Consider the following 71,698-nt stretch of genomic DNA (forward strand, 5'->3'; position numbering starts at 1 on the left):
CATGGAAGTGATGAACACGCACCCGGCCATCCACGTAATGTAAAAGAAAACGTGATTCATCAGACCAGGCCACCTTCTTTCATTGCTCTGTGGTCCAGCTCTGATGCCCATGTGCCAGTTGTTGGCACTTTCAGCGGTGCACAGGGGTCAGCCATGGGCACCCTGACTGGTCTGTGGCTATGCAGCCCCATACTCAAGAAACTGTGATGCACTGTGTATTCTGACACCTTTCTATCAGAACCAGCATTAACTTCTTCAGCAATTTGAGCAACAGTAGCTCATCTGTTGGATCACGTCGCTCCCCATCTGCATCAATGAGCCTTGACCCTCCATGACCCTGTCACTGGTTCACCACTTTTGATAGATACTGACCACTGCAGACCGGGAACACCCCACAAGAGCTGTTTTGGAGATGCTCTGATCCAGTGGTCTAGCCATCACAATCTGGCCCTTCGTCAAACTCGCTCAAATCCTTACACTTGTCCATTTTTCCTGCTTCTAACACATCAACCTGTTCAACAATGTTCACTTGCTGCCTAATATATCCCACCCGCTAACAGGTGCCATGATGAGGAGATCATCAGTCTTATTCACTTCACCAGTCATAATGTTATGCCTGATCGGTGTATATTTTTCTTTCTTCTACCCGAACAGGTCAATTCTATTTATTATTATAATTCTATTCTATTCTTTTCATTGTGCTTTTGACTTTTACTTTTATTGCCTTTGTTTTAATTCAGCTTTGATTCTGTACATGTTTATGACTCGGACAGTCAAGAAAGCTGTGTATCTGAGCACAGAAAAGGAATTTATTTTAATATAAACAAGCAAAACAAACTGATGTCTGATTTCTAATGAAAAGAAATAATAATAATAAAAGGGAAATTGTATTGTATCACAAGAAATGCTTCTCATACACTTCTCAACAGTTTGATCATGTTTGATCATTCCGTGAAGTAGAAAAGGAAAAATCCAAGTCAAATATTTAATAAACTTAAGTATTAAGTATTTCATAAAACCTAAATGAATGCAATGCTATGCTTTTGATTTTAAAAATCATTTTTTATTAAGTTTTTTGCAATTCTTCTCAGGCATGCACTTTTTCCCCCCTCTCTCACTACAGGTTTTTCTGCACGTGAGCAGCGATGTACTTGACGGCCAGCATGGTCTCCTCACACGTGGGCTTGATCTGAGACTCGGGCAGCAGGAAGCCGTAATGTCCGGTGTCCCGGAGCTCGAACGTGAACGAGTATTTCACACCCAGATCATAGGCCCAATCATCAGAACCGCCAGCAGCCGGGTCTATAGAGAAGAGAGAAACACACACACACACACAATAAAGTGAGTCACGGAATCATACTGAATCATGATTGTGTATTAATAATAAAAGCCAAAAATTAAAGTATCTCATGCAAGGCATGCTGGGAAATGGATTTGTTTATGCACTGATGAGCATTTTAAACATGAATAATATATTCTATACTAATATTCTAATATAGAACCCTATTTGCCACTACACTAGCATTCAATTATGGAAGATTTTCAATCAGTGTAAATAAATGAATGATGTTCAGGCTGTGAGTCTGATATAAAACGAGTCTGTTTAGCTTTCAGTGTGTTTTAGATGTGTGTTTTTCCCTCTGTTGGAGAACCTTACACAGCATTTTACTTACATTTTCAAATTTTTTGCTGCTTTTTAGATGAACAAGCACTTGAAGTGTCTCAGAGAGCAGAAATGGGTTTAATATCAACATTTTCTATGAATACATTGCTCCTAGTAGGCTAGAGAAAATAGAAATAATTATGAAACATTATGAAGTCCTGAGTGTCTACTTTTATATGAGCTTCATATTAACCTCCACTGTGGAGTGAGACATGACGAAGACATTCCGTGCTGAAAATGGACACAACAAATTATAATGATGAATGATTATTAATTAATATTATAGAGATTAGAGAGCAGGGCTGCTGGAGAGTTGAGGGATACCAGACCACCAGGGGGCGCTATGATTTTTTTTTCAAAAGGATGTGAAAACACATAATTTAATAATTGCCAATATGTGCTTCATAATATCATTTAAAATGAAGAAAAAAACAACTCAGGGAATTTTAGGGTTCCTGATCATGATGTATCTGATTCATGATCATCTGTAGCTAATATAATCTCTATTAGATGTATAATCTGTGGCTTCTTTTAACATATTTGACTCAAGCAAACATGCTTTCTGTATACTCTCAGATACAAAACAGAAAAAATAAATAACTAAAAGACTCGGGTAATGACCCTGGATGCCCCGAAATATGCAGACCAGAAGAAATCTGACTCATGATTAAGTACTTCTGGTATATTATAGAGCAGAGCTTCCCAAACTTCAGAGGGGTAAGGCCCCCCAAATACATAGCAAAAGCTCCACGACCCCCCCTCCCAACCTCTTTGTTTAAAAAATACAGTATATTGATTAATAGTATAAAGATATATTTATACATATATTTGTATATTAGATATATTTAATACAGCAGATTGTCTCTTTGCACAAAATTATCAACACTTATTAACCAGTTTATAAGAATTTCATGTGAATTATGAGAACTACCATAAAATGTAATATTTTTATATCCTGGTGAAAATAAGATGATGTAAATATTCTTTACAAATATATTTAAATCCTTAACACTACATACTGTCTGCATACTATTCACAATTATATTGAATCAAAGTGTGTAACAGAAGCCTTTTATATTCTATTCTAAAATATTTTAATTATTTTAATATTTTGATTTAGCCTAGCTACGGCCCCCCTGCAATACCGCTACGGCCCACCAGGGGGCCGCGGCCCACGGTTTGGGAAGCACTGTTATAGAGGAATGGAAGACGTGTGTGTGTGTGTGTGTGTGTGTGTGTGTGTGGTATACATACAGATGGTGGTTGCTCCAGGGCCACTGGTGTAGCGAGTACCATACAGACTGCGCAGAGCCTCTGATGCAGACTCTGCCACAGACATCTAACAGAGAGAGAGTGAGAGACAGCGTGAGAGAGAGAGAGTGAGAGAGAGAGAAAGAGGCAGAGAGAGAGAGAGAGAGAGAGAGAGAGAGAGGCAGAGAGAGAGAGAGAGAGAGAGAGAGGCAGAGAGAGAGTGAGAGAGAGAGAGAGAGGCAGAGAGAGAGCGAGAGAGAGAGAGAGGCAGAGAGAGAGAGAGAGAGAGAGAGACAGAGAGAAAGGCAGAGGGAGAGAGAGAGAGAGAGAGAACACAGGTGAGTTTATCAGCTCTAAATATAGCAAGAATTAAAGTTTAAGGTTGGTTGTTCCATTTATTGTATGTGTGTGTTTGTGTGTGTGTGTGTGTACCAGCTCAGCATGGTCTTTGGCCTGGTCGTATTTGTAGGAGTAGGGGAACAGGAGGAGTTGAGAGTATGAGTGGATGGTGAGGTAAGCCTTGATGATGGATTTGTTCTTGCGGATGAAGTTCGCCACGTTCTGCACCTCGATCTCCGACTCCATAGAAGATCCACAGTAAGTGTCACTGCAGGGGTTACTGGAGGCTCCCAGTGCTGTGTGTGTGTATATTTATAAATATATTACTTCCTTATTCTTAGAGTTGCTATATACAAAAGTATAAATAAATGAGTAAAAACAACAAGAGAAAGTGGACAAATAAAAATAAATAAACAAACAAAACAAAACAAAAATATATAAAATGAATAAAAATATAAATTAATGCAATATGAATACAACTAATAATAATCTGGAATTTATTATACAACAGTATATAAAATTAGATATATTGTACAGTATACAATAATAATAATAATAACAATAATAAAAAAATAAAATAAATAATAATAATAATAATAATAATCATATTTTTCAATTATAGTTATTAGTAAAAACAATTTCATAAATATCTATTTAATAAATTTAATAAATATATTTGTATGTAATTACCTAATTATATATAAAGGCTCAATAAATCCCCAAGTTAATAAAATAAAAGCAGAAATGAAGTATAGATGATGAAGAAGGATGTAGAATAGTTTTACTCACTGCACCAGCCAGCGTTGAAGTTCCTGTTGGGATCAGCACCGATGCAGCTGGAGCCACTCTTACGAGAACGGGTCTTCCTCCACATCCTGTCCTGCAGAACCACATCACAACACCACCTTTCATTAACCTCATATTCAAAATAAATCATGGTTAACAAAAAGAAATCAAAATAAACAAGTTTGCATAAAGGTTTTGTTGAAATTAGAAAGCTGGCATGACAAATAATCTTAATTAATAATAATAATTAATAAATAATCATACTACTACTTACTTCATCAATACTGTTTACTTCAACAAATAACAAAAGCACAGTCTGAATTTAATTCACTAATCTGAAGCTGATTTTAGATTTAAGTCTAATCATGAAAATAGGTCTTATTCTATCAATAAAAAAATAATAATATAAAAAAGTACAGAAATTAAACCAGAGGCTTATCTGAAGATTTCAAGCAAACAAATAAATAGTATAATATAATATAATATAATATAATATAATATAATATAATATAATATAATATAATATAATATAATATAATATAATATAATATAATATAATATAATATAATATAATATAATAAATAAAGGGGCCAGAGACAGAGATCATAAAAATATATAAAGGTTAAAATATTAATGAATCAATTAATATGTTCATTAAGAATCATATGCTTTATTTATAAATAAATAAATAAATCATTCTAATGCATTCCGTGGGTGACTGAAAGGTAACTAACTGATGCACTGTGGTTAGTAGTAATGGTCTTGCTTATGGTCAGACTTTTGAACCTGATGATCAGAGACACAAATAGGAGTAAAAACATACACTCTTCCAGGTGTGCTCATAACCGTCCACGTTAAACACAGGCAGCACGAAGACATCCATCTGATCCAGCAGGCTGGTCATCTGAGAGTCACTTCCGTAGGTGGACACGGCCTAACCACGAGGAAGGATACAGCATCACAGATTACTTCTAACCATGTGACATAATGAGGAACTAAAACTAAAATTCATACACATTCATACAAGATTATGATTCTGCATGACATTCGTGCTACAACCCGGTCAAGGTATAGAATGAAATGAGAGTTATTTTAATGTGAAAGGAGGTGAAAGAAACCATAAAGTGTTTGTTATCTGAAGACTAACTGTTTTTAAACCCACAAATAATCCTAAATGCTATTAATGTATAGATTCTTTATGATTTAATCCAGGGTGAAGCTGAAGGATGAGGGTGGCAAGGTTATTATAAATTATTATAATCATCCTAGACTAGCCTAGCCTAGATTCACTAACAAAAGTGAATTCATTATCAATTATTCATTATCATTATTCATTCATTTCATTTTTCATTTCATTCATTCATTTCATTCATTAGACAGCTTCAGAGTAGGCCAGAAGCATTATTTACTAGTTTAGTAAGAGTATAGTGGTGAAGGTTGTGGGTTAGACTACTTTTTAAAAAAATATTTATACAAAAGAATTCACATTTGGCAAATTGTTATAGTATAAACAGAATGAAGCTGTTCAGAATGGTCACATGGTCACAGTATGACACATCTCACCACTCCATGGTTGATTATTTTCAATCACAGCACCAGTTTTTTATTTCTTACTAAACACCCCTTTGATAGTGTAAGTATTTGGTGCTGAAAGTCCGTGAGTGAGTTTGGCGTCACCTCCTGGACGAACCACTGACAGAAAGCGGGGCTGATCCACTCGCGGGCGTGGATTCCACAGTCGATGAAGATGGCAGGTTTGGTGGAGCCGGTGTTCTTTCCGATCTGTGAACAAAAGTGAATTCATTATCAAACATTCCTCCAAATTTAAAACAGAGCAGTCATTAAGCTTCAGGTCATTGATAATGACGCATATATGGCTGCATTGACCGTTTTAAGAACTTAAATTGCGTTTAGCATATTTCTATTTCAATAAAATAGTGAACTGAAGGTGAACTGAAATATGAGCAAAAATATGAGCACTCTTTTATAAGAGTGACCAAGAAGGCAGCAAAAGGTGACACAATGTTAAAAAAGAGAGACCAAACTCAACAGATGGGGGGAAAAAAAGAGTGGAAATAGAAAAATGAAGTGAAAAGAACTAGAAAAAATACGTAATAATATAATCAAGTGTCGCTAAAGCAACTTCTAATATTGATATATATTTAGAGTTATTTATAAGAGCTATAAATTCAACTGTTTCTTTAAGTTGTTCCATGTTGTTGGGACAAAATCCGGGAATAAAAGCTGAAATACTGTAAAACTCTCGTCTCATATCCATGTTTTCATCTCAAACCCAAATGTCTTTGCTGTGTAGCAGGAAAAAAAATACAAAACAAATGATATGGCCTTGCTGTTCCAATAGTTTTGGAGGATTCTGTACAGTATGTCACGTGTGTCTAAGGAGTGCTGTAGTTCCAATAGTTTTGGAGGATTCTGTACAGTATGTCACGTGTGTCTAGGTCATGCTGTAGTTCCAATAGTTTTGGAGGATTCTGTACAGTATGTCACGTGTCTAAGGAGTGCGGTAGTTCCAATAGTTTTGGAGGATTCTGTACAGTATGTCACGTGTCTAAGGAGTGCGGTAGTTCCAATAGTTTTGGAGGATTCTGTACAGTATGTCACATGTGTCTAGGGCATGCTGTTGTATCACAGTTCAGAATGTTTACATCTATAACCACTAAAAAGTTTAAGATCCTGACATCACCCACCTTGATCAGGTGCATGCTGCGGCCCTCGTACGTTTTCCCGAGCGTGGAGCGGCTGATCAGAGCGGGGTTGCCTGAGGTGATAGAGCTGACCCAGGCCTCGATCTGTCCATCACATCACACCAGTATACCATTAGAATACATATTACACAAACTGACCGAGAAATATCAGCTAGGTGTGTGGGGAAGAAAATACACACATCTGTCCACCTGTTGTACTTCATGTAGTTGTGGGCTTTGGTCTGCTGGTGGTTGTCAAACTGCTGTCTCATAGCCGTTTGCATGTCCTCAATCAGCACTCTGTATCCCACACACACATTTATAAGCATAGACTATCAATATTAAACATTAGCCAGAATCTAACACTGATGAATATCCTTGGTTCTAAATTAAAATTAAATTTTTTCCCTCATTCTTGCTCAGATCCATTCTGCTCTTTTTAACAGACTCACCGGTAGTCCATGCCGCTCTGTTGCAGCATGACAGAAACCATGTCAGCGTGAGAAGCAGGGATGTGGATATCGACTTCGGTGAAAACCGTGACCATGTCAGCGCTGTCCGGGCTCCAGAAGTCCACCTGCAGAGGACGCAACACACACCCACCCCACGGTGTGGTAACTCTCTCACTCATGTCTCTAGCTAATCACTTTAACCATGTGAACGCAAGTATGTACCCTGCTTAGACACGATATCTTTAATAAAGGCAACCAAAGTGGATTCTGATGATTTACAAAGGTTCATGATGTGTTACCATGGAAACCAGTGGTGGAAATTCTACGATCCCACAACCCATGATCATGATGTACATTACTGCACACTGAAATTCTTTCTTCACATATCCTATCCTTGGAGGTTGGGGTCAGAGCACAGGGTCAGCCATGATGGAGCACCCCTGGAGCACGGGGGGTTTGGGGCCTTGCTCAAGGGCCCAGTGGTGGCAGCTTGGCTGTGCTGCGGCTTGAAGCCTGATCTTCCGATCAACTACCCACCACACTTAAATGTCATGTCAATATATATGACAGACAACAACATTATGGCCAAGGTGATCAAAGCCGTAGTGTATATATATATATATATATATATATATATATGATCACTGGACATAATGGTGTTGCAACTAAGATAAAACAATCTTGAAGTAAAGACTACTACCTTTCAGCTTCTAATCAGTAATATCTATAACTCTGCTTTAAAATATGGTGCATATATTGTAGTACAGTATTAATGACATTCAGGGTTTTTTTTTTATAAGCCCTTAAACTACACTATACTACACAGCTATAATATTATTAAACACCAATACAACTTGAACCTACACAATCACTTCCTGCTTGAGAATTTGCATATCAAGGTCTTAACAAAACATCAATTAGAACATGAATATCAATTATCACATTAATATTAATGGTATTATTTACACAAGAGATCCTTAATTGATTGAGATGTACCGGTATGAGTGTCAATGAAATCTAATTCATAGTGAATAAAATGTTTATAAATGTTTAATCTGGACAGTGAACAAGACCCCATTACCTCTGATATATAATTTCTGAAATTAGCTTTTAGCCAAAGATCTAAGTCTGACATTACGGTTATTTAATTCATGTTTAATCATCTGTGTAATGAGTTAATATTAAAGTATTTATTGCTTTATGGTTAGAGACTCGTACAGCAATAATTACTCATTTTTAAGTAACAGATGTTTATGAAGCAGTGTAACACAGTGTGATGAATAAAGACTAATACATTGTGAATTAAACCTTTAAAATGGTGTAATTGAGCATTATTATGTACATATGCAAATAATCCACTAATATAAGCTCCTTAATATACAGTGTTATTAATTCATATTTCTCAATAATGATTAAATAGAATAATATAATTTCATTGGTCCTAGATCCGAACCTTGGCTCTGATTCTTCTTCATAAAAAAAAGGTTATTCGTGACAAATAAACATACCTTCGCATTGCTGGCCAGATCCTTGATGAATGATACATGTGTATCGCTCACAGGCCACAGACGGAAAACTTTATCCCTGTAAAAAATAAAAAAATAAAAATAAAAAAATAAACAAAAAACAAACAAAAAAAGAAAATTGTTAATGTTAAGTTTTTTACTGCTCTTGCTTTAAATCAATACCAAGTAAAAAATCGGTCAAAAAATTAAAAAATTAAAACTAAAAAAATTACCCAATGTAGCGAGTGGGCTCACAGAGAGCCACGGCTACCAATCCCAAAAGTAGAAGAGCCTTCATCATCACGCCTGGTCAACTGTCATTCCTGTCTCATCGCCTGCTTTTATAATCCCGGATCATCAGGAGAGATCCAACCCCTGACCACCTTTTGACCAACGTATCAGGTCATACAGTTTAAACAAGAATCTTTACTTAATGATTAACATGTGAAGGAGTATATTTATGGATGCTCTAAAAAGAGATGTGTGTGGGGGGGGGGTTAAAGCCAAGGACACGTGTTTGATAGTGAGAGTTTTTAGCTATCAGTTTAAAAAGGATTGAAAAGGTAAATAAAATGTTCAAAAGTTCAAAAGAATCAGAGAAACAGGACAAGAAGGTTCACAAAACATCAATGTTATTTTATTTATTTGGTCTAATATAAAAAGTGAACATTTTAGTACATATTTCTCACCGAGGTATTCATCACTTCTTTCAAGCGAATGATAACATACTTTTTTAAGGAAGAAACTTGCAGAGACAACACCAATAAGAGGTTCATAATGATCAGGAAATACAACATTTTCTATAGATACATGTCTAAATGTGTGGGAGATTAGAAAAAACAAACAGACTTTGACTTCTCAGACTGTTGGAACGTGGAAATTTTCCATGATTGACAAAACATCTATCTATAACATCCAAACAAAAGATGTCTAAAATCTTTCAGGATACTGTATAGAACGCTGCCAAAACGGAATGATCGTAAATACGAGTTTCTCACTAGGAACTTGCATATGACTGACCCCTCAAGTCGTAATTACGACTCTGAGATCATTTTGATTCCCGACTTTCCGAGATGGGCGGAGTCTGAAACTTTCAACAACTTGTTTCCCACAAACTTTGTGTTTTGCTCATTGCTCATTTTTACACCATGAAAAATAGCCTGTGTTTGAGCAAAACTGCATCATCATCATCATTAAATACATATTCATATAACTGTGATAGAAAAATATCGGCGAGAATCAAGGGGAAGGTGTACAAGACAGTGGTGAGACCGGCCATGCTGTATGGTTTAGAGACAGTGTCACTGAAGAAGAGACAGGAGTCAGAGCTGGAGGTAGCAGAGCTGAAGATGTTGAGGTTCTCTTTGGGAGTGACACGGTTGGACAGGATTAGGAATGAGTACATCAGAGGGACAGCTCATGTTGGACGTTTGGGGGATGAAGTTAGGGAGGACAGATAAAGATGGTTTGGACATGTTCAGAGGAGGGAGAGTGAGTATATTGGTAGGAGAATGTTGGACATGGAGCTGCCAGGAAGGAGGCAAAGAGGAAGGCCAAAGAGGAGGTATATGGATGTAATAAATGAGGATATGAAGCTAGTGGGTACAAGAGTTGAGGATGCAGAAGATAGGGATAGGGGGAGAGAGATGATTTGCTGTGGAGACTTCTGAAGGGAAAAGCCGAAAGAAGAAGAAGAAGAAGAAGAAGAAGATATTCATATAATGTTTTTTCTGAGAACCAAGCATGCAAAGAGGACGTACTTGTAATTACCACTTCAGAAGTGGGAATTAGGATCATTCCGATAGCACATGAACAGACATAAGTCGGTTTGTAATCAGAAACCAGCTGTTAAAATGTCCGTGATGTCCCTGTGTTACAGACAAAATCAAACCTTTAAGTGCATCTTTCTTTATTTTCAATTTTTTGATGTTTTCTAGTGGATGAAATCCATGTGAAAGACCAAAATAATTCAAGGAAAGTCTGTGGGCTTCAGAACTATAGTACAAAATGTCACCATTTCAACATGTATATAGTTTTCCCAGCCTGCCACACAAATAAAACACACAGATGTACGACTAATTACACACATTCCTCACGATAATCCATTCAATGACCAAACAGTGATATAAAAATGTACACGTTACTCAGACGACATATTTCAAATATCAATACAAATGTTACACTATATACAAGTTTGATAAATATGAAACTTCTTCTAAAACGATCAGATGTACCACCAACATCTATATACAGCCACATACAGTCTGTAACTCATCACAATTTTACCAGCACGAGAAAGACCACAGGTGAACAGCCTTAAATACACGAATATATTAAGTCGATCTATCTAAAGCGTAAGAGTTTTTATACATGTCGTGTTTCATATCAACTTGACCTGAAATGACCTTTTCGGATTTGTAATGCTTATCTAAAGTGTGTGTGTGTGTGTGTGTGTGTGTGTGGTCCACAAATTCCTGTAAATCTTGCATGTACATACAAGATAGATTAGATCGAGGTTAGCAAAGATAGACTGGAATTATTTTTATTCATGAGATCTCCTGTAGATCCCTGAAGTATCTATGTATATATGTATCTTACATATAAAAATACTGCAATAAAAATGCATCTTCCATGTGTCATTTCTCTGAACTGAGTCTAAGCTACTAAGAAAGATGTCATATCTTTATTCTGAAGTTAACATTATTGCAAACTATTCAACTGAACCACCTCTTCATTCTTTTGGAAAGCTTATAGCTTGTTATATTTTTTGTTTAAAAAAGTGTGTATTACTTTTAGGTTACAGCTGCACTGTCCTGTATGTTAATCTATAAGGTATAATAAAAACTAAAATTTGGGTGGAATTTTGTAATTATTCAATAATTACACGATTAAAGGAAGTGATGATTATAGTACACATGAGAAAGAAAATGGCTGAAAACAGAAAAACAAACATAGTAAAAGCTGATGGTATTGCTTTGGTGGACAAAAAAATGATATCCAGCTGAAAAAAAGGGGGGATGTGGAGGTTTAGTGGGTAAGGCATTGGATTACTGACCGAGTTGAGAGTTTGAATCCCAGGTCCACCAAGCTGCCACTACTGGGCCCCTGAGCAAGGCCCTTAACCCTCAATCACTCAGTTGTATAAAAAGTTGCTCTGAATAAGGGTGTCTGCCATAAATGTGAAAAAGTTTACACAAGGGAGCTGGTGTTTCAGGATCCAGGTGATGTTTTAGCTAGTGAAGATTTAAATGACAAAGAAATATATTTATTTTTTAAAAAATATTCAAATCCTCCTGTTAAGATCATGTTGTGTAAAGAGCCAAGCAAAAGATGTCTAAAATCTTGCAAACTACTCTGTAGAACACTGCTGATCGGAATTACCGCTAGGAAGTCGCACATAGATGTCCCCTCAAGTCGTAATTACGACAAATTTCCGAGATGGATGGGGTCTGAAACTTTCAACAACTTAATTTCAACAAACTTTCTGTTTTGCTCAAAAATAATTTATGTAGATCAACAACCATTCTATACATTTTTACACCATAGTATGTGTCTGAGTAAAACTGCATAATCAATACTCGTTTGTGTTTCATGTTTTTTTCTGAGAACGTTCTCGTAATTACCGCTTCAGAAGTAGGATCATTCTGATAGTAAATAAAGTTAACATATGAAACATTTATTCTACAGTGATACAAGTGATGTCTTAACTGGTGAAGACTTCTAATTCTGGATCCCTGGAGGATAAGTTAGGCTCCATTGCTCTAACAAACAGATCCCGGGTTTGATTCCTGGCCAAGTAACATCCCAGCTTTTTAGGAAGTTTGGGTCAGAGCACTGGGTCAGACATGGTACAGCACACTGGAGAAAAGAGGGTTAAGGGCCTTGCTGAAGAGCCCAAAAAATACCAGTGTTGTGGTTCTCGGGCTTGAATCACTGACCCTCCAATTAGTAACACAGAGGTTTAATTTGTTTGAGTCATCACTTCCCCACATCAGGAAGAATATCATACACAGAGTCATGGCGAACCTGAAGGCTATCTCAGTGGACTTTGTTGTAAAAGGCAGGGGACACCGTGGACAGGGTGTCAAGACATCACAGGGCACAATTGCACACACACACACACACATACACTACAGACAATTTAGTGGTCCCAATCAACCTACAAGCATGTTTTTAGACTGGTGGAGGAAACTGGAGAACCCAGAGGAAACCCCAAAAATATGTGGAGAACATGCAAACTACACACACACTGAACAGAGGCGGGAATCAAACCCTCAACCCTGGAGATAATCATAGCAAAATTGAGTCAGGAAAGTGGTCAGGTTTAAGGAAGCAGTTGAATGGGCTACTGAGCAACTACAAAGTTTCCTTCAGTTTGAAGGTTGTTATCTGACTAGCTAACAATTTCTGGCTTGATTTTATTGTTGCTTATGAGGTTTATGGTATTTACTGACATTCTGATTAGACCTGTTCAATGCAAATATGATGCTTAACAAGTCAATAGGTTATTTTTTTGTTGTTCTTTTGTCAGTGTTGGACAAGTTGGTAGGAGTTTAGCTAGCTAAAGATATGAGTTAGTACAGGCCAGTGGTAGCTCAGTGGGGAAGATGTTGGACAACTCATCAAAGTTTTAATCCTAGGGTTACCAAGCTGCCACTGCTGGGCCCTTGAGCAAGGTCCTTAACCCTAAACTACTCAGTTGTATAAATTAGATAAAGATAATTAGGGCATCTTCCGGGTGCCGTAAATTCTGAAAAATAGTTCTCTTTCATGGATAGAAGTTGAAGCTTTGGTGACTAGGAGATTTAAGAAAAACCCTTTAAACTCACAATGCAATCATATAATACCATTTTGGGCTCAAAAATAGGTGAACAAAATTAAATTTTATGAGAAATTTGGAAATATTCTAGACCCATGGTTCTCAAAATGGGACTTTTTTCTTTTTCCACCAGAATTATGAATGTTATTATACATATCCACTGGAATTAATAATTTTGTTGGGTCATATGGTTGGAAAAAACTCTCTGGCTCCTAAATATTATCGTACCCATATAACTACTTTAATATTTTGAAAAGTTTGTTTGTAAAAGCTCTCCCTGACTCTAAAACGTTTGAGAATCTTTACACTGGGAGATTGCTTGCTTACATAAATAGAACGTGAAGTAGTCTTTAGTTCTTGCAAACATTGATTTTCCCATCAGGCTAGCCAAGTTTGATTAGTAATAGCACTGATAGACTGGTGTTTCACAGTACGTGCATAACCTTGCATAACCTTAAAAATAGAAACGGATTTACTGGAATACTGGACAGAGCTTCGATGGACATGTTAGAGATGGACGGAAAGTTCATTTAGGGTATTTTTAGGTATTAAGACTTTTATTTTAAAAGGTTTATCTTTATCTCATCTTAACAATCAAAGCTGGGTGTGACTTGTGTGGGAGTGGGTTAGGAGCTTGAGTGAGCGAAAAGAGACTTGAAATTAGTCTTCAATTAATTTACACTGCAAGCAGGATGTATTTGTGTGAAATTCAACTGTACTATTGTTAGATGTGAGGTAAACTGATAGATGTGACTTGTGTGCTGAAACCAGGATCACCAAAATATGCAACTTCCTTAAAGTTTTTTTTGGCACTGAATTTCAGAGCGAGGTAATGCCCTAATTTATACCCAGTTTGGCAAAAAGACAAAACAAACTAAATCACACATAAACTAGCCTCTGCTAATTTCCCGTAGTGTAGTATATGAAGGAAAAGCAGTGTGCATGGTGCTAAAAAGTGCGTGTTTAGACTCATAGGTTCATATATAACCCAAGGTTCATATATAACTTGAAAGGTTTTGTTGCAGAACACAAACATCTAATCCCAAGTCAGCACATCTGGCCCTCAGTGTAATACTATTAACATTCAATAAAAACTTCCATCCCTTCCCCAAAGCCTGGTGCCTGGATTTGTCTCGTTTTGTGAGATGGAAAAACCCTACACTTCTTTTGAAATGAACCTTACTCAAATCTGTCTTAATAGTTTGTTGTACTTTAAACTCAAAGACAAACGAGATGAAGCAAGAAAGATGACCTTCCCAATGCACTAAGTCTTCGGCTCTTCCACCGTGTTAGCGTTATACTCCGAGTCTTTCTTACTGGACAGTCGTAGCACTTGAGAAGCTCTGGTGGACAGAGCAGTCATCTTGGTGCTGAGACTGGAGTTTCTTGTAACAGGACTCGACTCACAGTGCAGCAACCTCAGGAGGTTCTTGCGAAAGTTGTGACCCACAAAGCTGTAGAGAATGGGGTTGACGCAACTGTTGAAGTAAGCCAGGCATATGCTGAAGGGCATGGCCGTGTCGATGAGATCTAGAACGTGGCAGTCCTTCACCACCCCCAGCATTGCCAGAAGCTCCATGAAGTGGAAGACCTGGTGAGGAGCCCAGCAGACAAAGAAGGCCAGGACAGCAGCAGCTAACATACGCAGAGTTTCGTCCTCCCGAGAGCGCGTGCTCTTCCTTAACAAACCTTTGGCTTTCAACAGGGCGCAACCCATCAGGCAGTCACAGGTGATGATGATAAGGAAGGGCACAAGGAACCCTAGTACGCTCTTCAGGATGCTGAGAGACACCAGAAGATGGATCTGCTTGTTGCTCCAGATTCCACAGAGTGTAGAGGGATGATCCTTGACCTTGTAGATGTCCCTGCTTAGTGCAGTAGGCATGCTTAGAACAAAGGCAAAAACCCACACGAGTACACAGGTAATTCGGGCGTAGAGTAGCGTACGCCGCCGCCGCGAGCCCATCGGATGAACGATGGCCAAGTAGCGATCCACGCTGAGCGCTGTCAGGAAAAAGATACTAGTGTAGAGGTTGAAGATAGCCAGACCTGCACTGGCCTTGCACAGGAAACTTCCAAACGGCCAGTGGTAGCCCAAGGCAGTGAACGTTGCCCACATGGGCAGAGTTACAAGGAAGGTGAGATCCGATACAGCCAAATTGAGCACGAACACGTTAGCGACGGTCTTCAGCTTCATGTAGCGGTAGATAACAGCTACCACCATGCTGTTACCCACCATCCCAATGATGAAGTTGCAAGCGTAGACAACCGGCACAAAGGTGAAGATGAAATTGTGGCTGCCGGTCATGTTACACTTTAGTGGCAATATCTCATTCGATTCCGCCGTTAGGTTCTCCATTTCTCCGTTTATAGTTCTTCAAAGGATTTCAAAGGTTGTAAGAGCCTACGTTTTGCAAACTGGGTGCTGCATCCATGGGGTGCATCCGGCTGATCGCTTTTCTAGCAGGCCTCACCGTCCCCTATAAAAGAGAACAACAAAAATGTCAATCATCATCCAGGAGAAAGGAGAGCTATCATTACCACAGTCATGGGTTGTAAAAAATGGCCCCAAAAGCCTAGTAAGAAACCCTTCCAGGCGACGTCTTCTCATTAAAACCACTACAACTAGTGTTTAGATCATTTTTTTTTTTTTTTTTGCGAAATAAGACACCATGTACAGCTTATGCTTTATGATGTTTATGGTGAGAAGAGGCTTTGAAATCATGATATATGGCCTGTCAAGAACCTGTGGTTAGCCTTTCACAGTCTCCCCCTATCCAAGTAGTAAAAGGTAACAGTAAACATGTACAGTGTTTATGGAAAGGGCTGTCCGTGTGGATGCAGCCGCCGGAAAAAAGACGGAGGGGTTATGAGCCGCTCTAATGAAGTACAGCATGTTACAAACATGCTCGGAAAAGTGCGCCATGAAACGGTTTGAGGTTCAAGTGACGAAAGAGAGAGAGAGAGAGAGAGAGAGAGAAAGAGAGAGAGAGGGAGAGAGACATACAAAGAGAGATGTTTGTCACATTTCAGACTCTGTGGAGGCTTGGACTCAGCGTGTGAGCTTCTAATCAGCACACACCTAAACAAACAGGTCACCAGGGGTCCGGACTGTGGAAACTTGTGAGAAGATCCAACATGTTTACTGTAGAGAGTCAGCCTGCAGCTCTGCTTTAAAGACGTCTCATTAAAGGACGTAAAATAAAATGTGGAAAAACGTGCAGCAATCCGTGTCACTTAAGGTTTAATGGGACTAAGCGTGGTGCTTATTGTGGCCTTGCCCTTTTCTCAATGATTGTAATTTAGCTTTTAATTAGATCACTCAGATCAGCCAACATTAAGCCAGTGCCCTTTAAAATCAAGCTCTAGAAGGAGAGTTTTCAGGTTTTATATACAAGTCTTAAATTTGTGTATTTTTTTTGGATGTAAATCGTATGCTATGACCTTCACAGGGTCAGACAGTGCTCTCCAACTTCATCACAACACTGGATAATGGAAAATGATTTGGAATTTTTTTTAATCGCTCAATAACAGTTGACATGAGGCAAAATAATGCTTGTGGTGGCTCAACACTTGGGGTTTTTGTGTTGTTTTTTTTTCTTGCTTGAATTTTTCACCTCTCTGTATAATTTCTATTATTATTATTATTATTATTATTATTATTATTATATAGTAGTAGTGCCAATAGTATCTTTTTTAATAATCATTATTAATCATATTTATTATTATTAGTAGTAGTAGTAATAATTCTTCTTCTTCTTCTTCTCCTTTTTCTTCTTCTTCTTTTTCTTCTTCTACACCACAGTTCACTTTGTCACTTCATACAAATTCTAATGGTTTTATACTTTGTGCAATATGGACATTTCAATGTACAACACACACACACCTCAATACACAGAAAATAATCAAGACAATACACTTTGTCTGCTATTTGCAATCTTGTAGAAGTTTTAAACTGTACTTCTTTATTTTTCTTTTTTAACTTCTAATTTTTTTTTTTAGAGCGTTATTTTTAAATGTCCTTGTTGCTGTTTTAGAGTTTCCACACTACTTCACTGTATTGTATATGATAGCAATAAAGCATCTTTCTTTACTTTATTACCTTTAAAATAAAAATGACCCACTGTCACGGATTCACCAACGTCAGCCACGCTACCACGCCCCCAATCACCTGAATTCTAGCACTGTCACCTGCACCTATTCGCCTGTGATTCTTCTGTTCTGTTCTCCTAAAATAAATAAAATCAATGCTACCATGAATGCTACTACTTCTAATACTGCTAATAAAATCAATGCTCCTACTTCTACTATTATTACTACTAATAATAAAATCAACACAATTACTACTACTACTGTAATTATAAAATGAAAGCTGCTTCTGTTACTACTAATAAAATGAATTACTACTAGTTCTCCTACTAAAGATAAAATCAGTGCTACTACTACTACTATTATTACTATTACTACTACTACTCAAATCAATTACTACTACTTCTACTAATAAAGATAAAATCAATGACTACTACTACTACTATTACTACTACTAATAAAATCAATTACTACTACTAATAAAAACAATGCAACTGCTACTTCTACTGCTAAAAATAAAATCAGTACAATGACTACTAATACAGCGAATAATAATAACACAATTAATGCTACTACATCTACTATTATTACTACTACTAATAAAATCAATTACCATTACTACTACTACTACTACTACTACTGCTAATAATAATAATAATCGTCATAGTAAAAATAAACATCTTTCTTTTTCTGTTTATTTTCTTCCCTCTGATGTATTTTCATATTTCTGCCCTATTCTGTCTATTTGTTTAACTGATTTAATAAGCCAGTATGTGTTTGTTAATCTGATCTAATCTAATTTAACAGAATAAAGGCTCTGATATAAATTGCTCTCTTGTGGTCTGTGTTACTGCTACAGACCACAAGAGAGCAGACTTGAGCAGCTGTGTGGGTAGAAGCTGACCCTCAGTGAACACTGTAACAAACACCTCAATATTAAAAACACAGTTTTATTATAATTATTATTATTATTAATATGGATCTTAACATCCTCTACATTTTTCCTCTCCACCCTGCATACCGATGTCAGTCCATATCCATTCTAGCTACACATCAAGCTGCTGTAACTGATCACGTTTCAGGACGAGATCCATTTTAATTGCAACAATAATACGTCTCATTTTAAGCAGTATAATATTTTCATTTTAAACACGAGAGTGGTTTCATGTGTGTGTCACATGCGCATGGGCCTTTTCTCCGGTTTCACAGAGAAGGCCTCCCGGTGTAACAGAAACAGCTTTATTAGTTACAGATGTGGTGTTTGTTGCAGGAGGGGAATGTTGAGGTGCCAAGAACAACAGAGCGATGAAATAACACCCTGAGTTTCCTGCACAAGTTCTGCACTCACTAAAGCGTCCCTGCAGATGGAACAGACCTGCTCGTACCTAATAATGTGGAAAACATTAAGTTCCATACAGCAAGTGGACACAGCGCATGGCCATAAACATCATGCCCTGACATCTGGCAGATTTATTATTTCAACATATGTTATTTGCCAAAATATACTATAATATTTTTGTAATATTTACTGTGAGCAGTTTTATTATTATTATTATTATTATTATTATTATTATTATTATTATTATTATTAAAAACAATCTATCTATCTATCTATCTATCTATCTGTCTATCTATCTATCTATCTATCTATCTATCTATCTATCTATCTATCTATCTAAGGTCAATCCTTCATCCTTTGTCAGTGATGATTATTTGTTATTTATTTTTTAGAAGAAGAAAATGAAGAATATGAAGGATACTAACATGAAGAAGAAGAATAAAAAAAAGACTAAATATACAATAATATGTATTTTTTGTATACAAATATTAAATAATAATAATACTAATAATTATTATTATTATAAATATGAAAAAGAAAAAAATTAAGAAGTAGAACACGAAGAAAAGAAAAAATGTACAAGAAGAAGAAGCAGAAGAAGAAGAAGAAAAATATAAAAAAAAGAAGAACAAAAAGGAGAGTAAAAAAGGAGAGAAAAAATAAGAAGAAGAAGAAGAAGAAGAAGAAGAAGGGAAAAAAAGAAAGCACTAACTCGTCACTACAAAATCCCACGTAATTTTATATAAGTTTTGATAAGTAGTGTGTGTGGAGGATATACTTCATTTCATACTATTCATTAGGCCTGGTCTGGGGGCGGAGTCAACATGGATAAGGCCACGCCCATACGCAGAGAAACATTTCATCATAGGATTACAAAAGTTAATCATTTAGAAAAAATTCAGTATTTGTTTGCAGTCATGCTTTTCTCTAATGGACTCAGAGCAGGACAGCAAAATAAATAAATGCCCCGACATCCTGACAGAGCCACAGGATTTTCCATTAATTTGTCAAACATCTGTTCGTATTCTATATACATACATGATGGTTGAGGCTATAAACAACAAAAAAAGAGTGTGAGAATGTCTTGTGGAGTAATTGCATGTGTTTAGTTATTTTCACAGCATATTTTCAGACGAGGAAGTCTGTCAGTGGGTTGAGATTTAGGCACACAGGGTCAAGGTGGGTCAGACCTGCGGTCAACACAGTGACGGTTTGAAAGTCAGAGAAATAAAATACAGGATGTGCTCTTAAAGGAGACTCTGTGTTCTAGCTCAGTTTACATCTGACATTTTGAAAATATCTAGATGAGCCGAATTTATGATAGAGGTGGACATGACATTAAACTTTGGGTAAACAGAATCCTGGGTTATTGTTGTTCACTACTCATACTTTACCCAGGCTTAACAACTAATCACCAAGGGGCAGTGGTGGTTCCAGTGGTTAAGGCTCTGGCTTGTTGATCAGAGGATTGAGGTTCAAGGCCCAGTACCACCAAGCTCCACTGTTGGGTAATTGAGCAAGGCCCTTAACCCTCCCAGCTCCAAGGGTGCTGTATTATAGCTGCCCCTGCACTCTGACCCCAACTTCCTCAGCTGGGATATGCGAAGAAAAGAATTCCACTGTTCTGTAATGTATGTGTGGGGATAATAAAGGCTTCTTATTGCCCTCAGTTCTTCACAATCTCACGTTTCACACTGTAAATCCTAAACCCTGGATTAACCTTCTTCTTGGTTGCATATTTTTTGCAACAATCACTGGATGAATTTTAAACTATTTAAAACAAATATTTATTCAAAATTCTGCATTATGTCTAAGTCCCTATTTAAACGTAAGCAAATGAGTGATATTATCTACACTGTACACAATTGCCAGAGATGTCTGGCAGTTGCCCAAATGTCTAATCTCTGCTACTGAAGCGTGTGATCAGACTGCACACTGATGGCTTAGATCAATAACAGATCGTAAGGTTTTACACAAACTTGTGGAGTCTGTATGAGCTCGTGGGCACGACGAAACGAATACTGAGAAACTCCGACATGCATGTGAATATTGCAAAGATCCGACTTTTTACTGAAGTTAACATCGATAATAAGACGAGATCAGATGAAATGAGATGTTCGACTACTAACAGTAGGGAAAATTCAACAAAAATCAAGAAAGCAGTTATCAAATGAAAAAAATAGTATATGATAAATAGAAATAATCCAAATATAGAAACAATAAAATGATCTGCTTTTATATGCTAGATTCTGTTTATATATCTACACCTGTTCAGTAATATAGACGTGAAGTCTCTTTGCAATAACTGCACATAATAATATCATTTGTTGTAATAAAAAATGGATTAAAATAGAAATAAATGCAAAATAACTCTCAGACTTTTGGACTCCATTGTATACCATGTAATGTGGGTTAATTTGTATATTTTCAGTGCGTTGTAAGTATGGAGCAGCGATACTTAGGTACAATTGAGAATTTTTTGACCAATCAGATGCTTTCAGCGATTATAGATTTTGGATGAATGCAGAGGTTTCACCAAAAACACCTAGAAAACAAATCTGCTGTGGATAACATTCTAATTATTCAAGATATAATAAGAAGTAAAAGTAGTGGAGAAGCTGATACCAACATTGGATGTGAAGTCCCAGAATGTATTGCAGCTATAGGACACCTTGTTAGTTAAGAAACAGACTCGCCTCAGCTAGCTAGCGATCTAGGGTGGAATTAGATTTAGCGTGAATGGATGAGAAGGTTAGAGAAATAGACTCACTAAAGGATTAAAGCTCTGCTGCATCACTGCTTTTACATAAAGAGGAAAATCCACTGCACAAATGTGACAAGGTTGTCAAAAGGCATTATGGGTGATCTAACTACAATGAAAATAGAGGTCTAGATCTAGAGGAAGCTCATGGTTAAGGGATGTTTTGGATTTAGGAGTATTAGGAAATTATACGTCTCCCTGACCTAAATTCTAGCTAGTTTTTCTGGTCAGAATATGGACTGCTTTGGTGTTTTGCATAGTGTTAGTGTGTGTGGGTGTGTGTGTGTGTGTGTGTGTGTATTTTTCCAAATTTCTGCACACGTACAAGCAATTTCCTGTCATGTCCAGGTGTGCCAGATGTTTCCGACATTCTTAATAAAGCACAACGTTTACATATGAACATTTAAAATGACTCCGAATCCAAGCATGATTGAAAGAACAGGAAAGTTGGACCAACTTATCCCCACACACAACGCTACTCACAAAGCACTCAAATCTTTCAATCTACAAACATCTCTCCAAACTTCAGCATTTTCAAAAGTCCTCACGAGATGCATTAAACTCTAACGTCTGCTTTCTTGCCGCACGACACCCGGGAGGACGATGGCGAATTCTCCACCGAGAAGGTGCATTTGGTCCAGCTTTAAACAGTGACCAAACTATCTGTGCTGCTCTTAAAAGCAGCGGTTGTTAACACCATCTGGCAAAAAGAGGCACCAGGCACTCGAAAGTGCTCCGTGATCAAGTTAATGAGTCATTTAATCCTCCGCCTCCTGCTGAGCAGAGGGCCGGGCTGGAAATGCACCGCATCAGCACAACTGTGGCTACTATAAAAACAATTATCCACTTCTGCGTCGCACTGTGACGGCAGACACACTCCTCCGCCTGAGCTCTGCTCAAAACGCACGTGCGGTTAAGAGCAGATGCCACGCTGAACAATCAGAGGGGAAGAAGACGTAAAGTTACACGAGCTATCTGATACCGCTTAAAGGAAAACTTATATCCGGAACATGGTCGATATGTTTAGGGATTTATTTTTAAATGTCTGGTGCTAATATGTTGCTTTGATATGATTTCTGTGAGAAATTAGTGGATCTTTGTCATGCTCATGTCACGACATTATCATATTATCGTTACATTTCCAGCAGATGTCCTTATCCAGAGCGACTTTTCATCTCATTTTTATACAACTGAGGGTTAAGGGCCTTGCTGAGCGGCCAAGCAGTGGCAGCTTGGTGGACCTGGGATTCTCACAACCTTCTGATCTGTAGATCAATGCATTAACCACTAAGCTACCATATCTTTAGAATTCATAGCAATGTGTAATAAAGACTTGTGTATTATAACGCTGTGGACTAACTACACACCGCAACTGCAAAATGAATCTATATACATTGTGAGCAGTGAGCGGTGAAGTGAATAACACTGATGATCTCCTCATCATGGCACCTGTTAGTGGGTGGGATATATTAGGAAGCAAGTCAACATTTTGTCCTCAATGTTGATTAGTTAGAAGCAGGAAAAATGGACAAGCGTAAGGATTTGAGCGAGTTTGACGAAGGGCCAAATCATGGGGTGATGGCAGCTACTGAAATGTTGCTCAATATGCTAATATATAAATACTGTAGATTTGCACACATACAGTAATAATAATACTGTACATACTTATTACTACTCTTAAGTCTTATTTTCTTTTGACTTTAGCCCTTTTCGTTGTTTAAATTCTATTCTCTCAGCTTCACCTAAGCATTTCATTGAACCTAAGGCATGATACTCAGATTTCTGTATTAGCTCCAAACAAAACAAAAAAACAAATAAGTGCTTCTTTTCTTTTTCATATTTCAGTTTTTCTTAAAAACTGTGGCTCAAAAACAACAACAATGTCTTAACATTCTCTAAACTGTAAGTGTTTGCGGCTCTACAGATGTCTGCCAAATGTAGTAACTCCCCCAAAATATTTCCTTCATGCTTCAAAACCTAGTTCTTGTGTAAGCAAATTGGCCAAAATGAAGTTTTTCATTGGCCAAAATGTTCACACTGTATCCGACCTGTAGATACAGATATCATCAGTACATATAAAAAATCAACTCCTCACTTCACAGAAACTGAACTTGCACATTTGTATGTATACAGGTCATTACTTTTTGTAGTAAGGTGTGACATATAAACAGAAGAACTCACATCTGCATGCAAATCTTACATCTAAAGTCACATATGCCTTAGAGAAAATTGCCAAAAAGGTCATTTGCTAATTTAGGAGACAATCCATGTCAGAGGTATTAATGGAGATGTAAGTCTGACAGATTTAGATGATTAAACGGATCATTTTGCATGTCATGATAGTGATAATGACAGAATGTGTAGAGGTTCTGAAGAAGAGTGTAACATTTTCAATCAGAAATAACTTAGGAGTTTGATCAGTGAGCCATCTGTGTTAACTCTACTTACTCTTTAACCATTAGAGGACCATCTAGCTCCTCGTATTTTGATTTTGGCACAGGTTTTATCCCGGATGCCCTTCCTGACACAACCATCCCATTTTATCCAGGCTTGAGACCCGCCCTGAGAGTTAACCCCCTCAGTGTCTGGGTTAATTTCCTGTCCAGGAATCGAACCCTGGTTGTTATGGTCAGTGCACAGGATCTTGCTGCTGGACCACCAGGCATCCAATGAATAATGGTGTGAACAAAAAACGAACTGTTCAGAGATTTTTTATGTTTTTTGTTTTGATTGAGTAATGAGAAGTTAAAGTTGTGGAGACGTTGAGGCAAACGCTGGACTGCCAGAATGCAATGCAGCTATACGGCTCAGCTAGTTAGCGGCGGAATTAGCATGAAAGTTGAAGCTAATCTGAGGATTAAAGCTCTGCTGCATCACTGTGTTTACAGATTACAGAGATGAAGTAAGAGTTTAAAAGCCTCTGCACAAATGTCACCAGGTAGTCAAATAGACAAATTGTGTGAAATAATAATAATAATAATAATAATAATAATAATAATAATAATTTAATGTAAATGAAAAGATGTATAAAGTAAAAAGAAAATAATTTCAGATTTTTTAAAAACAAAATAAATCTAAGAATATTATGATAAAGATGAATATTTCGAATGCACACTGAATTGTACTTACGATCTGTCTGTCAAAAATCCCAAAGCAGCGTGTGAAGTGTAGAAACATGAGCGCTCTGGATGAAGTAACAAACACTCTGTTAGCTGTTAGCAGCGTCTGCGCTTTATCACTCCCCCACTTACTCACTCCCCCTTAAAGAGCCAAAAATGAAACAGTGTCCTGAACAAAAGGTCTAACAACAGAGCAGTATGAGCCTGAAAACACTCCACTGCTGTCTATTCACAGAGTAAACTGAACCACTGAGCTGCAAAGAACAAGACAGTTTACACACACTGTAATAGTTTTAATATCAGTGCCACAACAGATGATATGAGAGAGAAAGATCAGACTGAGCAAGAGTGAGATCAGATTAAGAGAGATCAGATGGCGTATAAGAGAGAGAGGAATATCAGATAGAGAAAGAGATTAAATAGTTATCAATACACAACAATTCTCACACAGAAAGCACACACTGACCTCAAGAACACAAACAGGAGCGTTACAGAAATAATGAAATAATGAAAGAAAACCAACTTCACTATTGTTTGACTGTAGTAAAGTATCTGTACTGTAACAAGAACAGATCAGAAATGCTGCAGTTCCTTTATATCTTCTAGATCTTCATAGAAATATATCATTATATAATCAAGTTTATAATAAGACTGAAAAAAGGACACCTGAGTAGACTGTGTTTGTTGAAAAGATTTTCTTTTCCTTTCTTTTTCTTTTCTTCTTAAGATTATGTGAAGATTTTCTATATATTTCATTTGTGTGGAAATTATTATTATTATATTGTTTATTTTATCTTATTTAATTCAGAGATTCTGCTAACAGTTTCTAAATTTTTCATTTGTGTGGAAAAGATTTTCATTTTATTTTATCATGAAGATTCTGCAAATATTTTCTATATATTTCATTTGTGAAGAAAAGATTATTATTTAATTTAATTTTATTTTTATTTAAAGATTCTGCTACGGTTTTGTGGAAAATATGATTTGATTTTATTTTATTTCATTTATAGATTCTGCTAAGAGGTTCTATTTTTTCATTAGTGTGGAAAAGATTTTTCATTTTTATTTTATTTTATTTTAAAGATTCTGCCAAAAAATTCTATATTTTTCATTTGTGTGGAAAAGTTTCTTTTATTTTATTCGTTTATTATTATTATTTTTAAGATTCTTCTAATATTTTCTATATTTTTCAATATGCTTAAGTGTTTAACAGAAAGAAGTGTGGTAGAATTTGAAGAATGTCCTACAGATATATGGTGTTTTGCAGGAGCCGGAGTGTGAATGACAAAAGAGTTCATGGACTTTGGAGGATCGTTGGTCATTCAATGCATTTTGTTTAAAGGTAATATAAAGTGATTGACAGTTTGTTTTGCATAGTTTTTGGTTAAAAAAGAGAAAAAGAGAAAGAGTAAGAAAGAGAGAGTAAGGTAGAGACAGAGGGAGATGTTAAAGAGAGAGAGAGAGAGAGAGAGAGAGTAAGGTAGAGACAGAGGGAGATGTTAAAGAGAGAGAGAGAGAGAGAGACTGAGAGAAAGATTACTATACAGTAACTAAAATTGTGTTTACATTTATTTATTATTACTATTTATTTATTATTACTATTTATTACATGCTCTTTTCTCTTTGTGTGATTAATGAATAAAAGTGATCAAAAGCTTGAGACAAAAAGCTGCATGCCATCATGATGATTAAAACAGACAAAACAGACAGATGGGGTCGTACAGATCAGGGAACTGATATAAAAATACATGCACTTTAAAACACTATCAAACACATTCCAGGCCATAACAAAAATGCCATCATAAAAAGTCTGGAACAGATGGAAATTTGTTGCTGGAATCGTTCCCATGTGCACGCTGCTTTCCTTAACATTCTGTAAAACACTGTGGATATTATGGCCCGTCCATGGGAACAAAATGTCTGTACCTGAACTTTAGCAAGAGTCTCTGGAGCTTCAGAGATAATCAGGGGGAAAAAACAACAACACAACAATAGATTTACTTCAATACAAGGGAGACAGTTAGCTTAAAATCGATAACATATCATGATGTCAGGAGTTATTGGGACAGTTCCTTGCCAGATCCCTGGCAAAATGGTTTATTTATTGTTATTTACACGTGGGAGGTGCCACGCCCTTTCCTAATGCGTGTTCCCACTTTCTCACCTGTCCCTTTTTTTCCCTTGATGTGCTGCTCCATTGCTCTCCTTCTCTCTCTCTCTCTCTCTCTCTCTCTAAATATATATATATATATATATGTTTGTCCTGCTGTCTTGGTTGGTGTCCATCATTATGCTTATGTATCCATGTAACGGTGTATATGTGCCTTAATGCCAGATGCCATGTAGATTCTAGATTTTTATCTAGATTTTTATGTTCATTTATGTACATTACATCTGTCAGCTTGTGACAGCAAGAAATTAGTGCCTATAATGAACTCAGAAACTACATTGACCTAATAATTCCTCACGGGCCCTTGATTGCTGTTGTATAAAGGACATTAAATAGTTACAGTTCCATTATTTTTACTGTCCAGTGTCACCCAAATGAGGATGAGGTTCCCTTCTGAGCCTGGTTCCTCTCAAGGTTTCTTCCTCATATCATCACAGGGAGTTTTTCCTCACCACCGTCGTCTCAGGCTTCTCATTATGGATAAAATAGTTAAATAATTTAATTTAATAATTTCTTTTCCTCTTTTATCTGTTTCTCTTCTTCTGTAAAGCTGCTTCAATGTCCATTTAAAGACACAAAGACAATGTCCATTGTAAAAAGTGCTATACAAATAAATGGAATTGAATTGAAATGTTATAATGTCATGCTTTATTATGCTTATTTTCCCTGTCATAGTGAAATGGACAAAAAGTAACCTGAATGCTTTGTAGTCAAGTGGACGGCTTTTATTAATTTCTATAAGTGCCTTAATGAGGAAATGAAATGTAGATATGTATGTGTTCAAGGTTTGTTATTGTTACAGCTTTCGGCAGGAAGGAAGTCAATAACGAACTCAGAAACTACACTGACCTAGCAGTTCCTCAAGAGCTTTGGTTCCACGATTCTTCATGACTATACACCGTTAAAGAAAGGACATTATCAATATTTACATTAGTTATTGTCCAGTGTCCATCTAAATGAGGATGAGGTTCTCTTCTGAGCCTGGTTCCTTTCAAGGTTTCTTCCTCATATCATCTCAGGGAGTTTTTCCTCACCACCGTTGCCTCAGGCTTGCTCATTAGAGATACATGTTAGGGATAAATAGTAACTTAACTTTAAACTTATATATAACTTTTCCTTTGTTTCTATTCTTCTGTAAAGCTGCTTTGAGACACTGTTAAAAGCGCTACACAAATAAACTGAATTATGAGTTAGATCTGTTTCTGCAGTGACTTCTGTTGCTTCTCGCAGATTTTTTAACACTCTCTAGTCATGAAATGCGATCAGAACTGGTCAGTGAACGCGGTTCAGACACATAAAATGGCCAGGTGTGTGTGAATGTTGTCTTTGATGATCATTACAGGAAGTGACTCAATTCTCTCTAGGACTTTTTCTTATATTTTTTTTTGTAGGAAACAATTACACGCCTTTCTGAGAACAACTTATTCTTTATGGATCTGGAGTCATACTTCCTGGATTTTCATCACAAGTACCATGTGCACACACACACACACACACACACACACACACACTTCTAAGGGCAGTTTATTATAGCCAACCCTCTGGGAGAACATGAGGAACATGTTTCTTTGTGGTAGAAGGAAACCGGGAGGAACCAGAAGGAAATGTACAAATAATCCAGAAAGAACATGAACTTCAGAAACTCCAGAACTTATAGTTTGGGAAATATATTGTTCGAATAATATAATACAGTGTCACTATAGGTTTAAACCTGGATGCATGAAGGGTGCCAATAATTATGGTACATCATGATAAAACCACAATATCACTATATTAATCTTTTTAAATGTAGAGTGTTTACTCTAGCTTTATACACTACATTTTGTGCTTGACACATGCACCTGCATACACACACACACACACACACACACAAACATGAAGGGTGGCAATAATTATGGTACATCTTTATGAAAACACATTAAAATGATTTTGTAAGTGATCAAGACATTCCAATTCAATTTCATTTCATTGTGTGGCTTGCTCACACACACACACACACACACACATACACACGAAGGGGTGCCAATAATTATGCTACATCATGATAAAATCTCAGTAAAAATGGCAGTGAATTTTTGTAAGTGGTGTGGTCACTCCAACAATCTCTCTCTCTCTCTCTCTCTCTCACACTCACACACACACACACAGACGAGAACTGACGTCAGATGTCTCAAACGAGTCAGTTCAAGTCATTGAACATTTCACTGTCTCAATCCTGTGACCACCACAGCACAAACATTATTTCCTGTTGTTTTCTAGACACACACACACACACACACACACAGATACTAACGTCTGGCGAATTCACTTGAGATATAAAACAACAGATTTAAACTGCTTTATTGGCTCAATCCTGTTACCCTGACTCCGCACATTTCATTACTTCTGCCTGTTTCCTAGACACACACACACACACACACACTTTAAAAACTGACCTAGAAAAAACAAAGAAAGCTGAAAGCCACTTTTTTGTGTTTAAAATAAAAACTTAACCCTAACTATATGTACACACTTCTTAAATATTAATTTCATATAAAGTAAATCTCTCTCTTCTCTCCATCTTTTTCGGCACCTACTTTTATTTCGTTTCCTCTATTCCAAGAAATAAGTCTATGGTCACACACAGCAGCAGCTAGAAAATTTATTTCTATTTCTGTGAATAATACAAAACTATTCACAGAAGCGAACAGATGAAGAGGTCTTACCTGATGATGATGACGAGGAGCGTCCACGTGAAGGAGCTTCTTCAGATAAATAAGTGTCCTTAACCTAAATTGGAACACAAAGTCCAGATGAGCAACAAAACCACCTGTCGGTCTCACACACACACACAAAAACACACACACACACTGCGTCTTCATAAACTTAATCCACTCACCCCCCCCATCTCCCCCCATACACACTCTGCAATCTGTTCCCCCGAGGCATCAGACTCTAGACCACACCACCACCACACACACACACACACACACACACATACACACACTCTCTCTCTCTGTCTCTCTCTCTCTCGCTCCGGTCACTTGTTTCCTGTCCGCTCTCCACCCGCTGCATTTCTAAAGGAGCTGGCCTTTCTCACAAGTCTTATTAGTGAATTTATCAGTGTCAGGATCAGAGACTGTGGACTGCAGACAGCTCCTAATGAGAAACTCAATCAAGTGGTTGTGGTTCGAGAGAGAAATGCTTAAATATACAGCAGTAAATCCGTTACTCCACTCGAAAACGGCTTTGAAGACGAATATTGTTCCTCCTGACCTTAAAATAATTTCATTTCATTTTCCTACAATCACATTCATTAAGTCAAATCAAAAGGGATTAATTATAGCAAGAAGAATCGAGCTGAATGGACGCAACACGATCTAGTTCAGAAATGAATAAGTTATAAGACTGAAATTTTATGAAGATTTCATTTAGGGTAATGGTCTTGGCTAGCATTCACACACATGTCCCAGCTTTGAGAGAAATCAAAAGTTTGGATTACTGCATTATTTTAAACCAAAAAAAGAAAACACAGAGGGTAACAACAACAACAACAACAACAACAAAAATTCCCCCAAAGATCAAATAATGGTAGTAGTGGATGTGTGAATGTTATTACATCATAAAATATACCAGCCAATCATGTTCCAGTATGGAAATAAAGTTAGAGCAGGGAAGATGTATATGTAGGATTAGAGGACTAGAGCCATTTCTTATTAGAATATTCGTATTATCTAGAGGTTCTGTTGGGGCCTTTTGTGCACCAAACAAACAAACAAACAAACAAACAAAGAAGCAAGCAAACAGACAAACAAAGAAGCAAGCAAACAAACAAACAAGCAAGCAAGCAAACAGACAAACAAACAAACAAGCAAGCAAACAAACAAATAAGCAAGCAAACAAACAAATAAGCAAGCAAACAGACAAACAAACAAACTAGCAAGCAAGTAAACAACAAACAAACAAGCAAGCAAACAAACAAATAAGCAAGCAAACAGACAAACAAACAAGCAAACAGACAAACAAGCAATCAAGCAAACAAACAAATAAACAAGCAAACAGACAAACAAACAAGCAAGCAAAAAAACAAATAAACAAGCAAACAGACAAACAAACAAGCAAGCAAGCAAGTAAACAACAAAAAAACAGAAACAAACAAGTAATCAAGCAAACAAACAAATAAGCAAGCAAACAGACAAACAAACAAACAAGTAAGCAAACAGACAAACAAACAAATAAGCAAGCAAACAGACAAACAAACAAGCAAGCAAACAAACAGACAAACAAACAATTAAGCAAGCAAACAGACAAACAAACAAACAAACAAACAGACAAACAAACAATTAAGCAAGCAAACAGACAAACAAGCAAGCAAGCAAACAAACAGACAAACAAACAATTAAGCAAGCAAACAGACAAACAAACAAACAAGCAAACAAACAAACAGACAAACAAACAATTAAGCAAGCAAACAGAAAAAATACAAGCAAGCAAGCAAACAACAAACAAACAAGCAAACAAACAGAAACAAACACGCAATCAAGCAAACAAACAAATAAGCAAGCAAACAGACAAACAAACAAATAAGCAAGCAAACAGACAAACAAGCAAGTAAGCAATCAATCAATCAAACAACCAAACAAATAAGCAAGCAAGCAAACAGACAAACAATCATTTCCTCTGGGTTCTCCAGTTTCCTCCCACAATCCAAAAGCATGCTAGTGCCCCTAGTGATCCTGACCAAGATAAAAAAGATGAAAAAACGTACAAATAAATAAATAAATTCATACTGCATACAGAAAAAATAATAGAGCAATCATTTGGAAGCCCTTATCCAGAGCAACTAATATTTTATCTCATTTTATACAACTGAGTAAATAAGGGTTAAGGGACTTGTTCAAGGGCCAAGCAATGATAACCTGATGAACCTGGGATTAGAAATCACAACCTTCTGACTAGAAATCAGAACACATTAACCATTAAGCTACCACAACCCTTCACAAACCAATAAGACGTGACTGATCAGGTCCTCTTATTCCCATAAGTCACTTCACAACACAGCCAAACCGGACTCCATTTCTCATCAGCTGCAGTCATGGACAGGCTCAAGGCTACTAAACTTCTAGTAGCATAGTCCAGTGAACTCCACTTCCCTCTTAGCCACAGTCATTGCCACCCTTAAGGTCACCCAAACCTCTACATTTCAATTCAAGCCACTCTCTCTGCATAAATAACCCAGACGTTCTCACGGTCTTTGTGAAGAGAACATTCTTGTAATGCCTCGTTTATTCCCGTGTTTGAGTTATGGTTCTGACGTTTCTGGTAGTTTGTGCTGTTTGTAGAGCGCCTGACCCTCGTCTGTTTTGGCTGCATCTTTGTTTTGCAGCTTGGATGTGTGTCTGCCTGTTGTAAGAGAAAGCTTGCATATACTTGCATCCATTTTTTCTGCCTGGATGTGGAAAATATTTGAACGTGTCGTGGTATTTAGGGAACGCTGGTTTTAGTGGTGTATTTGCCTGGGTTTGAAAAACCAACCAACCAACCAACCAAACAAACAAACAAACAACAAACAAACTTTAAATGGAAGAGACTGTACTAGAACAAGAAGTGAAATAAATTAAAGAAAAATAATAGTCAAAAATATATTAATATAGCTCTCTCTCTCCCTCTCTCTCTCTTTCACACACACACACACACAACATTACTTAACACTAATTCCTCATGTTGTTGCTGTCAGTCATATGGCAAAACCCTGAGCACCACAATGTCCAATGCAGCACTATGGACAACAGAATCATTTCCTGTTTCAAATCAGTAGATGGGAAAAAAACACAAACACACACACACACACAATTAGTATTTCTGTAAACAGTAGATATCCCATTTCACTAGAACTTCACCAGCTTTAACCGGATGCTTAATGAGCTTCTCTATGCAGCATAATGACACATATGTTTATTGGAGAATTTTGATAACACATTCCAAAGACCTAACAAAAGATTACAACCTCAACCACTGTACACTGTCATGTCAGCGCCCCGGATTCCGCCACAGACCCCGATTCCCAGAATCATAACCGGTATCGTATCACAAACACACACACACACACACACACAGACACACACACACTTTTCCTCATGACGCCACCAAGCCTTTGTATTTTGTGCGTCTGGTTTTGATCTGTTTTTTAATACTTGCTCTGTCTTTAAATATCTGCTCTGTTTGTTCTTCACCCAAGCCTGTTTTTTGACTCTACCTTTTGATTGTCTACCTGTTGTAATAAATCCTACCTGCACTTGGAGCTCTCTATGCAACCTGACAGACATTCAGTCATTCATTTATCTTCAGTAATCAGTTGCAGTGGATCTGGAGCTTATTCAGGACCTGGATGAGATGCAAGTCCTTCTCAGTGCAACACACACACACACAAACATTCACACTTGGGAATAATTTACATTTATGTATTTATGTAAAGAGGAAACTAGAGGACCAAGAAAAAATGCATGCAGATATAAGAAGATAACGTACACAGGAACTTCTACACAAACAGGAACCTGAGCTCAGAATCAAACCGCAGTCCTAAGAGCTACTAAGCGACCACATACTACATAGATTTCTTTCTTTGAAAGTAAAAGCTAATTTCTGGATACTAAATCTCATTTCAGAGGCAGAAAAAGCTACTAATTGAACCCTGATTTATTTGTATTAGGTACCAGAAGAAGCAGGAGATGAGATCCATTGTGATGTCACTGACACTATGAGCTTTAATTTAACACTGGTTAAGGATTTGGGCTACTGCTGGTTGTGAATACAAACCCCAGCACTACCAAGCTACCAGTGTTGAGTCCTCGGGCAACAAGTTGTTTCCTGTCACGGCAAACCAAGCCCGACCAGTGTACAATATACGTGAAGTGGTGGCTCAGAGGTTATGGAATTGGACAAAGGTTTAGAAGGTTCTGAGTTCAAATCCCAGGGCTGCCACCCCTGGACCCTCTGTCGCTCTGAGTAAGGGCATCTACCAAATACCAGAAATGTATGTGTAAATGCTCATGAGCAAGGCCCCTAACCCTCAATTGCTCAGATGTTTGAATGTAGTAAATGTAAGTTCCACTGGATGTCTAAAAATGTCTGCCAAATCTAGACGAAAACTTTTAAAAAGCCAAGGTGTATGAGATACAGGAGACACACTCATTAAATAAAGACCTGACACCTACAGCAACACAATACAGAATCAGTTAACTCTTTTTACAATGAAGTAATGAAGTTTGGAAATGGACTTATGCCTGTGAGTCTGATATAAAATGAGTCTGTTGGCTTTCAGTGTGTTTTAGACGTGTGTTTTCGCCTCTGTTTGATAACCTTACACGGAATTTTACTGGTTAAAGATAACACATTTTGCCTGATTATGAACAAGCACTTGGAGCATCTCAGGGAGATAAAATGGGTTTGATATCAACATTTACTTTGACAATAGAAACATTTGTGTGACAAAAAATAACCCTTTCTGTTCTATGAATAAATTACCCCTAGTAGAAATTACCCCTACTACAAATTCCTGAGTGTCTACTTTCATATGAGCTTCATATTAACCACCACTGTGGAGTGAGACATGACGAAGACATTCAATGCTGAACATGGACACAACAAAACAAGCGGAAATTTCTGGTAAAAAGACGTACACCTTCACACCTCTTGCTATAGCAGTTGGTTCTTATTTCTGAAGTTTTAAACTATGACACAGTCGACTGAGTATATTGTGCATTAACAGTAAAGGTGTTCCGTGTCTGCTATAACATTATTGTGACAGGAAGGACTCCAGATATTGTGCATTAGACAGAATTAAAGTATTAATACAGACAGATATACAGTTATTGAGGAAGTGAACTCACCTGAAGGATGTAAGGTGCAGTTACATTATGGGGAGGGTTATGCTTTTTTGTAACCCCTTATTTAAGAAACATAACACTGAATTATTAATGGCAGTGGTATCATTAATGCGCAGCGGCTCATCTGTTCGAGAAAACATCCGTCGCTTACAGTAAAGCTGACTCTGGAGGTGTTGGATCGTGAAATCTGTTTACATCGCACTTCTAAACATCTCTATATCACTTCATTATCAAGTCAAATGCAGCAGTGTTTTTAATAACGTGTGTCTGCATCGTCAGGCACCTCGTTATCATGGAATGAAATTATTAATAAAGTAATAAAACGCTTGTAAAAAGGAAAGCATCAGAAACAGAGTGATGTATTGCAATGATTTTTCAGGTAACAGCATGACATGAAGTGTTTTATCCCTCGTTACCGACGCGGTTTGGAAATGTTTACCAATTTGTTATTAATTAAAGAACGACATGTTTTTTATCCATTTATAGTTACGTGTAACTATAAATGTAACCAGCCACATTTTAAAAATCTTTTTTGACGTTAATGAGACAGAACAAAACAAGCAAACAAACAAACAAACAAAACCTCTGTAGCTCTGTGCCATGGTACCAAGAAATCAGATGGCCTAAATGTCTTGTTTTAAAACACTGGAGACTCCTTCCAAACACACACACACACACACCAGAAATGCAGAGAGCACCTTCTGACCAATCATAACAGAGAATTCTGATGTGTGTTCTGTACAAATGAATACTAGATAAAATAATAAAATGCTAGAATAAAATAGAAATACGAATAAAATTTTGTATTATTATTGTCATTATTATATAATTAAATAAATAAATATTTTAATTTTATGTAATTTTATTTTATTTCATTTTATTTACATTTATTAAATTTACTTTAATTAAATATTATATATTATTTATTTTATTATTTATTTATTACTTATTTTCTACTTTTATAGAAATAAAATAAGGAACTTCTGCCAGATATTTATGTTTTTTTTTTATATCTAAATATGAGCATACTGCAACAAGCAATTCTATCTACCATAACTAAACCGAAATGCATACTTATAAAGTTTTAATTCAGAAAGAAAAAACACTAAGTCTCTAAAATGGCTACTCAAAGCACTTTTCCTCAATTTGGTGAGTGTAGCTGAAGATCATGGCTCAAATACGAAACCTAGTCGTTCAGCCGAGGAAAAAGAAATACTATTTTCTCTAATGCGACCACATTCTCAGCTATGTTTAGCCGACACACTCATCCCATGTGCGTTATAACTTGAGGAACGTTTCCCCTTCAGAGCGATCGCAACAAAAAATTCCTTACTCATGACAACCGTGACATTTCCCACCGAACGAGAACCGTGAGCGATGCTTTTTATGCATATATAGTTGAAAGAACTTCCTGTGTATCCCTGAACACTGCCTCATGGGAATCTTACACCGTGACTAAAGAAGCTTATTAGCCGTTTTTTTTTGTGAGCAGAACTACATCGTAAACCAAGGACACCCGTTTTTATCTCCACCATTAGGAGGCTATCAAGGTTCCCAAAATATTTACAGGACACTGTTAACGTAGCCTCCGTGTGCCCAGATGTTATTTCCGTCCGTCTTCAAAGAGAGAGCCTTATTGTATCGCGAGGCCGCGGGAGAGATACCTTCGCTCCGGATGCTTTTTATCATGTCACATCGTGAGCGTTATGAGCCGTCGGCTAATATAAAAGTCCGTTAGGGACGAGAAGGTCATTTCACAGACAGGGAGGAGGTCAGTGACGTGGGTGAAAGTTTTCGCGGCGTTAATCAGTGTCTAAGTCGGGAATAAAATGCTTCGTGATGTGATGTTACGGGAAAATCATCAATGATGTGCTGTGATGAAGGAACCTCCTCTTACACAAGCGCAATAAATACAATCCTTATTTTGTTAACAAACTTGATCTGTTTTTACTCACATCTGCAGTGTTTACTCTGTGTAATGTAATGTCAGGACGTAGCTGAACTACATTTAACCAAATAGATAGAGTCAGGCGGCAAAACACAGATCTATCTATCTATCTATCTATCTATCTATCTATCTATCTATCTATCTATCTATCTATCTATCTATCTATCTATCTATCTATCTATCTATCTATCTATCTATCTATCTATCCAGGGTAAAGTATGAGCAGTATGAAACCTCAAACAGCAATAACCCAGGATTCTGTTTACCCCAGGTTTAATATCACCTAAGATGAGAGCAGAGAGAGAATCTTTTAACCTGTGCATGTTTCTCCATCAGGAATAGCCAGGGTAACAGCATATCAGTCAAAGAGGAAGTTTCCAGAGACGGGGGGTGAGGGCGGGAAGGAACACGAAGGCAGGGAGATTCATGGATCAAGTGTCACCATGTTTTGATTTACATGCCAGTCTGATAGAGGCTTAGAGAGGATGCTATAATTGGAAAGAGAGTCCAGAGGTGAAGCTGAGATCGGGTTTGACGTCAGGGGTGAAAGAATAAGAGCCATGTGTTTGAAGAACATGGTGTTCAGTGTGTGCAGCGTTAGTGTTAGAGTCTGTTAGTGCAGTGTTAGTGTGTGTTAGTACAGGGTTAGTGTGTGTTAGTACAGTGTTAGTGTTAGAGTCTGTTAGTGCAGTGTTAGTGTGTGTTAGTACAGGGTTAGTGTGTGTTAGTACAGGGTTAGTGTTAGAGTCTGTTAGTGCAGTGTTAGTGCAGTGTTAGTACAGTGTTAGTACAGGGTTAGTGTTAGAGTCTGTTAGTGCAGTGTTAGTGTGTGTTAGTGCAGTGTTAGTGTTAGAGTCTGTTAGTACAGTGTTAGTACAGTGTTAGTACAGGGTTAGTGTTAGAGTCTGTTAGTACAGTGTTAGTGTGTGTTAGTACAGTGTTAGTACAGTGTTAGTACAGGGTTAGTGTTAGAGTCTGTTAGTGCAGTGTTAGTGTGTGTTAGTACAGGGTTAGTACAGTGTTAGTACAGGGTTAGTGTTAGAGTCTGTTAGTGCAGTGTTAGTGTGTGTTAGTACAGGGTTAGTGTTAGAGTCTGTTAGTACAGTGTTAGTGTGTGTTAGTGCAGTGTTAGTACAGTGTTAGTACAGGGTTAGTGTTAGAGTCTGTTAGTACAGTGTTAGTGTGTGTTAGTGCAGTGTTAGTACAGTGTTAGTACAGGGTTAGTGTTAGAGTCTGTTAGTACAGTGTTAGTGTGTGTTAGTGCAGTGTTAGTACAGTGTTAGTACAGGGTTAGTGTTAGAGTCTGTTAGTACAGTGTTAGTGTGTGTTAGTGCAGTGTTAGTACAGTGTTAGTACAGGGTTAGTGTTAGAGTCTGTTAGTACAGTGTTAGTGTGTGTTAGTGCAGTGTTAGTACAGTGTTAGTACAGGGTTAGTGTTAGAGTCTGTTAGTACAGTGTTAGTGTGTGTTAGTGCAGTGTTAGTACAGTGTTAGTACAGGGTTAGTGTTAGAGTCTGTTAGTACAGTGTTAGTGTGTGTTAGTGCAGTGTTAGTACAGTGTTAGTACAGGGTTAGTGTTAGAGTCTGTTAGTGCAGTGTTAGTGTGTGTTAGTGCAGTGTTAGTACAGTGTTAGTGTGTGTTAGTACAGTGTTAGTGCAGTGTTAGTGCAGTGTTAGTACAGTGTTAGTGTGTGTTAGTACAGTGTTAGTGCAGTGTTAGTGTTAGAGTCTGTTAGTGCAGTGTTAGTGTGTGTTAGTACAGGGTTAGTGTTAGAGTCTGTTAGTACAGTGTTAGTGTGTGTTAGTGCAGTGTTAGTACAGTGTTAGTGTGTGTTAGTACAGTGTTAGTGCAGTGTTAGTACAGTGTTAGTGTGTGTTAGTACAGTGTTAGTGCAGTGTTAGTGCAGTGTTAGTACAGTGTTAGTGTGTGTTAGTGCAGTGTTAGTACAGTGTTAGTGTGTGTTAGTACAGTGTTAGTGCAGTGTTAGTACAGTGTTAGTGTGTGTTAGTGCAGTGTTAGTACAGTGTTAGTGTGGGTTAGTACAGTGTTAGTGTGTGTTAGTGCAGTGTTAGTACAGTGTTAGTGTGTGTTAGTACAGTGTTAGTGCAGTGTTAGTGCAGTGTTAGTACAGTGTTAGTGTGTGTTAGTACAGTGTTAGTGCAGTGTTAGTGTTAGAGTCTGTTAGTGCAGTGTTAGTGTGTGTTAGTACAGGGTTAGTGTTAGAGTCTGTTAGTACAGTGTTAGTGTGTGTTAGTGCAGTGTTAGTACAGTGTTAGTGTGTGTTAGTACAGTGTTAGTGCAGTGTTAGTACAGTGTTAGTGTGTGTTAGTACAGTGTTAGTGCAGTGTTAGTGCAGTGTTAGTACAGTGTTAGTGTGTGTTAGTGCAGTGTTAGTACAGTGTTAGTGTGTGTTAGTACAGTGTTAGTGCAGTGTTAGTACAGTGTTAGTGTGTGTTAGTGCAGTGTTAGTGTGTGTTAGTACAGTGTTAGTGTGTGTTAGTACAGTGTTAGTGCAGTGTTAGTACAGTGTTAGTGTGTGTTAGTGCAGTGTTAGTACAGTGTTAGTGTGTGTTAGTACAGTGTTAGTGTGTGTTAGTGCAGTGTTAGTACAGTGTTAGTGTGTGTTAGTACAGTGTTAGTGCAGTGTTAGTGCAGTGTTAGTACAGTGTTAGTACAGTGTTAGTGTGTGTTAGTGCAGTGTTAGTGTGTGTTAGTGCAGTGTTAGTGTGTGTTAGTACAGTGTTAGTGTATGTTAGTACAGTGTTAGTGCAGTGTTAGTGCAGTGTTAGTGCAGTGTTAGTACAGTGTTAGTGTGTGTTAGTACAGTGTTAGTGCAGTGTTAGTGCAGTGTTAGTACAGGGTTAGTGTGTATTAGTACAGTGTTAGTGTGTGTTAGTACAGTGTTAGTGCAGTGTTAGTGCAGTGTTAGTACAGTGTTAGTGCAGTGTTAGTACAGTGTTAGTGTGTGTTAGTACAGTGTTAGTGCAGTGTTAGTGCAGTGTTAGTACAGGGTTAGTGTGTATTAGTACAGTGTTAGTGTGTGTTAGTGTGTGTTACTACAGTGTTAGTGTGTGTTAGTGCAGTGTTGGTATGTGTTAGTGTGTATTAGTACAGTGTTAGTGTGTGTTAGTGTGTATTAGTACAGTGTTAGTGTGTGTTAGTGTGTATTAGTACAGTGTTAGTGTGTGTTAGTGTGTATTAGTACAGTGTTAGGGTGTGTTAGTGTGTATTAGTACAGTGTTAGTGTGTATTAGTACAGTGTTAGTGTGTATTAGTACAGTGTTAGTGTGTATTAGTACAGTGTTAGGGTGTGTTAGTGTGTATTAGTACAGTGTTAGTGTGTGTTACTGTGTATTAGTACAGTGTTAGTGTGTGTTAGTGTGTATTAGTACAGTGTTAGTGTGTATTAGTACAGTGTTAGTGTGTGTTAGTGTGTATTAGTACAGTGGTAGGGTGTGTTAGTGTGTATTAGTACAGTGTTAGGGTGTATTAGTACAGTGTTAGTGTGTATTAGTACAGTGTTAGTGTGTGTTAGTGTGTATTAGTACAGTGTTAGTGTGTGTTACTGTGTATTAGTACAGTGTTAGTGTGTGTTAGTGTGTATTAGTACAGTGTTAGGGTGTGTTAGTGTGTATTAGTACAGTGTTAGTGTGTATTAGTACAGTGTTAGTGTGTGTTAGTGTGTATTAGTACAGTGTTAGTGTGTGTTACTGTGTATTAGTAGTGTTAGTGTGTGTTAGTGTGTATTAGTACAGTGTTAGTGTGTATTAGTACAGTGTTAGTGTGTGTTAGTGTGTATTAGTACAGTGTTAGTGTGTATTAGTACAGTGTTAGTGTGTGTTACTGTGTATTAGTATAGTGTTAGTGTGTATTAGTACAGTGTTAGTGTGTGTTAGTGTGTATTAGTACAGTGTTAGTGTGTGTTACTGTGTATTAGTACAGTGTTAGTGTGTATTAGTACAGTGTTAGTGTGTGTTAGTGTGTATTAGTACAGTGTTAGTGTGTATTAGTACAGTGTTAGTGTGTGTTAGTGTGTATTAGTACAGTGTTAGTGTGTATTAGTACAGTGTTAGTGTGTGTTAGTGTGTATTAGTACAGTGTTAGTGTGTATTAGTACAGTGTTAGTGTGTGTTACTGTGTATTAGTACAGTGTTAGTGTGTATTAGTACAGTGTTAGTGTGTGTTACTGTGTATTAGTACAGTGTTAGTGTGTATTAGTACAGTGTTAGGGTGTGTTAGTGTGTATTAGTACAGTGTTAGTGTGTATTCGTACAGTGTTAGTGTGTATTAGTACAGTGTTAGTGTGTGTTAGTGTGTATTAGTACAGTGTTAGTGTGTATTAGTACAGTGTTAGTGTGTGTTAGTGTGTATTAGTACAGTGTTAGGGTGTGTTAGTGTGTATTAGTACAGTGTTAGTGTGTATTAGTACAGTGTTAGTGTGTATTAGTACAGTGTTAGTGTGTGTTAGTGTGTATTAGTACAGTGTTAGTGTGTGTTACTGTGTATTAGTACAGTGTTAGTGTGTGTTAGTGTGTATTAGTACAGTGTTAGTGTGTGTTAGTGTGTATTAGTACAGTGTTAGTGTGTATTAGTACAGTGTTAGTGTGTGTTACTGTGTATTAGTACAGTGTTAGTGTGTGTTACTGTGTATTAGTACAGTGTTAGTGTGTATTAGTACAGTGTTAGTGTGTGTTACTGTGTATTAGTACAGTGTTAGTGTGTATTAGTACAGTGTTAGTGTGTGTTAGTGTGTATTAGTACAGTGTTAGTGTGTATTAGTACAGTGTTAGTGTGTGTTACTGTGTATTAGTACAGTGTTAGTGTGTGTTAGTACAGTGTTTGTGTGTGTTAGTGTGTATTAGTACAGTGTTAGTGTGTATTAGTACAGTGTTAGTGTGTATTAGTACAGTGTTAGTGTGTGTTACTGTGTATTAGTACAGTGTTAGTGTGTATTAGTACAGTGTTAGTGTGTGTTAGTGTGTATTAGTACAGTGTTAGTGTGTATTAGTACAGTGTTAGTGTGTATTAGTACAGTGTTAGTGTGTGTTAGTGTGTATTAGTACAGTGTTAGTGTGTATTAGTACAGTGTTAGTGTGTGTTAGTGTGTATTAGTACAGTGTTAGTGTGTATTAGTACAGTGTTAGTGTGTGTTACTGTGTATTAGTACAGTGTTAGTGTGTGTTAGTACAGTGTTTGTGTGTGTTAGTGTGTATTAGTACAGTGTTAGTGTGTATTAGTACAGTGTTAGTGTGTGTTACTGTGTATTAGTACAGTGTTAGTGTGTATTAGTACAGTGTTAGTGTGTGTTACTGTGTATTAGTACAGTGTTAGTGTGTGTTAGTGTGTATTAGTACAGTGTTAGTGTGTGTTAGTGTGTATTAGTACAGTGTTAGTGTGTATTAGTACAGTGTTAGTGTGTATTAGTACAGTGTTAGTTTGTGTTACTGTGTATTAGTACAGTGTTAGTGTGTATTAGTACAGTGTTAGTGTGTATTAGTACAGTGTTAGTTTGTGTTACTGTGTATTAGTGCAGTATTAGTGTGTTAGTGTGTATTAGTACAGTGTTAGTGTGTATTAGTACAGTGTTAGTGTGTATTAGTACAGTGTTAGTGTGTATTAGTACAGTGTTAGTGTGTATTAGTACAGTGTTAGTTTGTGTTACTGTGTATTAGTACAGTGTTAGTGTGTATTAGTACAGTGTTAGTGTGTATTAGTACAGTGTTAGTTTGTGTTACTGTGTATTAGTGCAGTGTTAGTGTGTTAGTGTGTATTAGTACAGTGTTAGTGTGTGTTACTGTGTATTAGTACAGTGTTAGTGTGTGTTAGTGTGTATTAGTACAGTGTTAGTGTGTGTTACTGTGTATTAGTACAGTGTTAGTGTGTATTAGTACAGTGTTAGTGTGTGTTAGTGTGTATTAGTACAGTGTTAGTTTGTGTTACTGTGTATTAGTACAGTGTTAGTGTGTGTTACTGTGTATTAGTACAGTGTTAGTGTGTGTTACTGTGTATTAGTACAGTGTTAGTGTGTGTTACTGTGTATTAGTACAGTGTTAGTGTGTATTAGTACAGTGTTAGTGTGTGTTAGTGTGTGTTAGCGCAGTGTTAGTGTGTGTTAGTGCAGCGTTAGTGTGTGTTAGTGCAGTGTTAGTGTGTGTTAGTGCAGTGTTAGCGTGTGTTAGTGCAGTGTTAGTGTGTGTTAGTGCAGTGTTAGTGCAGTGTTAGTGTGTGTTAGTGCAGTGTTAGTGTGTGTTAGTGCAGTGTTAGCGTGTGTTAGTGTGTGTTAGTGCAGTGTTAGTGTGTGTTAGTGCAGTGTTAGTGTGTGTTAGTGCAGTGTTAGTGTGTGTTAGTGCAGTGTTAGTGTGTGTTAGTGTGTGTTAGTGCAGTGTTAGTGTGTGTTAGTGCAGTGTTAGTGTGTGTTAGTGCAGTGTTAGTGCAGTGTTAGTGTGTGTTAGTACAGTGTTAGTGTGTGTTAGTGCAGTGTTAGTGTGTGTCAGTGCAGTGTTCGTGTGTGTTAGTGTGTGTTAGTGCAGTGTTAGTGTGTGTTAGTGCAGTGTTAGTGTGTGTTAGTGCAGTGTTAGTGCAGTGTTAGTGTGTGTTAGTACAGTGTTAGTGTGTTTGTACACAGTTATTGTGTGATAGTGCAGTGTTAGTGTGTGTTAGTGCAGTGTTAGTGTGTGTTAGTGCAGTGTTAGTGTGTGTTAGTGCAGTGTTAGTGTGTGTTAGTGTGTGTTAGTGTGTGTTAGTGCAGTGTTAGTGTGTGTTAGTGCAGTGTTAGTGTGTGTTAGTGCAGTGTTAGTGCAGTGTTAGTGTGTGTTAGTACAGTGTTAGTGTGTGTTAGTGCAGTGTTAGTGTGTGTCAGTGCAGTGTTCGTGTGTGTTAGTGTGTGTTAGTGCAGTGTTAGTGTGTGTTAGTGCAGTGTTAGTGTGTGTTAGTGCAGTGTTAGTGCAGTGTTAGTGTGTGTTAGTACAGTGTTAGTGTGTTTGTACACAGTTATTGTGTGATAGTGCAGTGTTAGTGTGTGTTAGTGCAGTGTTAGTGTGTGTTAGTGCAGTGTTAGTGTGTGTTAGTGCAGTGTTAGTGTGTGTTAGTGCAGTGTTAGTGTGTGTTAGTGCAGTGTTAGTGTGTGTTAGTACAGTGTTAGTGTGTGTTAGTGCAGTGTTAGTGCAGTGTTAGTGTGTGTCAGTGCAGTGTTCGTGTGTGTTAGTGTGTGTTAGTGCAGTGTTAGTGTGTGTTAGTGCAGTGTTAGTGTGTGTTAGTGCAGTGTTAGGGCAGTGTTAGTGTGTGTTAGTACAGTGTTAGTGTGTTTGTACACAGTTATTGTGTGATAGTGCAGTGTTAGTGTGTGTTAGTGTGTGTTAGTGCAGCGTTAGTGTGTGTTAGTGCAGTGTTAGTACAGTGTTAGTGTGTGTTAGTACAGTGTTAATGCAGTGCTAGTGCAGTGTTAGTGTGTGTTAGTACAGTGTTAGTGCAGTGTTAGTGTTAGAGTCTGTTAGTGCAGTGTTAGTGTGTGTTAGTACAGGGTTAGTGTTAGAGTCTGTTAGTACAGTGTTAGTGTGTGTTAGTGCAGTGTTAGTACAGTGTTAGTGTGTGTTAGTACAGTGTTAGTGCAGTGTTAGTGCAGTGTTAGTACAGTGTTAGTGTGTGTTAGTGCAGTGTTAGTACAGTGTTAGTGTGTGTTAGTACAGTGTTAGTGCAGTGTTAGTGCAGTGTTAGTACAGTGTTAGTGTGTGTTAGTGCAGTGTTAGTGTGTGTTAGTGCAGTGTTAGTGTGTGTTAGTGCAGTGTTAGTACAGTGTTAGTGTGTGTTAGTACAGTGTTAGTGCAGTGTTAGTGCAGTGTTAGTACAGTGTTAGTGTGTGTTAGTACAGTGTTAGTGCAGTGTTAGTGCAGTGTTAGTACAGTGTTAGTACAGTGTTAGTGTGTGTTAGTACAGTGTTAGTGCAGTGTTAGTACAGTGTTAGTGTGTGTTAGTACAGTGTTAGTGTGTGTTAGTACAGTGTTAGTACAGTGTTAGTGTGTGTTAGTGCAGTGTTAGTGCAGTGTTAGTGTGTTAGTGCAGTGTTAGTGTGTGTTAGTGCAGTGTTAGTGTGTGTTAGTGCAGTGTTAGTGTGTTAGTGCAGCGTTAGTGTGTTAGTGCCGTGTTATTGTGTGTTAGTGCAGTGTTAGTGTGTGTTAGTGCAGTGTTAGTGCAGTGTTAGTGTGTTAGTGCAGTGTTAGTGTGTGTTAGTGCAGTGTTAGTGTGTGTTAGTGCAGTGTTAGTGTGTGTTAGTGTGTGTTAGTGCAGTGTTAGTGTGTGTTAGTGCAGTGTTAGTGCAGTGTTAGTGTGTGTTAGTGTGTGTTAGTGCAGTGTTAGCGTGTGTTAGTGTGTGTTAGTGCAGTGTTAGTGTGTGTTAGTGCAGTGTTAGTGCAGTGTTAGTGTGTGTTAGTGCAGTGTTAGTGTGTGTTAGTGCAGTGTTAGTGTGTGTTAGTGCAGTGTTAGTGTGTGTTAGTGTATGTCAGTACAATGTTAATGCAGTGTCAGTGTATGTTAGTGCAGTGTTAGTGTGTGTTAGTGCAGTGTTAGCGTGTGTTAGTGTGTGTTAGTGCAGAGTTAGCATGCATTTGTACAATGTTAGTGTGTTTGTACACAGTTATTGTGTGTTAGTGCAGTGTTAGTGTGTGTTAGTACAGTGTTAATGCAGTGTTAATACAGTGCTAGAGTGTGTTAGTGTATGTCAGTACAATGTTAATGCAGTGTCAGTGTATGTTAGTGCAGTGTTAGTGTGTGTTAGTGCAGTGTTAGCGTGTGTTAGTGTGTGTTAGTGCAGTGTTAGTGTGTGTTAGTGCAGTGTTAGTGTGTGTTAGTGCAGTGTTAGTGCAGTGTTAGTGTGTGTTAGTGTGTGTTAGTGCAGTGTTAGTGTGTGTTAGTGCAGTGTTAGTGTGTGTTAGTGCAGTGTTAGTGCAGTGTTAGTGTGTGTTAGTGCAGTGTTAGTGTGTGTTAGTGCAGTGTTAGTGTGTGTTAGTGCAGTGTTAGTGCAGTGTTAGTGCAGTGTTAGTGTGTGTTAGTGCAGTGTTAGTGTGTGTTAGTGCAGTGTTAGTGTGTGTTTGTATAGTGTTAGTGTGTGTTAGTGCAGCGTTAGTGTGTGTTAGTGCAGTGTTAGCGTGTGTTAGTGTGTGTTAGTGCAGTGTTAGTGTGTGTTAGTGCAGTGTTAGTGTGTGTTAGTGTGTGTTAGTGCAGCGTTAGTGTGTGTTAGTGCAGTGTTAGCGTGTGTTAGTGTGTGTTAGTGTGTGTTAGTGTGTGTTAGTGCAGTGTTAGCGTGTGTTAGTGTGTGTTAGTGCAGTGTTAGTGCAGTGTTAGTGTGTGTTAGTGCAGTGTTAGTGTGTGTTAGTGCAGTGTTAGCGTGTGTTAGTGCAGTGTTAGTGTGTGTTAGTGCAGTGTTAGTGCAGTGTTAGTGTGTGTTAGTGCAGTGTTAGCGTGTGTTAGTGTGTGTTAGTGCAGTGTTAGTGTGTGTTAGTGCAGTGTTAGTGCAGTGTTAGTGCAGTGTTAGTGTGTGTTAGTGTGCATTTGTACAGTGTTAGTGTGTTTGTACGCAGTTATTGTGTGATAGTGCAGTGTTAGTGTGTGTTAGTGCAGTGTTAGCGTGTGTTAGTGTGTGTTAGTGTGTGTTAGTGCAGTGTTAGTGTGTGTTAGTGTGTGTTAGTGCAGTGTTAGTGTGTGTTAGTGCAGTGTTAGCGTGTGTTAGTGCGCATTTGTACAGTGTTAGTGTGTTTGTACGCAGTTATTGTGTGATAGTGCAGCGTTAGTGTGTGTTAGTGCCGTGTTATTGTGTGTTAGTGCAGTGTTAGTGTGTGTTAGTGCAGTGTTAGTGCAGTGTTAGTGTGTGTTAGTGCAGTGTTAGTGTGTGTTAGTGCAGTGTTAGTGTGTGTTAGTGCAGTGTTAGTGCAGTGTTAGTGTGTGTTAGTGCAGTGTTAGCGTGTGTTAGTGTGTGTTAGTGCAGTGTTAGCGTGTGTTAGTGCAGTGTTAGTGCATTTGTACAATGTTAGTGTGTTTGTAGTGCAGTGTTAGTATGTGTTAGTGCAGTGTTAGTGTGTGTTAGTGCAGTGTTAGTGTGTGTTAGTGCAGTGTTAGTGTGTGTTAGTGTGTGTTAGTGCAGTGTTAGTGTGTGTTAGTGCAGTGTTAGTGTGTGTTAGTGCAGTGTTAGTGTGTGTTAGTGCAGTGTTAGTGTGTGTTAGTGCAGTGTTAGTGTGTGTTAGTGCAGTGTTAGTGCAGTGTTAGTGTGTGTTAGTGCAGTGTTAGTGTGTGTTAGTGTGTGTTAGTGCAGTGTTAGTGTGTGTTAGTGCAGTGTTAGTGTGTGTTAGTGTGTGTTAGTGCAGTGTTAGTGTGTGTTAGTGCAGAGTTAGCATGCATTTGTACAATGTTAGTGTGTTTGTACACAGTTATTGTGTGTTAGTGCAGTGTTAGTGTGTGTTAGTGTGTGTTAGTGCAGTGTTAGCGTGTGTTAGTGTGTGTTAGTGCAGTGTTAGTGTGTGTTAGTGCAGTGTTAGTGTGTGTTAGTGCAGTGTTAGTGTGTGTTAGTGCAGTGTTAGTGTGTGTTAGTGCAGTGTTAGTGTGTGTTAGTGCAGTGTTAGTGTGTGTTAGTGCAGTGTTAGTGTGTGTTAGTGCAGTGTTAGTGTGTGTTAGTGTGTGTTAGTGCAGTGTTAGTGTGTGTTAGTGCAGTGTTAGTGTGTGTTAGTGCAGTGTTAGTGTGTGTTAGTGCAGTGTTAGTGTGTGTTAGTGCAGTGTTAGTGTGTGTTAGTGCAGTGTTAGTGTGTGTTAGTGTGTGTTAGTGCAGTGTTAGTGTGTGTTAGTGCAGTGTTAGTGTGTGTTAGTGCAGTGTTAGTGTGTGTTAGTGCAGTGTTAGTGTGTGTTAGTGCAGTGTTAGTGTGTGTTAGTGCAGTGTTAGTGTGTGTTAGTGCAGTGTTAGTGTGTGTTAGTGCAGTGTTAGTGTGTGTTAGTGCAGTGTTAGTGTGTGTTAGTGCAGTGTTAGTGCAGTGTCAGTGTATGTTAGTGCAGTGTTAGTGTGTGTTAGTGCAGTGTTAGCGTGTGTTAGTGTGTGTTAGTGCAGAGTTAGCATGCATTTGTACAATGTTAGTGTGTTTGTACACAGTTATTGTGTGTTAGTGCAGTGTTAGTGTGTGTTAGTGCAGTGTTAGTGTATGTTAGTGCAGTGTTAGTGTGTGTTAGTGCAGTGTTAGTGTGTGTTAGTGCAGTGTTAGTGTGTGTTAGTGCAGTGTTAGTGTGTGTTAGTGCAGTGTTAGTGCAGTGTCAGTGTATGTTAGTGCAGTGTTAGTGTGTGTTAGTGCAGTGTTAGCGTGTGTTAGTGTGTGTTAGTGCAGAGTTAGCATGCATTTGTACAATGTTAGTGTGTTTGTACACAGTTATTGTGTGTTAGTGCAGTGTTAGTGTGTGTTAGTGCAGTGTTAGTGCAGTGTCAGTGTATGTTAGTGCAGTGTTAGTGCAGTGTTAGCGTGTGTTAGTGTGTGTTAGTGCAGTGTTAGCGTGTGTTAGTGTGTGTTAGTGCAGAGTTAGCATGCATTTGTACAATGTTAGTGTGTTTGTACACAGTTATTGTGTGTTAGTGCAGTGTTAGTGTGTGTTAGTACAGTGTTAATGCAGTGTTAATACAGTGCTAGAGTGTGTTAGTGCAGTGTTAGTGTGTGTTAATGCAGTGTCAGTGTATGTTAGTGCAGTGTTAGTGTGTGTTAGTGCAGTGTTAGTGTGTGTTAGTGCAGTGTTAGTGTGTGTTAGTGCAGTGTTAGTGTGTGTTAGTGCAGTGTTAGTGCAGTGTTAGTGTGTGTTAGTGCAGTGTTAGTGTGTTTTAGTGTGTGTTAGTGCAGTGTTAGTGTGTGTTAGTGCAGTGTTAGTGCAGTGTTAGTGTGTGTTAGTGCAGTGTTAGTGCAGTGTTAGTGTGTGTTAGTGCAGTGTTAGTGTGTTTTAGTGTGTGTTAGTGCAGTGTTAGTGTGTGTTAGTGCAGTGTTAGTGTGTGTTAGTGCAGTGTTAGTGTGTGTTAGTGTGTGTTAGTGCAGTGTTAGTGCAGTGTTAGTGTGTTTTAGTGTGTGTTAGTGCAGTGTTAGTGTGTGTTAGTGCAGTGTTAGTGCAGTGTTAGTGTGTGTTAGTGCAGTGTTAGTGCAGTGTTAGTGTGTGTTAGTGTGTGTTAGTGCAGTGTTAGTGTGTGTTAGTGCAGTGTTAGTGTGTGTTAGTGCAGTGTTAGTGTGTGTTAGTGCAGTGTTAGTGCAGTGTTAGTGTGTGTTAGTGCAGTGTTAGTGCAGTGTTAGTGTGTGTTAGTGTGTGTTAGTGCAGAGTTAGCATGCATTTGTACAATGTTAGTGTGTTTGTACACAGTTATTGTGTGTTAGTGCAGTGTTAGTGTGTGTTAGTACAGTGTTAATGCAGTGTTAATACAGTGCTAGAGTGTGTTAGTGTATGTCAGTACAATGTTAATGCAGTGTCAGTGTGTGTTAGTGCAGTGTTAGTGTGTGTTATTGCAGTGTTAGCGTGTGTTAGTGCAGTGTTAGTGTGTGTTAGTGCAGTGTTAGTGTGTGTTAGTGCAGTGTTAGTGTGTGTTAGTGCAGTGTTAGCGTGTGTTAGTGTGTGTTAGTGCAGTGTTAGTGTGTGTTAGTGCAGTGTTAGTGTGTGTTAGTGTGTGTTAGTATGTGTTAGTGTGTGTTAGTGCAGTGTTAGTGTGTGATAGTGTGTGTTAGTGCAGTGTTAGTGTCTGTTAGTGTGTGTTAGTGCAGTGTTAGTGTGTGTTAGTGCAGTGTTAGTGTGTGTTAGTGTGTGTTAGTGCAGAGTTAGCATGCATTTGTACAATGTTAGTGTGTTTGTACACAGTTATTGTGTGTTAGTGCAGTGTTAGTGTGTGTTAGTACAGTGTTAGTGCAGTGTTAATACAGTGCTAGAGTGTGTTAGTGTATGTCAGTACAATGTTAATGCAGTGTCAGTGTATGTTAGTGCAGTGTTAGTGTGTGTTAGTGCAGTGTTAGTGTGTGTTAGTGCAGTGTTAGTGCAGTGTTAGTGTGTGTTAGTGCAGTGTTAGTGCAGTGTTAGTGTGTGTTAGTGCAGTGTTAGTGTGTGTTAGTGCAGTGTTAGTGTGTGTTAGTGCAGTGTTAGTGTGTGTTAGTGCAGTGTTAGTGTGTGTTAGTGTGTGTTAGTGTGTGTTAGTGCAGTGTTAGTGTGTGTTAGTGCAGTGTTAGCGTGTGTTAGTGTGTGTTAGTGCAGTGTTAGTGTGTGTTAGTGCAGTGTTAGTGTGTGTTAGTGTGTGTTAGTGCAGTGTTAGTGTGTGTTAGTGTGTGTCAGTGCAGTGTTAGTGTGTGTTAGTGCAGTGTTAGTGCAGTGTTAGTGTGTGTTAGTGCAGTGTTAGCGTGTGTTAGTGCAGTGTTAGTGCAGTGTTAGTGTGTGTTAGTGCAGTGTTAGTGTGTGTTAGTGTGTGTTAGTGCAGTGTTAGTGTGTGTTAGTGCAGTGTTAGTGTGTGTTAGTGTGTGTTAGTGCAGTGTTAGTGTGTGATAGTGTGTGTTAGTGCAGTGTTAGTGTCTGTTAGTGTGTGTTAGTGCAGTGTTAGTGTGTGTTAGTGCAGTGTTAGTGTGTGTTAGTGCAGTGTTAGTGCAGTGTTAGTGTGTGTTAGTGCAGTGTTAGTGTGTGTTAGTGTGTGTTAGTGCAGTGTTAGTGTGTGTTAGTGTGTGTTAGTGCAGTGTTAGTGTGTGTTAGTGCAGTGTTAGTATGTGTTAGTGTGTGTTAGTGCAGTGTTAGTGTGTGTTAGTGTGTGTTAGTGCAGTGTTAGTGTCTGTTAGTGTGTGTTAGTGCAGTGTTAGTGTGTGTTAGTGTGTGTTAGTGCAGTGTTAGTGTGTGTTAGTGCAGTGTTAGTATGTGTTAGTGTGTGTTAGTGCAGTGTTAGTGTGTGTTAGTGCAGTGTTAGTGTCTGTTAGTGTGTGTTAGTGCAGTGTTAGTGTGTGTTAGTGCAGTGTTAGTGCAGTGTTAGTGTGTGTTAGTGCAGTGTTAGTGTGTGTTAGTGCAGTGTTAGTGTGTGTTAGTGCAGAGTTAGCATGCATTTGTACAATGTTAGTGTGTTTGTACACAGTTATTGTGTGTTAGTGCAGTGTTAGTGTGTGTTAGTACAGTGTTAATGCAGTGTTAATACAGTGCTAGAGTGTGTTAGTGTGTGTTAGTGCAGTGTTAGTGTGTGTTAGTGCAGTGTTAGTGCAGTGTCAGTGTATGTTAGTGCAGTGTTAGTGTGTGTTAGTGCAGTGTTAGTGTGTGTTAGTGCAGTGTTAGTGTGTGTTAGTGCAGTGTTAGTGTGTGTTAGTGCAGTGTTAGTGTGTGTTAGTGTGTGTTAGTGCAGTGTTAGTGTGTGTTAGTGCAGTGTTAGTGTGTGTTAGTGCAGTGTTAGTGTGTGTTAGTGCAGTGTTAGTGCAGTGTTAGTGTGTGTTAGTGTGTGTTAGTGCAGTGTTAGTGTGTGTTAGTGCAGTGTTAGTGTGTGTTAGTGCAGTGTTAGTGTGTGTTAGTGCAGTGTTAGTGTGTGTTAGTGCAGTGTTAGTGTGTGTTAGTGCAGTGTTAGTGTGTGTTAGTGCAGTGTTAGTGTGTGTTAGTGCAGTGTTAGTGTGTGTTAGTGCAGTGTTAGTGTGTGTTAGTGCAGTGTTAGTGTGTGTTAGTGCAGTGTTAGTGTGTGTTAGTGCAGTGTTAGTGTGTGTTAGTGCAGTGTTAGTGTGTGTTAGTGCAGTGTTAGTGCAGTGTTAGTGTGTGTTAGTGTGTGTTAGTGCAGTGTTAGTGTGTGTTAGTGTGTGTTAGTGCAGTGTTAGTGTGTGTTAGTGCAGTGTTAGTGTGTGTTAGTGCAGTGTTAGTGTGTGTTAGTGCAGTGTTAGTGTGTGTTAGTGTGTGTTAGTGCAGTGTTAGTGCAGTGTTAGTGTGTGTTAGTGCAGTGTTAGTGTGTGTTAGTGCAGTGTTAGCGTGTGTTAGTGTGTGTTAGTGCAGAGTTAGCATGCATTTGTACAATGTTAGTGTGTTTGTACACAGTTATTGTGTGTTAGTGCAGTGTTAGTGTGTGTTAGTGCAGTGTTAGTGTGTGTTAGTGCAGTGTTAGTGTGTGTTAGTGCAGTGTTAGTGTGTGTTAGTGCAGTGTTAGCGTGTGTTAGTGTGTGTTAGTGCAGTGTTAGTGTGTGTTAGTGCAGTGTTAGCGTGTGTTAGTGTGTGTTAGTGCAGTGTTAGTGTGTGTTAGTGCAGTGTTAGCGTGTGTTAGTGTGTGTTAGTGCAGTGTTAGTGTGTGTTAGTGCAGTGTCAGTGTATGTTAGTGCAGTGTTAGTGTGTGTTAGTGCAGTGTTAGTGTGTGTTAGTGCAGTGTTAGTGTGTGTTAGTGCAGTGTTAGTGTGTGTTAGTGCAGTGTTAGTATGTGTTAGTGTGTGTTAGTGCAGTGTTAGTGTCTGTTAGTGTGTGTTAGTGCAGTGTTAGTGTGTGTTAGTGCAGTGTTAGTGCAGTGTTAGTGTGTGTTAGTGCAGTGTTAGTGTGTGTTAGTGTGTGTTAGTGCAGTGTTAGTGTGTGTTAGTGCAGTGTTAGTGTGTGTTAGTGCAGTGTTAGTGTGTGTTAGTGTGTGTTAGTGCAGTGTTAGTGTGTGTTAGTGCAGTGTTAGTGCAGTGTTAGTGTGTGTTAGTGCAGTGTTAGTGTGTGTTAGTGTGTGTTAGTGCAGTGTTAGTGTGTGTTAGTGCAGTGTTAGTGCAGTGTTAGTGCAGTGTTAGTGCAGTGTTAGTGTGTGTTAGTGCAGTGTTAGTGCAGTGTTAGTGCAGTGTTAGTGCAGTGTTAGTGTGTGTTAGTGCAGTGTTAGTGCAGTGTTAGTGTGTGTTAGTGCAGTGTTAGTGTGTGTTAGTGCAGTGTTAGTGCAGTGTTAGTGTGTTAGTGTGTGTTAGTGCAGTGTTAGTGTGTGTTAGTGCAGTGTTAGTGCAGTGTTAGTGCAGTGTTAGTGTGTGTTAGTGCAGTGTTAGTGTGTGTTAGTGCAGTGTTAGTGCAGTGTTAGTGCAGTGTTAGTGTGTGTTAGTGCAGTGTTAGTGTGTGTTAGTGCAGTGTTAGTGCAGTGTTAGTGCAGTGTTAGTGTGTGTTAGTGCAGTGTTAGTGCAGTGTTAGTGTGTGTTAGTGCAGTGTTAGTGCAGTGTTAGTGCAGTGTTAGTGCAGTGTTAGTGTGTGTTAGTGCAGTGTTAGTGCAGTGTTAGTGTGTGTTAGTGTGTGTTAGTGCAGTGTTAGTGTGTGTTAGTGCAGTGTTAGTGCAGTGTTAGTGCAGTGTTAGTGCAGTGGTAGTGTGTGTTAGTGTGTGTTAGTGCAGTGTTAGTGTGTGTTAGTGCAGTGTTAGTGCAGTGTTAGTGTGTGTTAGTGCAGTGTTAGTGCAGTGTTAGTGTGTGTTAGTGTGTGTTAGTGCAGTGTTAGTGTGTGTTAGTGTGTGTTAGTGCAGTGTTAGTGCAGTGTTAGTGTGTGTTAGTGCAGTGTTAGTGTGTGTTAGTGCAGTGTTAGTGTGTGTTAGTGTGTGTTAGTGCAGTGTTAGTGTGTGTTAGTGCAGTGTTAGCGTGTGTTAGTGTGTGTTAGTGCAGTGTTAGTGTCTGTTAGTGTGTGTTAGTGCAGTGTTAGTGCAGTGTTAGTGCAGTGTTAGTGTGTGTTAGTGCAGTGTTAGTGTGTGTTAGTGCAGTGTTAGTGTGTGTTAGTGCAGTGTTAGTGTGTGTTAGTGCAGTGTCAGTGTATGTTAGTGCAGTGTTAGTGTGTGTTAGTGTGTGTTAGTGCAGTGTTAGTGTGTGTTAGTGCAGTGTTAGCGTGTGTTAGTGTGTGTTAGTGCAGTGTTAGTGTGTGTTAGTGCAGTGTTAGTGTGTGTTAGTGTGTGTTAGTGCAGTGTTAGTGTCTGTTAGTGTGTGTTAGTGCAGTGTTAGTGTGTGATAGTGTGTGTTAGTGCAGTGTTAGTGTGTGTTAGTGTGTGTCAGTGCAGTGTTAGTGTGTGTTAGTGCAGTGTTAGTGCAGTGTTAGTGTGTGTTAGTGCAGTGTTAGTGTGTGTTAGTGTGTGTTAGTGCAGTGTTAGTATGTGTTAGTGTGTGTTAGTGCAGTGTTAGTGTGTGTTAGTGTGTGTTAGTGCAGTGTTAGTGTCTGTTAGTGTGTGTTAGTGCAGTGTTAGTGTGTGTTAGTGTGTGTTAGTGCAGTGTTAGTGTCTGTTAGTGTGTGTTAATGCAGTGTTAGTATGTGTTAGTGTGTGTTAGTGCAGTGTTAGTGTGTGTTAGTGCAGTGTTAGTGTCTGTTAGTGTGTGTTAGTGCAGTGTTAGTGTGTGTTAGTGTGTGTTAGTGCAGTGTTAGTGTGTGTTAGTGCAGTGTTAGTGTGTGTTAGTGCAGTGTTAGTGTGTGTTAGTGCAGTGTTAGTGTGTGTTAGTGTGTGTTAGTGCAGTGTTAGTGTGTGTTAGTGCAGAGTTAGCATGCATTTGTACAATGTTAGTGTGTTTGTACACAGTTATTGTGTGTTAGTGCAGTGTTAGTGTGTGTTAGTGCAGTGTTAGTGCAGTGTTAGCGTGTGTTAGTGTGTGTTAGTGCAGTGTTAGTGTGTGTTAGTGCAGTGTTAGTGCAGTGTTAGCGTGTGTTAGTGTGTGTTAGTGCAGTGTTAGTGTGTGTTAGTGCAGTGTCAGTGTATGTTAGTGCAGTGTTAGTGTGTGTTAGTGCAGTGTTAGTATGTGTTAGTGTGTGTTAGTGTGTGTTAGTGCAGTGTTAGTGTCTGTTAGTGTGTGTTAGTGCAGTGTTAGTGTGTGTTAGTGCAGTGTTAGTGCAGTGTTAGTGTGTGTTAGTGCAGTGTTAGTGTGTGTTAGTGCAGTGTTAGTGTGTGTTAGTGCAGTGTTAGTGCAGTGTTAGTGTGTGTTAGTGTGTGTTAGTGCAGTGTTAGTGTGTGTTAGTGTGTGTTAGTGCAGTGTTAGTGTGTGTTAGTGCAGTGTTAGTGTGTGTTAGTGTGTGTTAGTGCAGTGTTAGTGTGTGTTAGTGTGTGTTAGTGCAGTGTTAGTGTGTGTTAGTGCAGTGTTAGTGTGTGTTAGTGCAGTGTTAGTGCAGTGGTAGTGTGTGTTAGTGTGTGTTAGTGCAGTGTTAGTGTGTGTTAGTGCAGTGTTAGTGTGTGTTAGTGCAGTGTTAGTGCAGTGTTAGTGTGTGTTAGTGTGTGTTAGTGCAGTGTTAGTGTGTGTTAGTGTGTGTTAGTGCAGTGTTAGTGCAGTGTTAGTGTGTGTTAGTGCAGTGTTAGTGTGTGTTAGTGCAGTGTTAGTGTGTGTTAGTGCAGTGTTAGTGTGTGTTAGTGCAGTGTTAGCGTGTGTTAGTGTGTGTTAGTGCAGTGTTAGTGTCTGTTAGTGTGTGTTAGTGCAGTGTTAGTGCAGTGTTAGTGTGTGTTAGTGCAGTGTTAGTGTGTGTTAGTGCAGTGTTAGTGTGTGTTAGTGCAGTGTTAGTGTGTGTTAGTGCAGTGTTAGTGTGTGTTAGTGCAGTGTTAGCGTGTGTTAGTGTGTGTTAGTGCAGTGTTAGTGTCTGTTAGTGTGTGTTAGTGCAGTGTTAGTGCAGTGTTAGTGTGTGTTAGTGCAGTGTTAGTGTGTGTTAGTGCAGTGTTAGTGTGTGTTAGTGCAGTGTTAGTGTGTGTTAGTGCAGTGTTAGTGTGTGTTAGCGCAGTGTTAGTGTGTGTTAGTGTGTGTTAGTGTGTGTTAGTGCAGTGTTAGTGTGTGTTAGTGCAGTGTTAGTGCAGTGTTAGTGTGTGTTAGTGTGTGTTAGCGTGTGTTAGTGTGTGTTAGTGCAGAGTTAGCATGCATTTGTACAATGTTAGTGTGTTTGTACACAGTTATTGTGTGTTAGTGTGTGTTAGTATGTGTTAGTGTGTGTTAGTGTGTGTTAGTGCAGTGTTAGTGTCTGTTAGTGTGTGTTAGTGCAGTGTTAGTGCAGTGTTAGTGTGTGTTAGTGTGTGTTAGCGTGTGTTAGTGTGTGTTAGTGCAGAGTTAGCATGCATTTGTACAATGTTAGTGTGTTAGTGTAGTGTTATTGTGTGTTAGTGTGTGTTAGTATGTGTTAGTGTGTGTTAGTGCAGTGTTAGTGTCTGTTAGTGTGTGTTAGTGCAGTGTTAGTGCAGTGTTAGTGTGTGTTAGTGCAGTGTTAGTGTGTGTTAGTGTGTGTTAGTGCAGTGTTAGTGTGTGTTAGTGCAGTGTTAGTGTGTGTTAGTGTGTGTTAGTGCAGAGTTAGCATGCATTTGTACAATGTTAGTGTGTTTGTACACAGTTATTGTGTGTTAGTGCAGTGTTAGTGTGTGTTAGTACAGTGTTAGTGCAGTGTTAATACAGTGCTAGAGTGTGTTAGTGTATGTCAGTACAATGTTAATGCAGTGTCAGTGTATGTTAGTGCAGTGTTAGTGTGCGTTTGTATAGTGTTAGTGTGTTTGTACACAGTTATTGTGTTAGTGTGTGTGTTAGTGTGTGTGTTAGTGTTTGTTAGTACAGTGTTAGTGCAGTGTTAGTACAGTGGTAGTGTTTGTTAGCGTTTAGAGTACAGTGTTAGTGCAATGTCATTGTGTGTTATTAGTGTTTGTGTGTTACTTTGTGTTAATACAGTATTAGTGCAGTGTTAGTGCAGTGTTAGTACATGCAGTGTTGGTGTGTGTTAGTACAGTAAAAGTGTGAGTTAGTGTGCTGGTGTGTGTTAGTACAGTGTTAGTGCAGTGTTAGTGTGTGTTAGTGTGTGTTAGTACAGTGTTAGTGCAGTGTTAGTAGAGTGTTTGTGTGTGTTAGTGTATTAGTGCAGTGCTTGTACAGTGTTGTGTGTGTGTGTGTGTTACTGCAGTGCTTGCACAGTGTTGGTGTGTGTTAGTACAGTGACAGTGTGAGTTAGTGTGTTGGTGTGTGTTACTACAGTGTTAGTTCAGTGTTGTTGTGTGTTAATGTGTTGGTGTGTGTTACTACAGTGTTAGTTCAGTGTTGTTGTGTGTTAATGTGTTGGTGTGTGTTACTACAGTGTTAGTTCAGTGTTGTTGTGTGTTAATGTGTTGGTGTGTGTTACTACAGTGTTAGTTCAGTGTTGTTGTGTGTTAATGTGTTGGTGTGTGTTACTACAGTGTTAGTTCAGTGTTGTTGTGTGTTAATGTGTTGGTGTGTGTTACTACAGTGTTAGTTCAGTGTTGTTGTGTGTTAATGTGTTGGTGTGTGTTACTACAGTGTTAGTTCAGTGTTGGTGTGTGTTAATGTGTTGGTGTGTGTTACTACAGTGTTAGTTCAGTGTTGTTGTGTGTTAATGTGTTGGTGTGTGTTACTACAGTGTTAGTTCAGTGTTGTTGTGTGTTAATGTGTTGGTGTGTGTTACTACAGTGTTAGTTCAGTGTTGGTGTGTGTTAATGTGTTGGTGTGTGTTACTACAGTGTTAGTTCAGTGTTGTTGTGTGTTAATGTGTTGGTGTGTGTTACTACAGTGTTAGTTCAGTGTTGTTGTGTGTTAATGTGTTGGTGTGTGTTACTACAGTGTTAGTTCAGTGTTGTTGTGTGTTAATGTGTTGGTGTGTGTTACTACAGTGTTAGTTCAGTGTTGGTGTGTGTTAATGTGTTGGTGTGTGTTACTACAGTGTTAGTTCAGTGTTGGTGTGTGTTAATGTGTTGGTGTGTGTTACTACAGTGTTAGTTCAGTGTTGTTGTGTGTTAATGTGTTGGTGTGTGTTACTACAGTGTTAGTTCAGTGTTGTTGTGTGTTAATGTGTTGGTGTGTGTTACTACAGTGTTAGTTCAGTGTTGGTGTGTGTTAATGTGTTGGTGTGTGTTACTACAGTGTTAGTTCAGTGTTGTTGTGTGTTAATGTGTTGGTGTGTGTTACTACAGTGTTAGTGCATTGTTACTGAATGTTAGTACAGTGTTGTGTGTGTGTGAGTGTGTGTTAGTGTGTTAGTGCAGTGTTAATACACTTAGACAGTTCTAATAAAACCATAATATGGACTGTTACACAATCTTGTATCATATCTACTTTTCCTTTATATTATTATGTTTGCATAACAGGACAGATTTATGCAGATACTCATTTGTAGTCATGGGGGACGTGGACTGGAAATGCAGAAGAGTCAGTAGATAAAACACACTGACATAAAGCAGCGTCTGAATGCACAATTTCCAGCTAAAAACATGTAGAAACCAGACACAAGAGATTTCTGATGCAATCTCAAACCGGGCTCCTTGTTTGGACACACAGATGTAGAACGGCAGTAAAAATGCTGCATTACATTATACTGCCCTGCTAAGTGGTGTCTAGCAGGAAATGGTTGCAAGGATGGTACGTCATTTTTTTTTTCCAGTTACACAAATGAGCTGTTTCCAACTGGTCTTTTCTTGATAAAAGAAACAAACACACTGGAATTTTAGTGAAAAGCAGATCCTCGTCTATATTGTTTAAAAAAATGGTTGTAAATTTACAGTAAAATACAGTAATTACAGATTTTCATACTGGTCATTTCACTGCCATTGCAAGTACTTTTCCATATCCGACAAACATCACTGACAACATCTTTGGGAGGTTTTGGTTTTGAGATAATGACCTTAAAATACTACAGTTACATCTGTAGTAAATGAAGCAGAAATACAGGAAGCCGGCCGAACTGAATGTTTGTACGTTTAAAATATAAATTTTAGCCATTTAACCACATATTCTGTTTATACTCTAGCTTTCATTATGTGTTTTTTTATTTCTTCAAACACATCCTTCCATCCACTACAAGTAAGAGATCTGATATTGCCTCTTATATGTCAAATTTTTTCCTTAATATAACACAGGAAATACACCGCCATGTTCTCTCAGGGGTTTTGCTCAATCTAAGGGAGTGTATTTTTGTTGAAATCCATGCGCTCCCATCCCTTCAACTAGTTTCCATTCCCTTCAACCTTTGCTTGCGCCAACTGGCCACGTAACGAGGTCAAGGGTCACAAATAAGTAAAATACGACTCGGCCCTTCACCTTGTGCTTGCTCAAGTCTGATGACTCGGTGAACCAAACATAAGCAATGGAAAATGTCGATCGAACGTTCATTTCAAACCCCCGAGAGACTTTAAACATGAGTGTACAGAACAAATCTCAGGCCTGGTTGACGTAAAAGTACGAACAGGATCAGTAAAAGAAAAGTCTCTGACTGAAGCATGTTCATGGCAGAGGTACAAGCAGCGGTCAGTCTCTTTAGCAGATGCCCCTGAGGATGACAGGATTGCTCTGCTGCATGACTGAAAATGAACAGTCTCTCTGAGCAAAGAGGCATAGAGAGTACTTTTAAAAGCCTGGTGCTTGCTTCATTCACACTGAAGGATAAACATTCATCACTATGATTAAGGAATATAATCAAACACATACTGATCTCATTGAACAATAATATTCTGATTTTTTTTTAGAGCAACAGAACAGCTAACAGAGCCATTAATAGATCCATGATTTATATGTCAACTTGCCAAGTCAAGTCAAGAAGCTTTTATTGTCATTTCAACCATATATAGCTGATGCAGTACACAGTGAAATGAGACAACGTTTCTCCCTGGTGCTACACAAAACAACACAACAACACAGAGATACAAAACAACACAGAGCTAAGGACTGAAAGTAAGTTGTCCTCACTACGTAAAGTGCAACATGTGCAACCTAGTGCAAACAGTACAAGACAAAACTAAACAGTACAGGACAGATACATATTATTGTGTTATTAAGGCTTGGATTAAATGCAGTAACCTGTCAAACATGCTAATGTCACTATAAGGGCTAGTAATTGTGGGTTGAAATCTCCATCTGTGTGAAAAATATCTATCCATCCATCCATCCATCCATCCATCCATCCATCCATCCATCCATCTATCTATCTATCTATCTATCTATCTATCTATCTATCTATCTATCTATCTATCTATCTATTCTGTAAATTGATAAACGGAACAGAAATAAGCACAGTACAAGTGTACACAGTCAGGCAATAAACCAATGGCAAGACTAAAATAGTGTAAAGTTGTCAATGGCAATTCCACCACCCAGCTGCCAGAGGGATGTGGTAGCTTAGTGGTTAAAGTGTTGGACTACTGATCAGAAGTTTGTGAGTTTGGATCCTAGATCCACCAATTTGCCACTGCTGGGCCCTTGAGCAAGGCCCTTGTTGCTCAGTTGTATAAAAGGGCATATGCCATTAAATGTAAATGAAACATCACCAGAATATTAACACTTCTGTCTCATGCCTCAGCTTCAGGGTTACTGCTATATAGGCTAGCTACACACCGCAAGGTTTTGTCAGTGTGTAAGCCTGCGTACCAAGGCTTGAATTTTCTCTGCCTTATGGCCACTAGGGTATGTTTGTCTTTGTGATTTGGATTTGTTTGCATCACAGACTGATTATTACAGTTTCTATGGACTTTGCCTGTAAAAAAAAAAAAAAAAAACACATCTCCCAACCAACAGTTTTTAGGCTTGATGCTATCCTAAGTCTGTAACTTATTGAACCAGTGTTAATGTATTCATTGATAGATACTTCAACGCACTCTGGATAAGAGCATCTGCCAAATGTCAGTAATGTAAATGTAAATGTAAATGTAAATGTAAATGCCTGTTTTCTCGACTCTGTTTTGCCTAGTGTTTTGGAATGTTTGCTCTCGGGACTATTCTCATTAAACTTCTGCATATGGAATCTGCCAAATCGTTGTTACAAATAGAAACCAAAGCACATGATTTTCCTCACCATAGGAACAACAAGACAAATGAGGAAACTGTGATAACTAGTTACTGCTGGTTAAGGCAAAGTTATTGGACTATAAATACAGGAGAGAAAAATTAAGCATGGTTATGAAAAGTCTATTAAGACTTTTAAGGTTGTTAAATGCAATTATGAGATATATGATGAAGTTTTGTTGTTAATGAACACTGTTTTGTTGTGTGTGTGTGCGTGTGTGTGCGTGTTTCTGAGCTGCTGCCTAGTTTCTTGGTCAGAGCGAGAGTGAGTTGCTCTTTTACCCAGTTGACGTCACACAGATTTGTGATATTGTGTACATGTCCTTGGCGAGGCTGCTACAACAATGTGTTCAGAATGTTACAATGGGACGAAACAACTACAAGAACAAAACAACAAAACATCCACCCTTCATTTAATTTTAGTTATGTTCATTTATTTGTGTGTGTCAAGAGAGACCGAAGAGCAAATCTAAAACTAATCACAGAAATAGGGTATTACACCAATGAATGATGACACAAAAAATGATTTAAAGTACAACATGAATGCATCTATGTTGAAGACACAATACGTGCTGAAACAGAAGTGAGTGCTGGAGAAACAGTGAGTGAAGCTGGACTCAGATATGGCACTAAACTACAACTGAGTAACAAAGACCATGTGAAAAAAAAAAAAAAGACTGAAATCTATATAACTGAAAGCTAAACATTTTGCCGTTCGGTGTATCAGACCCCATCTGACTAAAATCCTTCATGTGTGTTATACAAATTTATGCAAAATGTTAGAATTCATAGCGCCTTCCTTAAAATATATGTTTATTTGTGTGACAAAAATGTACTCTGAAAGCAAAGTTTGTTCTGTTACCTTCCATAGATCTATTTAACCTAGAATGTTCCTTGCCAGGGCAGCATGGTGGCTTAGTGGTTAGCACTGTTGCCTCATAGCAAGGTCCAAATCCTGGGTTCAAACAGACAGGGACCTTTCTGTGTGGAGTTTGCATGTTCTCCCCATGTCTGTGTGGGTTTACTCCGGTTACTCTGGTTTCCTCCCACAGTCCAAAAACATGTGCATTAGGTGGATTGGTAATTCTAGGTGTGGCCCTGTGATGGACTGGTGACCTGTCCAGGGTGTACCCCTGCCTTTCGCCCAATGTGTGCTGGGATAGACTCCAGCAGATCCTTGTGACCCTAATTAGGAATAAAGCGGATGGATGGATGTTCCTTGCCATTGTAAATGTCACTAGTTCTATTAAGACAGAATTAGCTTCACTGAGTGACATCTACAGATTATTTTGTCTACAAAACCCAGTTGTTTGAATCAGACACTCAATGATGCCTCGCAATATCCAGAGCTTACATTGTTGACTGGACCATAAACAAGGTAATGTCTGAGGCTACATTTTTAACTAGCGAGAACTTAACCATTATTCCCTTTATACAAACAGTGTAAAAGCAAAGTGAGAGCGGAAACGGGGCAGGATCAACAGATGTGATGATATTTGTGCGTGTCACAGCCTGGGAAAACCTGCTGGGTGTTGCTATGGTGGAATGATGAAAATTTGATACATTCATTTAGCTAGGAATCCTATGCTAATAATGGCTAATAAAGACTTGTGATTGCTTTCTGAATAGCTTTCAGGTGATGGAAACATGCTTCTGAGATTCTGGTCCCCATCTGGAGGAGTGGTAGCTCAGTGGTTTTGAAGGACAAAGGACACACATTTGAGGACGATAAGGTACACATCATGGACTTAGAAGACTGATGGTTTGAGAGAGGAGTGAAGGAGGCCATCTACAGTATGTCCATTTGGAAAAGCCTTCTCTCAACAGAGGTGGAGGTCTTTGGCACAACCTTTCTCCTATTTTTTCCTTTTTTCATCCATCCTCAAATAGATCAAGAGCTCTTCACAGGTCCACCAGGAAAGCCACACCTAAGGACCGACCGTCCCCTCTCACATTCTCTGATTATTACCCATAATACTTCAATACACTGTCTCCTTACTCTCATCCTAACCACTCTCCCTTAGTCTGAACTCCTCCCCTACTCTCACCTTATCCTTGTTCCCTTTAATGAGACTATCCAGGGCAGGGAGAATCCTTGACCCTGGAGGATACAAATTTGTGGAATCTTGCCAACTTTCCTCAAACTGAAGAAGCTGCTCAGTAGTGAAATGTTTCAATCGAACTAGAAACAAGTCCAGTCGTCACTACTCAACTTCAATATAACCACACCTAGATGACTGAGAATCTTCACAGATCAGTATAATGTTTCAATTTCAGCATCTGTATCAGTTTTCAATCTAGTTTTAGATCTTTGCCTTAAACTAGAACATTCTCTTGTCTTTCCAAAAGGAACACTGTATGTAGAGGTGTATAATGATGCAAAGCTGGGCCTGATTCTACCTTAGACTGTAACTTCATGCAGCCAATTATGTGTCAGGTGACCATACAGACAGATCCACCCCCAAAATGTGGACTGATTATAATTCCTTAAGGGTTAAGGACCTTATACTTTAAGCTACCATGTTCTCATATCTTCATAATTGTGTACACCCCACAAGAGCTGCAGTTTTGGAGATGCTCTGATCCAGTGGTCTAGCCATCACAATTTGGCCCTTCATCAAACTCGCTCAAATCCTTACACTTGTCCATTTTCCTGCTTCTAACACATCAACTTTGAGGACAAAATGTTCACTTGCTCCCTAATATATCCCACCCACTAACAGGTGCCATGATGAGGAGATCATCAGTCTTATTCTCTTCACCTGACAGTAGTCATAATGTTATGGCTGATCGGTGTATATGAACACAACAAAGGACAGTTCTGTGTTAATGTTTATGTTATTGTGTATTATTATATGAATTCTTCTTCTTAATATTATTATTATTATTGTTATTGTTATTAGCATTATCATTCATTTTTTGGAGGGACAGTGATGGTTTAAATGGTTAAGGCTCCGGGTTGTTGATCAGAAGTTTGGGGTTCAAGCCCGAGCATCACCAAGATCCACTGTTGGGCAATTCATCAAGACCCTTAATCCTCCCTGCTCCAGGGGTGCTGTATTATAGCTGCCCCTGCACTCTGACCCCAACTTCCTCAGCTGGGATACACGAAGAAAAGAATTCCACTGTAATGTATACATGGTGATAATAAAGGCTTCTTGCCTTCAGTTCATTTATATATCAGATGAGTAGAGGACTCACAATAATGTGCCAGGTAAAACACACACACACACACACACAGGACATAAAATATCATTCAGAGTGACAGACAGTGACACAGTTTCACTTAAAAAGGGAATTCAATTTCATATAAAATGCATTAAAATAAACGTTTGTCCATGTAATCATTCTAGAGAATTATATGTGGAGTCAGTGATCTGAATGTGATTTACCAAAGTGCAGAAAGGATCAGCTGGATGGGAAATGTGTGTTTTTCACATATAACCCCTTTAATCCATTAACAACAGGAATTTTTTTAGTTAAAACTTGGTCTGTGTGTGTGTGTGTATGTACTTCTGTTTGTGTGAGTATGTGTGTATGTTCTCTCTCTCCCTGTGTGTATGAATGTGTGTTTGTGTGTACTTCTCTCTCTCTCTTTTCAGAGACGTCTTTAAGCATCTTGCGGTCTGCTCTTGGGGTGAATTTGCTTGGACGCCCTGACCTGGCCATGTTGGCAGTTGTTTTTTGAATGTTCTCCACTTGTAAATGATTTTCTGGACAGTGGAATGGCTGATTACAAATTCTTTTGAGATCTTTTTATATCTCTTACCAGACTCATAAGCATCAACAATCTTCTTTCTGAAGGCCTCAGAGAGCTCTTTGGATCTCACCATGGTGATACCTCTCACTTCAACAATTAAGAGTAAACCAAGCTAAATGTGTGGGGTTTAAAATAAGGCAAGCCTCCTTCAAAATGCTCTGGAACAATGTTCTGATCATTTGCACTTGATGTGATACACCTGTAGGTCATTTTATCCATTTCAAGTACAAATAAATGTGGGAGTGTCCTTATGTTTTGTTATGTTAAAAAAAAAAAAACACAGGCTTTTATGGGGTGTCCTAATTTTTTCACTTGACTATATATCCAAAAGTTTTGGAACATCTGCATTTACATGCACATAAACTTTAATGACATCCCACTCAACATCTGTAGGGTTTAATATTCAGCATACCAAGACATTTTGGACAATTTCATGCTCCCAACATGATGACATGGATGAGTGAGTTTGGTGTGGAGGGACTTGACTGTCCTGCACAGAGTCCTGACCTCAACCCCATAGAACACCTTTGGGATGAATTAGAGTGGAGACTGTGAGCCAGGTCTTCTTGTCCAACATCAGTGTCTGACCTCACAAATGCACTTTTAGAGGAATGGTCAGAAATTCCTCATAAACACACTCCTAAACCTTGTGGAAAGCCTTCCCAAAAGAGTTGAAGCTGTTGTAGCTGCAAAGGGTGGACCAACTCCATATTACATTCATGTGCATGTAAAGACAGACGTCCCATCTCTAAACATGTAGCATTACACAACATACAAGAAAGTTATTACAAATACTATTTGATTAAAAGATGTTGATAGAAAGTGTGTGAGAGTTGTTGGTTATTAGAAATGTGATTTAGTTGTTGATCTTTATAATGTGTGTTATTACCTCTGAGCAAATGAACTACTGCTTTTGATTTTGTTCTTTTGTTGCTGCATGTTCAGAAAAGACGCACAAACAGGGACGTATAAAGTCAGATTGTGTGCGCTTCACGAAAACACTCCGGCTGTTCATAAAGACTCGTACTGCCAGAGCTGAGAAACAGTGCAGTAAGAAACACTGAGATTTTGATATGAAGAGCCTTCTCACAGCATGATTGACATCTCTACAGTGAATTTTGTCTCACATACACACACGAAATATTCACAGAATTGTGTTTTGAAGCTAAAACAAATCACAAATATGCAAATTCAAACATGAGGACAAATACACTTTATTATTTAGACAGAAAAACAACTACATTGGAATCTGAAAAAAATAAATAAATAAATAAAATAAAACTAGAAATATTCGAATACTGATCTACAATCATTTATTTTTATTAATCTGATTTGCGGTTTTATTTTACAGGTAATTATTTAATAATAATAATAATAATAATAATAATAATAATAATAATAATAATAATAATAATAACCACCAAAGGAGAAAAGCAGGGACAATGCTGCATTAGTTAGGGCTCATAAAATTAAATCAGTTGAAAATTCTGCAAAATTAAGCATCATTAATTACAATTTTAAAAATTAAAACAAACTCTGAACAAATACTACTATTTAAAAATGATAAATAGTTCAATAATAGGACAAACACGTGATAAATAATACAGTTGAGTTCATACATTTACGTATTCTTTTGTAAAATGTTAAAACTTTTTGAACAGGATGACGTAAATGATTATTTTTTTCATTTAAAGATCTGATTGTCCATTTACTTCACGAGATATTGACGTGTTTCTTAGAAGAGACAAAAATAAAACCAATTCATCCTGTCCAAAAGTTTAACACACACACCCCTTTCTCTGAATGCATCATGTTACCTTCTTGAGGATCATTAAACATCTGGACTTTTTTTGTGTCATAGTTGTGCCCGAGTCCCTTCCAGATGTCCTCGGGGTGAAGAGATGAATCTTAACATCATCCAGCTGCTAATGGAAAGGAGTCCGAGATGCAGGAGATGCAGAAAAAGCCCATCATCTGCAGGACCTGGAGGATTTTTCTGAAGAACAGCGGCTCAGGACCAACTAAGGAGTCATGAAGAGTTATCAAAAAAGAAAAAATGAAATGAATAAATGAAAACAGTAGTTAATAACACACAGTGGTCAGAATGGAGCGTGTTTACACTTCTGAACTGGTTCATTTGTGTACATTCATTTGTTATTGTGTCTAGTGGACTATATGTAAAGACGCCATATAGCTTATTCGGGTCAGGACTAAATACAAAACAAAACGCTGTTTTTTTGTTTTTAATCTCGCTTATTATTATTATTATTATTATTATTATTAACATTTTTGCACGTATATAAACATATGATCTCAGGTGTATGAATCATACACTACATAGTAAAGCTATTGAGGCTAAATGTTGGTGTCAACACAGCTAGCAACGGCGTTTATTCGCCTCGCGCTCCGCTCCCCGTGCCATCTCGGGTTCATTAAACAACATAAAATATGTCTAGAAAAGAAAACCAAGTTTCACAGGCATTAAGGAAGCAAAGTAGATCTTCACACATCCAACCTGCTCTCCCAATTCCTCCATCAACTCCTCACCCTGTGCTCCACTCTCTCCGGTATACACACCTGACGCCATGCAGGAGAGACAACGGCGTCCCGCTCACTACACAATTTGAACTATTTTAATTAATTTTTTTTTTTACTTAAAGACGATAACGTTTCTCTCATGAAAAAAAACAAAATGGCAGAGGAGTGTAGTAAAAAAATAAGAAAAGCTTGGAAGAAGAAAAAAGTTTGGCCTGCCTTACTCTGCGCATGCGCAGTGAGAGAGCGTGCCGGGTCACACACCTCTGACGACCCCGCCGCCCCCCCCGCTAGGTGCCAAAGCTGCAGTGCAAAGGCCCCGCCCCCAGGTGGACAACGTGTGTGTTACGTCACAAGCGGGCTTCTCGAACAGAACCTGAACGCAACGCTGTCACATGACGACATCTATCACACATACGAGCTGTGAATTTGAGAGAAAGACGACACTGCAAAATGTTTGACAAACTTATAAAACGATTTCGACGCAGGACTGATAAAAAGTCAAAAGAGATGAAAGAGAATGAGAGGAGGAAATTGATGGAGGAAAAGAAAAAGAAAGCGGGTGAAGCATTGGTGAAGAAGGTGGCAAAGCTGGATGTGGTTTTGGCTTCTAAGCTGAATAACTGGAAGCAGGAGATGGATGAGACTAACGCCAGACTCCAGCAGAACATCACCGAACTCCAGGCTTCCCTGAAGCTCTGTGAGGAACGGGAGATGAATATCATCAGGTTTGAGGCTTCCATGAATCTCCTTGAGGAACGGAAGATGACTAAAGATCTGGAGAGAGAGAACTTGATGAGAGACAGAAAGAGACTGCAGAAACGTGTTGAACAGCTGGAGGCCACTCAGGCTTCGGAGCGAGAGCAACATAAGCAGGAAAAAGTGAAGATGGAGGAGAACACTACTGCTCTCCTCCAGAACATCATTAGGTGTGAGACTTCCCTGAATCTCCTTGAGGAACGGGAGAAGACTAAAGATCTGGAGAGAGAGAGCTTGCTGAGAGACAGAGAGCAATTGCAGAAACGTGTTGATCAGCTCGAGGCCACGCTGGCTTCAGAGCGAGAGCAACAGGAGCAGGAAAAAGAAAAGCTACAGGAGAATACTACTGCTCTCCTCCAAAATATCATCAGGTTTGAGACTTCCTTGAATCTTCTTGAGGAACGGGAGAAGACTAAAGATCTGGAGAGAGAGAGCTTGCTGAGAGACAGAGAACAACTGCAAAAACGTGTTGATCAGCTCGAGGCCACGCTGGCTTCAGAGCAAGAACAACAGGAGCAGGAAAAAGAAAAGATAGAGGAGAATACTACTGATGTCCTCCAGAACATTACCAATTTTGATACTTCCATGAATCTCCTTCAGGAGTGGGTGAAAACTAGAAATCTGGAGAGAGAGAGCTTGCTGAGAGACAGAGAACAACTGCAGAAATGTGTTGATCAGCTGGAGGCCACTTTGGCTTCAGAGCGAGAGCAACAGGAGCAGGAAAAAGAGAAGATAGAGGAGAATACTACTGCTCTCCTCCAGAACGTCACCAGGCTTGAGGATTCCGTAAAGCTCTTTGAGGAACGGGAGAAGATTAACATACTGGAGAGAGAGAGCTTGCTGAGAGACCGAGAGCGACTGCAGAAATGTGTTGATCAGCTGGAGGCCACTCGGGCTTTGGAGCTAGAGCAACAGGAGCAGGATAAAGAGGATATAGAGGAGCATACTACTGCTCTCCTCCAGAACATCACCTGGTTCGAGGCTTCCCTGGATCTCCTTGAGGAACAGGAGAAGACTGTCATACTGGAGAGAGAGAGCTTGCGGAGAGACCAAGAGCAACTACAGAAATGTGCTGATCAGCTGGAGGCCACTGTGGATTCAGAGCGAGAGCAACAGAAGCAGGAAAGAGAGGAGATAGAGAAGACCACTGCTGCTCTCCTCCAGGATATCGCCTGGCTTGAGGCTTCCCTGGATCTCCTTGAGGAACGGGAGGAGACTAATGTAATGGAGAAGAGAATAAAATAAAATAAAATAAAATAAAATAAAATAAAATAAAATAAAATAAAATAAAATAAAAATAAAGGGCTGCATGGTGGCTAAGTGGTTAGCACTGTTGCCTCACAGCAAGAAGGTCCTGGGTTCGAATCCCGGGGTCGAACTGGGGCCTTTCTGTGTGGAGTTTGCATGTTCTCCCTGTGCCTGCGTGGGTTTACTCTGGGTACTCCAGTTTCCTCCCACAGTCCAAAGACATGTACATTAGGTTGATTGGTAATTCTAAATTGCCTGTGTGTGTGGTTGTTTGTCTATGTGTGGCCCTGCAATGGACTGGCGACCTGTCCAGGGTGTACCCCTGCCTTTCGCCCTATGTGCGCTGGGATAGGCTCCAGCAGATCCCCGTGACCCTAGGAATCCTAGGAATAAGTGGGTATAGACAATGAATGAAAATAAAATAAAATCAGTACAGCAACTTTGATTGTCCTGGCTTCTATATGCACACCTTCAAAGGAGACAGAAAAATAACAATGGACCACATGAGAGACCACGTTACACTCACATGATGTACTTTACAACAATTACACATATGAGCTAAAATAGGTAGTGCACAGTCTATGACTCTTATAAAGAAAGAACTGAACTATCATTTTTTTTGCATGTTTTAACATCCTTTTGACAGGAGCACTCAACAACACAAGACTTCTGCCTAGATTTCACCAAAATTCAGACCATACTGCTGAATGAATCCGTCAAAACATAGGAAAATAAAACATCTATACATATATAAAAGGGTGTAACTTTGGAATGAGAAGTGGTGGGGAGGGGGGCACAAGATTGGGGAAAATGTTTTTGATTTTAATTCCATTTTCTGCATTTACATACATTTAGGAACTATGGTGATAAAAAATCCAGGAAATAATTAAGTTTATAATTTTTAATATATAATATATTTATAATAATTATAATGATAAATTGCCAAAAAACTATGTATATAAAAAAGATGTCTCTCTTTCTTTATTGTTTAATAGTGGCCGATCACCAAGACTTGAGAGAAACATTTTATAAAGTCAAAAATGTTCACTATTAACGTTTTGTGTGTGAATAAAATTTAGATAATGTGAGACTCAATTTCCACTGTATAACAAACGTTTATATTTAAACTGACCGCTGTAGCTGAAAATGTAAAATAAATCACTTGTTGCACACGATGTTGGTCAGAGACACGTCCACCAAACTGCAGGGGTTTAGAATAGAAAAAGCTAAAAGCTTTTATGAACTCTGTGTGTGTGTGTGTGTGTGTTGAAACACTATTTTCTAATATCAATGGCAGATAGACAGCAGCAAAATTAATATTTACTTATATAAAAATGTTGATCATTACTTTAATAATTGTATTTCATGCATAAACCAGCACCCTTAGTTAATGAGCAAATTAAAATATTTGCATTCCTGGTGCTAATTTTCTGTGCAGCACAAATACCTAAAGTAGATCATTTTTATGCCTCCAACACTGCATTATAGCAGGGTAGGAAGTTATGATCTGTAATCCTTATTTCTGTTAATCCAAAAGAATGAGAAAACTGATAACACAATAGATACACTACTTATTTGGTACACAGGATGCAAGATTCTCACACAATCTCACAAACATAAAAAAAATAATCTTTAATATAAAGAACATTTTTCACTGTCCTCCATCCGTCCATTCAATCCCATCTCTCTTCATGTATCCTAACTGTCCACCTCATCTGTCCTCTGATATGAAAACGACTGAGTTATGATCATACTGAGTCTAACATTTAAACTAGCATCCAGAGTCTGCTTGTCATACATTGCTGAGAGAAAATGCGCGGTTTAAAGTCAACTCATGCTACACAGAATCTTCTAATCTACATTACATATTTAGCTAACAGTCTGAAGTTACCTAGCAACAACAGTGTATGTTAACGTTAGCTCTGTCAAAGTTAGGCTAACATCATCAGGTGTAGACAGAAAATACACACACACACCTGTAATGTTTTCTCTTATGATTGATACCATACCCTCACCCATAGTTTTCCTGGTGATTGATATTAAATAAAATATCATACTCACATGTAAACATTTTTTCCAGGTGACTGATTCCATACCATGTACTTTATCTATCCTCAGGGAGAACTTTGGTAACTGTAGTGTCTGGAGATTGATACTATATACACACACTTTCTGGGGAATGATGCTATTTAAACACTTTCTGGTGTCATAATTTGTCTTCTAGTGCCTGACGTCATACACTCACTGTAAGTGCTTTTTGCTAGTTATTTAAACACACACACCTTTAGTATCTTCTCTGGTGCTTTTATACCATACACCAACCTGTAGTATTTTATTCTGGTGATTGATACCATTTTCTGTTAATTGATGTTACAAACCATATACTAACTTGTAATATTTTTATTTCAATTGATACTATTACTATACAAAAGTATCTAGTGTTTCCGATAGTGTATGATACACACACACACACACACACATCTGTAGTGTTTTCTCTGGTGACTGATACCACACACTTACCTGTAGTCGTCCCAACAGATCAGGTTTAGGTCATTAGAAATGCGTTTCTACTCACTACGCTTGTACAGAGTGGTTATTAGCATTATTATAGCCAATTATATTCGATTGGTGCGATGCAACTTTACATGAATCAGTAAATCCAGGAAATAAATGATGAATATATCCTTACTGAGCAAGCCAAAGGTGATTGTGGTGAGGACAAAAACTCCCTGAGGTGATATGAGGAAGAAACCAGACTTAAAAAAGTCCTTGTCCTCATCTGGGTGACATCAAATAGAGTGGTTATAACTTATAAATTAATAAAACTGTACTATATGGTCAGAAAGTACAACTGTGTGACCTGGAGATTTATTCTAGTTATAAGATGAAGCT

At 38.5% G+C, this 71,698-nt stretch overlaps 2 protein-coding genes across 3 annotated transcripts; both read right to left on the reverse strand.

Annotated features, from left to right (window-relative positions):
- Positions 1-1,041: 1,041 nt before the first annotated feature.
- Positions 1,042-9,084, reverse strand: cpb1 (carboxypeptidase B1 (tissue)). Its single transcript, XM_058390448.1, has 11 exons — positions 8,935-9,084; positions 8,705-8,780; positions 7,197-7,321; positions 6,945-7,044; positions 6,748-6,849; positions 5,717-5,821; positions 4,863-4,973; positions 4,043-4,133; positions 3,347-3,549; positions 2,918-3,002; positions 1,042-1,302 (listed from the first exon to the last, which is right to left on the reverse strand). The coding sequence occupies exons 1-11, from the start codon at positions 9,000-9,002 to the stop codon at positions 1,118-1,120; spliced, it is 1,251 nt and encodes a 416-aa protein (XP_058246431.1). The 5' UTR covers positions 9,003-9,084; the 3' UTR covers positions 1,042-1,117.
- A 1,518-nt stretch (positions 9,085-10,602) lies between these two features.
- agtr1b (angiotensin II receptor, type 1b) lies at positions 10,603-29,951 on the reverse strand. 2 transcript variants are annotated; one of them, XM_058390469.1, is made up of 3 exons: positions 29,902-29,951; positions 29,704-29,767; positions 10,603-16,000 (listed from the first exon to the last, which is right to left on the reverse strand). In XM_058390469.1, the coding sequence occupies exon 3, from the start codon at positions 15,877-15,879 to the stop codon at positions 14,785-14,787; it is 1,095 nt and encodes a 364-aa protein (XP_058246452.1). In that variant the 5' UTR covers positions 15,880-16,000; positions 29,704-29,767; positions 29,902-29,951; the 3' UTR covers positions 10,603-14,784. The 2 variants fall into 2 exon arrangements, with proteins under 2 accessions (XP_058246452.1, XP_058246445.1); XM_058390462.1 differs by lacking the exon at positions 29,902-29,951 and adding an exon at positions 24,839-24,893 and having other exon boundaries at positions 29,704-29,871.
- Positions 29,952-71,698: the final 41,747 nt, after the last annotated feature.

This window comes from Hemibagrus wyckioides, linkage group LG01 (genome assembly GCF_019097595.1).
Source record: "Hemibagrus wyckioides isolate EC202008001 linkage group LG01, SWU_Hwy_1.0, whole genome shotgun sequence".
Lineage (NCBI taxonomy): Eukaryota > Metazoa > Chordata > Actinopteri > Siluriformes > Bagridae > Hemibagrus > Hemibagrus wyckioides.

Coding starts and splice junctions, on each gene's coding strand:
- cpb1 (XM_058390448.1), bottom strand. CDS start 9,002: ATGATGAAGGCTCTTCTACTTTTGGGATTGGTAGCCGTGGCTCTCTGT. Junction 4,134..4,862: donor ATGAGCACACCTGGAAGAGT/GTATGTTTTTAC, acceptor GTGGTTCTGCAG/GACAGGATGTGGAGGAAGAC. Junction 3,550..4,042: donor CTTCAACGCTGGCTGGTGCA/GTGAGTAAAACT, acceptor ACACACACACAG/CACTGGGAGCCTCCAGTAAC.
- agtr1b (XM_058390469.1), bottom strand. CDS start 15,879: ATGGAGAACCTAACGGCGGAATCGAATGAGATATTGCCACTAAAGTGT.